This window comes from Callionymus lyra, chromosome 3 (genome assembly GCF_982586985.1).
Source record: "Callionymus lyra chromosome 3, fCalLyr1.hap1.1, whole genome shotgun sequence".
Classification (NCBI taxonomy): Eukaryota; Metazoa; Chordata; class Actinopteri; order Syngnathiformes; family Callionymidae; genus Callionymus; species Callionymus lyra.
The window spans coordinates 40,761,695-40,833,783 of record NC_141820.1 but is presented as its reverse complement, the minus strand read 5'-3'; the positions used below and the strand labels follow the sequence as shown (position 1 = coordinate 40,833,783).

The 72,089-nt window shown below is 39.2% G+C and overlaps 1 protein-coding gene and 1 long non-coding RNA gene across 2 annotated transcripts; both read left to right on the top strand.

Annotated features, from left to right (window-relative positions):
* Nucleotides 1-15,335: 15,335 nt before the first annotated feature.
* dgat1a (diacylglycerol O-acyltransferase 1a) lies at nt 15,336-52,825 on the top strand. The gene is made up of 17 exons (XM_087788006.1): nt 15,336-15,736; nt 17,591-17,678; nt 18,803-18,843; nt 19,167-19,252; nt 19,328-19,380; nt 19,478-19,583; nt 19,732-19,860; nt 20,110-20,187; nt 38,317-38,420; nt 38,487-38,525; nt 38,604-38,645; nt 38,714-38,758; nt 38,922-39,034; nt 39,725-39,790; nt 50,476-50,563; nt 51,462-51,524; nt 51,634-52,825. Exons 1-17 carry the CDS (start codon nt 15,477-15,479, stop codon nt 51,787-51,789), a joined length of 1,557 nt encoding a protein of 518 aa, XP_087644132.1. The 5' UTR covers nt 15,336-15,476; the 3' UTR covers nt 51,790-52,825.
* Nucleotides 52,826-57,865: 5,040 nt separating this feature from the next.
* LOC148085002 (uncharacterized) lies at nt 57,866-64,609 on the top strand. The gene is made up of 2 exons (XR_015710780.1): nt 57,866-58,049; nt 62,517-64,609. It is a non-coding gene; the product is annotated as an uncharacterized LOC148085002 (long non-coding RNA).
* The last annotated feature ends 7,480 nt before the right edge of the window (nt 64,610-72,089 follow it).

Genomic DNA, 72,089 nt, shown 5'->3' with positions numbered 1-72,089 from the left:
TCTTAGAGTAACTAGCAGTTGCAAAAAGGCTGGTGACCCCTGCCATAGGTTGACTGCAGATTTAAGGGGCAGGAGATGCTGTTTCAACCCAGTCAATTAAAATATATTTAAATTCTCAGAGATCATGAAAGGTAATCCAAGTCTTGTCTCTCTGCCCTAAATAAAATACAAGCAATATTTTCTTCTCGTCAAAAACAATTCACGGTTAAGATTAGACCATTTTCCAACAATAATCAATTTACACAAATTTGTGAAAGAAATATGACATTTTTTTTTAATTATTTTGGATGACCTGCTTCCTTAAGATATTCACCAACATATTGACAGTGGCTTATTTGCATTCTTCAACGATTCAAACTGTTTTTTTTCTTTCCTCTGCATGTTATTTCCTAACCAGCTACTAGAAACAAAGAGGTAGAGTACATTTATCTGTAGATGGCTATGTAGATTGATAATTAGTATTCATAGTGAGAGTTTGACCAAGTTCTAATTCTGAATTCTCTGATAACCTATTTATTTTTCATCAGTAGTAGAGATAAAATAAGCCTTACTCTGTGTATATAAATAAAGTATGTGCCGTGAATCCATGTGTGCCTCTTTTGAATAATTGACAGAGAAGGGAAGTAAAAATAGTGACATCAGCACAAAAGAATAAAAAGAACATTTAAATAAAACCTTTTGCAATTTATGTAGAATAAAGCTTAAAAATGTGGGGTTGCGTCAGCAACATACAGAGTATCCAAGAGGTTCAAGGACCAGTATATTTCCTGCTAGGGGGAGGAGCAGATAACCATAGTAAGTAAGCAATAGCAGGATATATACCGGCTCCTAACCCCCAGCTTATTTGGAACAGAAGAGACTTCTCAGATGAGGAGCGAAACGTCTTTCTAGAACTCCAAACAGTCCAGTTGACTCACTTTTGAACCACTTGGATAACCATGACATGGATGAATGAGAACCTTCACGGATCACCATACAGTGTACTGCATAAGCCACAGTAAGTAAGTAAGTAATGGTTATTTGTTAAGCGCCTTTCCCGACCAGGGTCACAAAGCGCTTTAAAATATATACTATATAAGGCTCATAAGACAACTCATAAGACAAACACAGGAGTCCCAGAAAATCAGGGAAAAGGCTCACACAGACTTTTTTTCAATGGAAATTGACATTTGGAGCAGGGATTGAACCGACAAATTTTAAACATCATCGTGTTCTTCAAGTTTAAACCGTTTGCATTCTTCCAAGTGAGCTAACTGAGTTAGTGACACAGTGTGAATGTTCACCCATGTGTATTTCAGCTATCCTCTGAGTACAGTCAGAGCTGTTGACCCTGATGCCCTAAGACTGGTGCTGAGCACATCACTGAGAAAATAAATGTCAACACCTCAAAGACGCCTCAACTAAATTATGGCAATCTTGGAGGGGTATTGCAATGCCTCCTACTTTCAGTTTGGTCAGGAACAATGAATTCCTCACACTGTTCACCTAAACCTCAGATTAATTTTGACACTATTGTATGTCGTTTGGGATAACTTTTAAGTTCCATGCATGTTCATGAAAAGCTGAGTAAGGCAACAAGTTGCAGGACAAGACAGAGATGAACAGGGATAGAAGCGCTTTTGCAGACTTGTTGAACACAATTTGGACTGGTTTTATTCACTACAGCTTATACATGCACATGCACTGGTAGCACATGTTTAGGCATTGGTGTCAATAGATTTTCTCACCAGCACTATTATGGCGTTTTATTTGTGTCTCTATGTTGAGCGTGCAGAAAGACATTTTGAGCATCTTAGAATATGTTTTGTGCGCATGTAAGTGATAGTTTGCATTTTATTTTTACTCGAGCGATAAATAAAGTGATTTGAGCAAACAAAAATCTATTTAACATTCAATAAATCTCACTTTGCGCGCGTTTTTTCTGCTTTACGAGTGCTCAACTTCATTTCACTGCGCGCGCTCGGATTTTCTTTTTGCGATCGCTCAACTTCTACACAGCGTTTCATTTGTGCCAATGAGCCAACCATCACACACACCTTTTCCAACAGAGGAGCTTGAGCTTTTTCAGGCTGGAATGGGGAGACAAACAGTGATGCTTCCTGAAAATGGTGGCCATGCAGAGGTACAGTGCTTGAACTGCCATTCAAATGTAAGCCTTTTTCATCTGACACAGTCACTGTCTCTCTCTGCTCTTTGTCATCTGTCAAGATTTCAGTGCTTTTAACAGAGACGTTTTTTAAAATGGAGGGTTTGACTGGAGGGTGGCTCTTGCACAGGGCTACAGGTTTGTTTGATTGATTATTTGATTAATACAACTTTATTCTCAATTTATTGTAATGAAGTGTTTTAATTTTACATTATTACCACGTCTCCAACTGTTTTGGTTTAGTCTTTGGTCATGCTCTAAATATGTATAACATGAATATGAATAGAAAAATCCAGAAAACCTGATTTCAAAGTACTTGCTGTTTTCTCTTGTGAAGAAAATAAGGTGGCAGTGGACGGCGAAAGCTCACCGTCATTCCACCAGAAGCTGAGGGATATAATGTCAGAGCGTTGCGAGCCACAGCTGGTGGCAAAGCCACGTTTTATATAGTTCCACTACAAGAATCATTGGACACCTCTCCTCTACCTGCTGACTCAAAGCACTTTTCTAAAATGCCCAAGTAGACCTGCCATCAGTGCAATGAAGTGATGCCTTTGCAGATGCTTGCAGTGCACATTAAAAGATGCAAAGGAAAACAGTCCTCTGATGAGACTACTGATGAGGTGAGAACAGAGAATATACATTTTCTTTATTAAAATGATGCTCAACATATACATTACTGACATTACTGTGTTGCATATTTGCAGTCCTCTGATGACTTGCGTATTGTGGAGAATACGTTAAAGGTAAATATTGCAAATAAACAAAATGGAGGCTTCCACTTCTAACATCCTTCTTCCAACCTGTTCACAGTCTATTCAGTGTCAAAACCATCTTGAGTCCAGGCCTTATTTATTTTATCTCTAAGCTTTAGTACTCGCAACAAAGCAACAAACATATAGAGGAGAGAAGAAACAACCTAGAGTAATGCGGTGCAAATGAATGAAAGCAGAATATTGATTTACATTTTTTCAACACTGGATAATTTATTTACAGTTCATTTAAAATTTCAGGTGGTTTGCCCAATTTGCACCAAAGAATTCTCAATTGATGACATCACAGTCCATGCTAGCCTGTGTGGAGAGAGGTGAATTCATAGTATGCATAATCTCATAATGTATGTTTTTAAAACTTCATATTGTTTCATCTACAGCACTGTACCAAATTTCAGAAGTCCAAGTACAGAAGCCAACACTACAGTATCCACGCCAAATAGGTTTGTTTTCATGAGTTTATTCTATATTTTATTATTTATTTTATTTATCTCTTTTTTACTTTACAAATTGCATAAGGCAGTGTTGGCTGATCTTGTACTCCGTTTGTCCTCTGTCCTTGAAGATGTATTGGACTTCCTGGAACAACAGGTTGACAATATAAAAGAATTCCAACTGTGTGTCGACAGAGAAGAACTTCCTGACAGGGGCATTCTCCAGTGGAAAAGGAAAAAAAATGTGTCTCCAACAAGTGCTCTGAAAGTAGTTTTATTGGAGAGGCTGGCATTGATACAGGAGCACTTAGGAAAGAGTTTTTGACTGGTTAGTTGTACATACCATTTTATTCTGACTTAAAACGAACCCAATAGATCAGGAACAATGTTGCTTTTTCCCACAGAAATGATTTCAGGTATTGAAAAGTTTGAAGGTGACGGGAACCAGGGTAAAAATCCCAACTACTCTTTGACCGACATTGATAAAGACAATTTCAGGTTGGTGGTTATTACGTTACAGATGAGCCATCTTGGTTGTTTATTATTTGATCAAAACTAAACCATTTTTTTAATCCAAGCATATCCTTTTTAACTTGAGTTTTATTGTACATTGCACACAGAACTATTGGTGAGATAATGGCTGTCAGCCTGGCACAAGGTGGCCCACCTCCTGCTTTTATGAAGGAATGGTGCTACAACTTCCTCTGCACAGGAGCAATAGACTACCATTCTCTGTCTGAGGAGGATGTGGCAGATCTTGAATCCCGTCTTCTCATCAGCAAGGTATTGAACTAGGTTTGTAAATGTAATATTGAATACACAATATCTAATTTAGTAATGCATTACACAGGTCAGAAGTTCAACAGATTAGACCTTGTTGGACTATGCTGATGAAATTGTGAGCTGTGGATACACCAGCCACATAAACTTGGACAGCAAAGAAAACATCATTAGGTATTAAACTTTTCATAAAAAAAAAACATTTACAGTATATTTAAAAAAAATGTCTATCTCAAAACCAATGTCTATCAATGTTTTTGTGTTATTCAAAGAGCAATTGTCCTACATTCTACAACACGGCTAATTCCAATACTGCAGCAGCTTAGGAAGGGCTTGGAATTGTATGGCCTGGTTGATCAGATGGTTGCAAACCCTAAAGCTTGCCACTCACTGTTTGTTCCTGGAAAGATAACCAAAGTAAGTAAATGTAGTACATTTTTAATGTTTTAATAAATTGAATATTGTCTTTTTTCATTGTCATTGTTAAAATATTTATTTAATGTTTTTATAGCCTGATGCTGATTTTATGATGATGAACTGCGAGCCACAGTTCAGTGAAAAGGGGACAAACAAGGAAAGAAGTGAGAGGAGGATTATTAATTTCCTCCAGGATTTCTTGCAGGAGATTGAGGAAGCAGGTGTAGTATACAAAGTGTTCGACTTAATGACTCAATCCATATTTTTTTTAAATTAATCGCCCAATTATTTCTTTAGTAGTTTGTAATGCAATATGCATATTAATGATCTGAGGTTGAATTTAAGTTTCTTCATTTGCCCACCAGATGGCAGTTTGTTATCTGTGACCATTGCCTTTGAAAAACTTTTATAATTAAACCTCTTTAAAATAGAGTGCTAACTGCTAAAAATGAAGATGCTGACCTGCATCAGCCCATCACTAGTTACTAGCTTACTTTTGGGTGACAAACAAAATGGCTTTTACCTCGGCAGTTAAGTTAACGTGCCAACCATGTTCTAGAATATGTACAAGGCTTTGAGTTCATACTGTTCATGCCACCTGACATGCATATCCATTACAGATGAGGAACCAGACCATACGGCTGCTGAAGGGCAGCGTCTCACAATTCCGCATGTGCTCCAATGGATGTCGGGGCAGTCTCACATCCCCATCCTTCCTGCTGTAAAAAGGCTCTTTAAAATAACGTGCAATTTTGACCATGACTGTGTGGAACACCTTGGAGACCACTCTGTGTGTTATCCAATAGTGAGTGTGTGCACTCAGACCATAACTTTCCCAGTGCGACATCTTGGCACTTACAAAGAATTTCGGAAAATTTTGAGAGAAGCAGTGCAATATGGTGGTGGATTTCACAGAGTTTAACAAATGCCATACTAATTGTGTTGAGTAATTGTATTTGTTAATAAGTGTTCTTTTTGAAACATAGAGACAATAGATATTGTTTATTGTTTACTATTGACCTCTTAAAGTTGAAACAGTGCATTGCATATTAAAGTTTGTCTTGGATGACAATCTGTTGTTAATTGACTTGTCAATCTTGAAGTACAGCGCAAGAATTGAATGTACAAGTCGCGGCCATGACAAAGAATGTGCCAGAGGATCAACATTTCTCTGAAGTGCTTCCAGGCCTTCATCATCCAGTGGGCACATTATCTCTGGAACTACAACTGCTCTGTGATGGTCCTCTCGTTGTACACTACTTTCCCATTCAATTCCAGGGTCTTGAAGTTCCTTCAGATAAAACAAAAAACAATCAGTTCAATAGGCCTCTAATGTTTTCTATGACAACCATACATGTGTGGTGTTTTGGATCAAGGTATTCTTTTTTTGTGTATTACTAAGTACTATTTCACATTTTTAAAAGTGTCAAGTGACAGTTGGTAGAAAATGTTTAAGACAAAATTAACAGCCAAATAATCTCAACATGATTTTTGCATATACAAACATTTCTAGAAAATATGATATGTGTGCCCCACATAGCAAACACTAGTTATGGTCTACACTCTACAGGTAGGAAAGAGGAAATACCTCTACTCTCACAGCTTCATCTAGATGTTGTAGATGCCCTATACACCACAGTTGTTCTGGAGTTAGACCTCCCTCTGTCCGTAGAGGATGGTTATTCCAGCCTTGACTGAAGGTGTTGAGGTCAGCTTGGATTCGAGGGAGAAATATGTAGTGCACACCAAAGAGGTGAACCACATCAGATGTATCCAGCAGACCATCTTCCTCCAGAGAGTGGATTACATCATGGCACATGCTGCTAACTGCAACCCAGACGTCACGCCAAAGACGTTCTATTCTGAAAAGAAGTAAAATAGGTAGACTTCAGATTTCACTTTAAATAAAATTCCAACCTGCTACAATATATACTTTACAGCCAAAATATCATTGGTTTACCAACACACTGTACCTCTGGTTGTGGACACTCTTTCCTGAGATAAAGCTGGCTCGTCCTGTTCCCTGTGTGGTGAACATGTACTCCGCAATCCTGAGGTTCTCTACTCCCTGATCTCCTCTTACCCTAAAAGAGAAAAGGTATTTTATTCACAATAATAATTTGACATGGTAACATGTAACAAATTAATTTAAAGATGTTTTAGTATACTGTTTTAAATTAAGTGATAAAATAATGAGATTTGAAGAACCTCTACGTTCCCCACAAATTAAGTTTTGTCAGGCCATAATACCTTGATGGTAAGCCATGAAGCTGGACTGCTTTCAAGAAGAATGTGAACGCAGTTGACGCTTTATTATTTGTTGCAACATCCAAATAGAAGACTTGAAATGAAACAATAAGAAATATTCATGATAGGTTTTCTCTGTAGTAAAATAATTACAAACTCCGGTGCTTGATATACTTCCTATACAATCCATGATATATACAAGTCGTATTGTACAACAAAGTACAACATGACTTGTATATATCATGTGTTCATGTGTAGAATAATTGTATTGCCCTGCACAGGAAAACATCACAGCTGCTGATCAGAAAGACATAGCAAATATTTATTTGTAGGTATTATAAAATTCCTACAAATGACCAGCTGTGGCAACCAGAAGAAAACATTGAGTAAAACATCATCAACAGCTCGAGGAGTTACCTTTCTCGAGTAGCCATCCACTCCACCAAAGACCAAAAATAAAATAGATTTTTGTTTGCTCAAACCACTTTATTTTTCGCTCGAGTAAAAATAAAATGCAAACTATCACTTACATGCGTGCAAAACATATTCTAAGATGGTCAAAATGTCTTTCTGCACGCTCAACATAGAGACACAAATAAAACGCCATACACTAGCACTTTTTACTTTTGTGTGTGATAAGTTAAGTTAGTTAAGTTTTTTTTTTTTGTTTACCCGTTTCACTGGAGTTGGGTAAGTACACGTTCAATTTCCCCACACCTCTCTGCCACTGCAGAGTCTCCATATGCCCTGCTGTACACAACAGCCGATACCATTTGGGTTGTTTAAAAAAAATATATATCTATATTGTAAATAATATTTTTCCATTTCAAATACAACACCCAGGTTTCTCAAGCTCAGTTTGACAGACTGGCCTTAGTTACCCTAGTAACTTTTCACTCAGCCATTGTTTGATTTCTAGCAAACAATTTACTAATGCAAAATTAGAATTATTATACACTATACGTATACGCCATACTTAAATTAACGCTAAAATTACTCGCTTCACCTAAGAGTTTAAACGTTTGAATACACATTCACGATCAACATTCCACTCAGACTGATTCACTGTCTCAAGACAAGCTTGAAACAGAATTAGAGATACGACACCGGTTATTTAAAATGTCTGTTTGTCTGCCCTTTCACACCTTGGGTCGTGGATCAAAGAACAAAGCGGGAAGGGGGGGACTAAGAGACGGAAACCCCCACCCAAAAACAATTGAATGATTAGAAAAGGAAACAAATTAGGAAGTACTCTCCACAGGGGGATCATGGCACAGGGAGATTGAAGGAACCAATATGGCGATAGGGGGAGGACCTACCGACCCGGAAATTTGCCTTAAATATAGCGATGTTTCTACAGTTCGAGACCATTTCTCCCGAGGCTATTGAACTGTACAGTTGCCGGAAGAAAGTGCGTCCGATCGATCGTAAAGATAGCTTGTTTTTGTTGTAGTGTGGTTTGGTTTTCCGTTAAGACTCTCGGTCTATATAGTAACCAAAGATTGAATAAAATTGGGATTCTTTCAAGTGGCAAACTAAGCTCCATTGGCACGTTATAGAGGCATCTATTTCACCCCTTTAGAGACCGCTTGAACCCCAAGAGTACGAATGGAATGTTTTCTTTAAAAAAGCTTTTCTTGGTTAAATAATCAAGTTTTTATAGGTTACGGTGCCTTATGAGTACTTATATTATGATAAAAAACAAAAACAAACTTTCTTGATTAATGCAACGTTAACACTAATGTGTGTTTTTCAAGTTTTATATAAATAAATGTATAGATAAGCTTTCTTGAATTTCTATTGGCTAAAAAAGAGAGTTTTTTTTCTTGTAAGTGTTATGCTATGAGTTTATTTTAAAAAGAAAGAGTAAAAACGGCTTACTTGGTCTTTACCAAGAACAGAAGGGAGCAGGTTTCAAAATAAAAACAGGAAACACCAAGAAAGACACACGAGACATAACAATATGTGTTTTAGTGAGTAATCTTTGTATTATTTACAAAGATTTAATCTGTGGATTCATGGTTTGTTATTTAAATTGTTAGATTAAACTTGCTCAGTCTATGCTACCAGTGCAGTTCTAGTTCCCGTGCCAAGAGCTTACGATAACAACATCACTGAGGCAAGGAAAAACTGCCTCTAGAAATCTTGAAAAGACCAGGCTCCAGGCAGGGAGTCTCCTTTCCAATTGATAAGGCCAATTGCAAATGTATATAATACACCGTTTAACAGACTCAAGTAGGGAGGAGAAGATTCAGAGGAGAGTAAGTAAGTAAGTAATTTATAATTATAGAGCGCTTTTACAGACCAGGGTCACAAAGAGCTTAAACAATCAAAACAATACCCAATGAAATATATACAAGACAACACTGAGACCAACACAGGAGTCTCAAAAAAAATCAAGGAAAAGCCTGCACGAATAAAAATGTCTTGAGATGTCAGAGAGAGGTACTACACCAGTAAATGTCAAAATGATCGATGAGCCTCCTCCCTCCCCCCTGGCACTTATCTTTGATAACCTTGATGATTTATATACATTGTAGGTCGAAGCCACTTTGTGTTTAGACCATCCTTTAAAATTGACTTTGAGTTAGATTTTTACCAAAGTGATTTGTTCTTACAGAGTACAACTCTGATTTTTCTAAACCAAATACAAGTTGTCGAATTCTTAAAATATTGTAACAACTTTTTCCAACCTTCTTATTCACACACCTATTAAATACATTTGGTTCTCACTCAGGGTATAAACAGAACCTAACAAATCTTGTCATTTAACTATACAACCTCTACAAATATTAGACAAACATTTAAGTTCAACTGTGTATCTTACATTTTAATCCACTTCATAAGATCAACTGTAAAAATGTGATTCTTAAAATATTGTAACAACTTTTTCCAACTTTCTTATTCACACACCTCTTAAAAAAATGTTTTGGTTCTCACTCGGGGTACAAACATATTAAAAACACAAATCTAGGCATCTAACTATTCACCCTCTACAAATATTAGAGAAACATTTAAGATCAACTGAAAATACTACTAAAAAAAAATACCATGTCACTCTAGCTAAAGGCCTGCACAAAGGATATGATGCTGATTATATGCACACAGACCAATAAATAAGGAGAGAAATGCAAGGGTGGAAAGTCAAATATTAGATTTCAGTGCAAGAATAGAGACAATTCAAATGACTATAATACCTAAGCTCCTCTTTCTCTTCCAAGCTTAACCAATTCAAATCTCAGATAGACAATTTAGAATATTGGATGGACTCATCTCCAAATTTACGGTACTACAGCTGCCAAAAGGCCAAGGAAGCTCTTCTAAACTTCAAAAATGATAACTATGCTGCACAACTTTGATCCTTGGTATGTTGTTGCAATAGAATCTTCGAATCCAAGTGGAAAAATTTAGAGAGATATGTGAAAGGAAAACAAAACCAAAATTTATTAGGCGACAGAGAAGGAACAAAAGAACTAGCCAACGAGATGGATACAGTAATCAAATTCACGCTAGAATTAAGGTTCTCCCTGATGAACTGGGTAGCATATGACAAACATTTCACCCCAAACCACCTTGATTTTTAGATTTAGACAATGGATCAAATGTTGAGCATCATCATCAACATCATTTAATATGGTGATAAGAATGGCATAATCATGGAGTTCCAAGTATTTAAACAAATATATTCCATAAAGAGAGAGGATTATTTTAGATATCTAGAAGTTAGAGACTACTATAACCAAGAAATAAGCCAATATTTTAAAATTTAACATCTGTAGTGTTACACTTACATCATCAGAAGAAGCTCATGAGTGTTTTATCCAACAGCTTAAACAAGAACAACTTTTGAAAAATTGGAGCGGACATCGTTTTGTCTTAGGATAATATCAGGAAGATATTAGAACTTGTAAACGAAGGCCAGATACAAAAACGACTAAAGAAGAACACAAAAGGTTAAGAAAAGTTATTCAAGTGACCTTGAAGGATATAATCTTGAACTAAAAGTGTGTGTGTCTTGGAACTTGACACTTGTCTTGACAATATTCTATAAACCAAACACAATAAACCATTTATAAACAAAGTTCCAAAAAACAGTTACAATCATAGCCATGAAAAACATTTCAAATGTTTCCATCATCATGTCGAGAAAAACTTACATACAGAGTTCTTGTCATGTACATCATTTTATACAGAAACAAGAATAAAAAACTAAATTGAATTGTAAAAATGGAGAATGTTTATTGATAACTTTTCTTAACCTGTTGTTTTTCTCTTTAGTCGTTTTGTCATTACGATAATAACATGGTTAGTGTACCTTTTACACTAAAGTCTGCATTATTCAAGATTTTTGTTCAGAGTTTGTAGAAGAAAAAGTATGGTGGTAATAATGATACATGGACAATATTGTTGACCTGACTTGATCATTCTAGATAACACATGTCAAATCTGGCCTGCCATCTAATTTATTTCGCCCGCAAGATATCCAATATGCATTAGAGCTGGCACGCCGCCGCCGCGCCAGTATAAGCGCATGCAGCGCTAAGACTACGAATCCCAGAATGCTTTGCTAACGCGTGTCGCCGGCGAGTCAGTCTCAAGACCGCAAACCCCCTCCTCTGTGTTACAACGCATTAGCAAAGTTACTAGACACCTCACACAATTGTATTCCACCCCTCACGAAAAATGGCCAAACGAAAGGGAGAAACAGGAGCTTTCGAGACCGGTGGGAGGCAGATTATATTTTCATCATCGTAAAAGATAAACGTGTTTGTCTCTTGTGTGGAGCAAACGTGTCTATAAAGAAATAATATAACAGACGAGGAAACTATAGAACAAAACACCAGGGGCTTCATGTACAAAGAAGTTCGTAGATATTTTACTTAATTAACCGGAAACTGAAATCCATATTTAATATTTAAATCATATCTATATGAGTCAGAGCCTGTGATTTTTCTCTCCGCGATCAGAAAAAAAACTAATTAAAACATGAATTTAAACTGGATTAACAGTTTACATTCATTGATTAAAACATGTCGGACATGGACCACATACTTAATTTAAATAGTGCAGACGAATGTTTATATTGTACATACACAGTTATTAACGCGAATACTTTATTTACAGACGATCAGGGGCTTATTTGAAACGTCTCCATTTTTTTTTAACAGAATAAAACTGTAAATCAGTAACTTAAAGTGCTGAGTATTAATGATGAAGATGATCTGATCTGATCTGACCGAGTTTCATATGAATGTGTGACGCAACACACACGCGAGTTGTTATTACATGTATAAAATAAAAAACGTTTTGTTTACAAATGAAAAATCAACAAGAATTTGACCTTGTATTTCTATAAGTGTGTTTTTCAAGAGATCCGATCACATGGCTTAAACTGCTTTTATTCTGCAGCTTCACTCTGATCAAACGTGAAGTTGTTTCACAAAAATCTCCGTGACTTTTGTTTGCTTGAAGCATTTGAGGCGCAAATCATTTTCTTTGGTACCTATAGGCCAAAAAACAGAAGTGTTTGAGGTATCCATTGTGTTATCTCTGGGTCAAGGTGAACAAACTCCACCACTGGGCATGTATTTCTGAAAGCCAGGGTTAAAAAACCTGTTAAGGTAATCACACTGCATGGTTAATGTTTTATTTTGTATTTGCAATTTTTAGACACAAGATCTTCTGCTTCTAAAATTGCACTGTGGCCTACAATAGGGCTTGATTTTTAGGAACTATTTAAATTTCTATCTACATTGCAACCTCTTAGTTAAAGAATCTAGCTCCACAACTGATATAAATTTAAATCAACAGAATAAGCAAGGTGTCGCTGTTGTTCTAGCCTGTTTTGATAATATCAGAGCCGCTTCCCAGCATCACCTCACTCCAGGTCTGCGATATACTTATTAAGAAGATTCGTCCAGGCTCCTGGTGTCTACTCAGCTGCTAAACACCTGAGCTGCTGAACTAGCTGAGTCTACCCGGCATGTCTTTAACCTCATTCTACAGCTGGGGAAAGTACCAACCCTGTGGAAGACTTCCTGTCTTTTTTGGGGAATGGAACGCATTCCCTAAAAAAGAGCCAGAGGCCTTTCTTAGGAGGCTCCAATCATTCCACATCTGCAGGAAACTCCTCTGAATGTTTTACAGTTTATGTGGTGTGTTGGGTTGGGAATGTGTCCAAGGAGTGTCAACAGGTTGGAGAGAGGAGATCACTCAAAAACAAAACAATAAACAATTTCCCGAATGAGATCTCCAGAAGGATCAGTAAAGTTTTTCTGTATGTCTGTCCTTCTGTCTGTCTGCCCAACTACTGTCCATCATGGATGATGACGGTAATCCTCTGAACAGCACCATCAACGAGCAGAAAAGCAGATGGAGAGCACAAATGCTAATAGACCCATCCATCCAAACTCATTTAACTCACACGTAAAACAAATCTCACAGACTGCCTACTTGCAACATTAAAAAAATAGCCATTTACTTGCTTCAGTTACCTGGACTACTGTAACTTTCTTCTGTCAGGATGCCTAAAAAAAGCTTTACATGGCCTAGAACCAACAAACATCACATGTCCGATCCAAACATGTCAGCCCTCTAATATGTTATGCTCCTTAAAAACAGACCTATTAGTTATAGCCCAAATCTCTAACTGTAGATATGGAGCCAGGGCTTTCAGTTTTCAAGCCCCTCTTTTGTGGAACCAAATACCGGCTTCAGTCCGGAGGACAGACATCCTATGTTTAAGAGTAATCATAAAACTGTACTTTTTGATAAAGCCCATAGTTAGGACTGACTCAGTGGTGGACTGTCAGGGCCAGCAAGGCCATCTCTGCTGGCCTAAACACTATCAGACAGAATCACTGACTTATGTTTTAATATATTTTTTCCATGAATATTATTATATATAATATTATATAATTATATAATATTATTAGTATTCAATTATTTCCAATAGTCTTTCTCTTCATTTCATAGCTTTTCTCTTGGTTGCGCTGCTTCCACTAGTGTATGTTTATTTTAGAGGTTTTATCCAATCATATTTTAGTCATCATTTGTTGCCAGGGTCAAAAATCTGCCTCGACCCCTTCAGAATCGACAGTGCTGGCGTCTGTAGTTTAAAGTAAGTGGCAATGACGCTGTTGCTTCAACCAATCAGAGTTCTAGTTGGCAACACCAAGGCCTTCTAGCTGGCGTCCTGTGACGTCGGCATTTTCACGTCCTTTGATTGGATGTTCAGAGAAATACTCGTCAGAGCCAGCAAAGCATCTATAGCTAGCGGCGCGAACTAAAATATTTTGCGAGAGGATTTCATAACTTTTTTAACAATGGCTGACCGAGGAGAAGACATTGATTTGGTCGCACTTATGCTCACAAAACCATTTTCAAGACGGACTTTTCCAAAAACTGGACATTGTGAAGAACGGTCGGCAGACTCCGAAGCTAGCAAGTCTGTCCCAGCCGGGAAGAGGGTTTGTTGCCACTTTCGAGTCAGCAACTACGAGCGATGACCATCCCGGTGTCACTGCTTCTGTCGAAGATTCTCTGCCCTGAAGCGAATCAAAGCTTACTCCAGAAACACGACTGGACAGACTAGACCTACAGCATTATCCTCCATGGCGATAGAAAGGGACTTATTGTTGGAACTGAAACAGATAAACTGTACAACAGAGTAACTCTTCTTGAGGAAAGAAAGGATGGACTTTGCTTACAAATAATCAGTAGTTTTGGTGAGTAATGCATTTTATTTAAACGTTTTAATATTTTTGTCATTTAATGAGGTTAATATTGATGTTTCTGCTAGAGATGATGTATGTATGGCAGCTGTGGCTACAGTGAAAAAAGACTTGTTCAATTGTCCTAATTGGGTTTCTTGCTTTAGTAATGACATTCTTTCTTGCTACACTAGATACTTTTCTGTACTACAACATCTTGGGCGTCATAGCTCAGATGGTAGAGTGGGTGCCTGCAGTCCAAAAGGTTGCAGGTTCAATCCCAGCTCCAGACACTTGAGCAAGACACTGATTGCTCCTGATGGCAGACTTGGCGCGTGTATGCAGCCTACTCCCATCAGTATGTGTGAATGGCTGTCAAAGAGACCTATATAAATAGAGATTATTATTATTATTATACTGCATTTCTGTGAAATATTGATGGTTTCTATAGCCGTGGAGTCATAATGATGGCATTAAGAGGTGGATTAGTTCATGTTGGACACCAGTGAAGGCCTAGGTGTGAAATGCACGGCCCGCCACTGATATACAGTATATATATATATATATATATATATATATATATATATATATATATATATATATATATATATATAATGTATGTTTTTGTGTTCCCAGCAAGCTTTTATATTGCATTGATGTGGCTTTTGCATGTTTATTTTCTAGATTTTTGTAATTTCCCATTTATTAACAGTGCATATATGCTCTCCTGAAAGGAAAAAGGAGAAAAAGGCAACCCGGAAGGAATCACAAAAGGGGGATTTGAGACAAGGCAAAACCTGGCAACGCGTAAGCTAAAAAACGTACCTTGAGCTTTTAGCACAGTGTTTTGAGAGTTTATGGTTGTGTAGCAACCTTCTTTATCTTACTGACCGTTATATATTGAGCTGAGTCGTGCCTATGATCGGTGATGTCTGGAAGATAATTCTAAGTTTGCGCAGCAGTAGAAATGAACGACACGAGAGGGCTGGTAACCCGCCAGAGGAGGGCGTCGATACCCGGTGTGAAGCAGCAAAAAAATGGAAGTAAGACGTACGATTCTGTCTCGAATTCACGGCAGTGTCCGATTAATGAGAAAACACGGGAAATTCCTACATTTGAAATTCCCAATGAGGAAGAGGAAAAGGTCGCTGGACTAGTAAAGCATCAAAATCAACCATTCAGAAGAAAGCACAGAATTGCGATGGAAGAGGGGACAGATGACCTCAGGTAAAATGTATAATAAAAATTCTAACAATAATAACAGCAAACACGAAAACAACAATTTAAATAGGCTATAATTAGTTTACTCTGAATTAATTATAACTTTAGCTAAATGTAAATAATGGTCTTATATTTCAAAATAGTGTGTGAAAAATAATAATTACTTTATAATTATTTACAATACATATGCAAATAATTACTACGTGTATTTTTCACTTTGTGTTCATTTTTGTGTTACAAATAAATATAAGCTGCTAGGTAGCAGCAGACATGAAACCTTCCACAGCTAAAATAAATTAAATGATTTTCTGACATTTTTGTTTTTTAAAACAAATGAAAGCAGTTACGATATTGTAAACAGAGATTCAGTCTGTAAATTCTCAAACGTCAGAGCTCTTGAGCAATACTACAATATACATCTTTGTTCCCACATTGTCACAGCATATCACAATTTATAATATTGTAATATTTTGTTTCCTGAAGAGCTAGCTGAAGACTAACCTTACCTACCTGGGGTAAAATTAAGGGGACACTTTGAAATTGTGCCTCGATTGGAATATTGGAAATGTACAGTAGAGATAGACCGATATGGTTCTTCATGGCCGATACCGATTATTAGTAGTTAAGGAGGCCGATAACCGATATTTGGAGCTGATATTCATTTGCAGTAAAAGTTAATATATTGGCATCAATATTTTTTAAAATGGCTTTAAGCATATTTTTTATTAAACATCATAGAACATCAACATCATTTGTTTTAAAAATAACAACAAAACAAAAAGTGCAGTTTTCTTGAGTTCCCAGCATCAGCATCATTTCTAATGAATTTCAGTGAACATAAAATAAATAAATAAATAAAGCTTCCTGAAGTTTTATAAAGTAAATGCAACAAAGTGCAGAGAACTGATTGTGAAATCATTGTAGAATTGATTGTGGAATCAATTAGTAAGGTGCCCCTTTCACCTGTGCCGTTTCATACAACTCAGGGTGATGAATCCTAAGATGGGACCACAAGTTTGAAGTACTTTAGTTTTTTCCCATTGTTGCATCTGTCACAGACTGCCCTCCCTGGTGTTGGTTGAGTGTAATGCACCCATAGTGCACTCTTACGTCTATCCATCTGCCATTAGGGTTTGCAAAAAAATGTTTTAGAATTAAAAGTGGGGCCACATGATCAATTCATCATGCTTAATTTATTGCAGCACTTCAGAAGCCTGTAGTTGATTAATTTATGCAAATGTTATTATTTAACAACATGTGATAGCAGGGACCCTATAATTCAAAACTATGATAGCTGAAAAATAGTCAATAGGAGAGACTATTCATCCCTGAACACAATGCAGTTCATGTAGGCTCTATGATGCAGTTATGTTATGTCTTATGGAGCGCGTGTACAGAGCGTGTTGTGTATGTTTATTATTGTGCTAAATAAAACTAAAATGTTCCATGTTACCAACTTGTGTGTTCTTTGTGCATGGAAGAGGATCAACAATTTTGGCACCCAAACCAACCTACTCTAGATTTAGCATTCATTTAAATTGATTTGATTTCAAACAATAATGGAGCAAAGAAGAATTTGATTTTAATGACACTTTAGCTTAACAATAGTCTTTAAATATCCCCAGGAGGGTGAATTAAATATACAGGTGTGTGTAGGTGAACTGCAACCATCTACTTATCTGCCAAAATAGAATTTTAAATGGATATTTTTAAATACATATCACAAAAAGGAAGGTTTAGAATATTAAGCAAAAATGTGGAATACAGAATTCACAAAATTAAACAAAGAAACACTCTTCTTCATTTAAATACGTTTTTGTAGTGTGTCATGGATTTAATTGGGTTCTTCTTGTTTTTAAGCTGCCATATTCTACAGGAGTCCCTTCTTAGTTCTGCAAGTGGATACAGTAACTACAGAGGGATTCTGAATTGGTGTGTTGTTATGCTGGTGAGTGAAAAAAAAAGAGTTTTATCATGATATCTCACGATATTTTTGTAACATAGACAAAGGTACATCAAATTAACCTTTTTCTTTGTGTACTGTTTAATTCAATTTTAAGTATTTTTGCTATCATGCATTATGAATGCTTTACTTGGTGTTGCCTTCTACAACTAAGCAACAGCAATATCTCACACAATGTTTAGTTTCCCTTACTAGAAAAACATTTGAAATTGATCTGTAAGACATTAGTTTAGAATAGACCTCAGGTTTCATTAATAGCATCTATCTTTTTTTTCAAATGCAAGATATGACTCAGTGTTTGATAACATAAATTAAGTGTGCAAAAACCTTTTAGTATGATGAGATTATTGTAGATTAAAAAAAAAAATAGAAAAAATAATCTATGTTCATCAAGATAATTCAATTTGTATGTTCTATTTTGTGTTGACATAGGGGGTGGTTGATAATGTTTAGTGTAGGAACATAAAACTGCTGAACTTTGCTTTAAATGCACAAACAAAAGTGATTGTGCTTAACATGTTTAAAACATACAGTAGTTGATTGGGAACTTGGGGAATTGTCTGTAAGTATGAGTGCGTGTGATTGTTTTATCCAAAAAGACAGACGGCAAAGTTTGAAGTTGCAACATTAAAATGCTAATGTTGTCTTTCAGTCAATTTAAATAATGATTTTGATTGATTTTATCTTTTACATCAGGTCTTCCATAGGGACAGTCTTAAAGGCAGACATTAACAGACAGGAGCGGTTTTGAAGAGTGGGCAAATATTGCCACATCAAGATGTGCCAAAGTGATAGGCTCCTACCCAATAAAATTAACCAAAGGGGCTGCAACAAAGTATTAGTTTAATTGTGTGCATATTTATGCAACCAGCTTATTTTAAGTTTTTTATTTTATATTTTCCCCTTTAAAGTTTTCAGTTGTTTTTCAATTGCGTTGTACATCTCATAGGTCACATTAAAGGTAGAAAAATATTATTTCTAAAATCTTTTGTCTATTCTTTTTACATCACTGAAACCTGGCAATAGAACAGGGCTTTGTAGACTTTTTATATCCACTGTATATTCAAAGTGAGTGACATTTTTTTTATTCCTTCCTTTTCTACCTATAGGTGCTGAGCAATGCACGCCTTTTTTTGGAGAACATTATCAAGTTAGTACAGTTTTCTTATACACAAAAAATATTTTAAATCTTGTTGCTTCTGGGTCAAGGTGAAGGACCTCTGCCACTGCATATGTATTTTTGGAAGCTGGGGAGGTTGTTCACCTAAACCCGACGCAGAACACAAGGGATACTACAACATATATGGACCCAGAGACCGTAAAGGTCAAGTCATAAAGCACCCATCATATTTGCTAATACAGTTGCTAAAAGCTCAGCACAACATGATGTTGACATTTGAAAAACAAACAAAGATAGCAACATTTATGTGTATCTATGTTATGTGTATCTAATTTTGTTTCTTTTTTATTTAGGTACGGCATTCTCGTAGATCCTATCCAAGTAGTCTCTCTATTTTTTAAAGACCCGTACAGCTGGCCTTCCACCTGCCTAATTATTGGTATAGTATTATGAAGTAAATGTGAAAAGTTAAATTGCTATACTACCGGTAACGGTGTATCTTCTTTCATTGCAGTGTCAAATGTGTTCATCTTGATAACTTTGTACACACAGAGGCGCCTATCGCTTGTGAGTTCAAATGATTATATTTTCCCTAATTAATGAAGTTGAAAAACACTTACAATTTGAATTTGATGTATCATTTTAATTCATCCTTTCTCTCAAGGGCTCTATTACAGAAAACACTGGACTCATTCTTAATATTTTCAATCTACTGGCGGTCCTGATTTTTCCATGTGCAACTGTGCTGACTATGAGCTCAATAACTCCAGGTATGTAACTATGCATCGACATTCCCCCGTCCTAAATTTTTTTGATCAAAACTGTTGCATTTCTTAAAATAAGTATTCATCAGTTAGGATATTTTTTAATTCTGCCTGAAGGCATTTGGCCTGTAATTCTTCTTTTTGTGTGTCTCAGTTGGAGGGGCCATCTCTTTAGTAATCTACACAGTTCTGTTTCTCAAGCTGTATTCATACCAAGATACTAACAGGATGTTGCGAGAGCTTCGACATGCAAAAGCCAAAAAAATGACCCGATCAAAATCATGTGAGTCTACCTCTATATTTTCACTGGCTGAATATTGTTTAAATATAATGGTTGTTGTGTTGTGAACTTTGTGTGCGCTCTAGTTATCTTGTTATTATTGAATATGTATCTCCATGCTTGATATTATGATTGGGTTGTAAGGCTTCAGAAATCATTCTAATAAATACATTTTCACTGGATATCAATGTTTTATGTTTCATGTTTTACACAGTAATATGGTTTTATTAAAAAAAAATTGTACTTTTTTAGGCCCCTCTGTTGCTCAGACTAAAGAGAAAGCAGTTCTTCAGGGGAATGTTTCATACCCTGGAAATCTCACCCATAGAGGTAAAAACAATATTGTTCTTTACAAAAGACTTGAGCTTGACAAAAAACTGTGTTACCAGTGGGCGGGGCTTAAGCGCCTTTTCTAATGTGAATTTTAAACGTTTAAACTTTTAAAGCATGTATTTGAGCTTTTTATTGTTTTTGATTGTTTAAGCACTTTGTGACCCTGGCCTTGAAAGGCACTTTACAAATAAACTTTACTTTACTTTACAAACTTACTTTTGTGAAAAAAGACATAGTAATGAGTACAATATAGGTCCAGGATCAATTTAGGAGACACTTCAATCAATATATTAGTTGCCCTTAAATGTACAACATTGGTTTAAAATCAACAGATGCAAGTGTCTGCATTTAAATATGTGGATATGAAGTTATTTACAAACTTAAGAATACATTTTTCATTCCCCAACATTGTCACAGGTGAAGGTGCCAACATCATTGTTTTGTTTCACCTTTTACATTGTTTATTTGCTATTTCAGGTTATTTAACGAAATTGTCTAATATTTTCCTGTCTTTCACAGTTAGATATATTTAGTGTCTTCTTTGTAGGTACTTAAAACATGTGACACTGGGGGTGCCTGCGTGAAGGTTGTTTTACTCATGAAGACTATAGTTTGGCAACTACAGGCGTGACTGGGCTGGCCTATTTAGGAGTTTAGCAGCCCACTCCAAATGAAGAAACCCTTACAAAAGGTGAGGTACACATCGGCCACCATATTTCTTCCTGACTGGCAGACCGTGGCCAGTGGGGACCTACTTCTGCGGTCAATAACCAAGAAAACTGAAACCGAACCCTTTCAAGGTGGGAGCTTGGAATGTGAGGACCCTTGTAGATCACGATGACTGATTGTTTTTAACATTGAAATTGCTGCCCTATCTGAAACAAGACTTGCGGGAGAGGGAAGTCTCTCTGAAGTTGGAGCCAACAACGCTTTTTTCTGGAAAGGGAAAGATGTTGAAGAGGGGCGGATCCATCGTGTTGGTTTTGCGGTCAAGACCTCGATCGTGTATCACTATTTCCTTGTCCCAACCGCCATACACAAACGTCTCATGTCTCTACGTGTGCCACTTCCTGACATCAACCACCTGACTCTGAGGATGACCTCAAGGAGTCATTCTATCCTACCCTGAACAGTACCATCCAAGCTGTGCCCAGCAGAAATAAGCTTTTTGTGCTCTGAGACTTCAATGCCAGATTCGGTCATGTCACAGACTCTGGACCATCCTTAACTACATCCTCACCCAATCACGTGACCGTAGTGATGTCATTGTGACCCGCAGCATCCCCTGTGCAGATGACTGCTAGACAGGTCACAGGCTCCTCATAAGTCACCTCAGACTCCGACTGCGTAATCTTCCCCGCCACAACAGACCAGCAAAGAAGGGACGTTGGTTCAATGTTGCAGAGCTGAAGATCCCTGAAGTAAGGGAAGGCTACATAAACCATCTCACAGATTTCTACCACCAGCGCAACAGCAACCAGCACCATCAACAAGGCTGAAGAATATGCAGTTGGAAGAGATCTACCAGCTTCGCATGGGAGAATCGTCCTAGCTGTGCTAGCCTGCAATGCTTCCAGAAGGCAAAGCAGGAGTGCCATAGAAGGTTCCGAAAGTTGAAGAATCTCTGGCAAGATGAAGTAAAGGAGATCCAGTCTTACGCTGACAGCAGAGACCCCCAGCGCTTCGATGCTGCAACAAAGGAAATCTATGGTCCTCGCCGTGGAGGTACAAACACCCTCCTGACTGCTGACGGAAAAAACAACCTTACAAAAGATAAAGCCATCCTTGATAGGTGGAAAGAACACTTTTAGGTGCTCCTGAATCATCCATCTACTGTCATCACCATCTTCAGGAAGGGGGGATCTGTGTGTGGAAATTATCGCGGCATCTCCCTCCTTAGCATCACCGGGAAGATTCTTGCATGCATTCTACTAAACAGACTCCTAGCTGTTGCTGAGGAAGTCCTACCAGAGTCACAGTCCGGCTTTTTACCATCTCATGGCACAACTGACAGGATCTTCTGTGCTTGCCTGCTTGAAGGGAAGTCCTGTGAGCATCTACGTCTGCATCGCAGCGTCAGGAGAATGCCCGCAACCTGACTCCAAACTACTGAAGGCCACTCTCCTTCACGGTAACATTGACTATGCCAACTGGGAGACTCTTGCTGAAGACCGCACTAGATGGAGTTGAAGCATCATACAGGGGACAGACTACATGGAAATAGCGTCGTTGCACGAAGGAGTCAAGAGACAGAGACGTAAAGAGTGGCTTCTCCATTCTCGCTCTCCACCCACCCTGTGTTTTATATACAACTCTGGGCTTGTCACACCAGAAATGCCACCCAATAACAGCTTTAGCCTTACTTACTATTCATTCATTGAAACGTGTGAACTTCTATCATATCAAACCTATTTATTATGAACATTTTTTAACAGGTTACCAATGTGTCAGGTTAGGAAACTGACTTAAAACTAAAACTCAGAGAACAGATCAGAATTGGGTCAAAGTCACAATTAGAGTATACATTTTACTTACAAGGAGAGTGATAGGGAAACCTCTCATCACATGCCCAATTTCTCTTAGTTTCGGTCACATCTTTTATGCTCAATCGTCAGTTATTGGTTATCCAAAAGATAAGAAATAAGTTCAGAATGAACTAGAATGAAATTGTCTCAAATGGTGCAAACAAAGGTTAGTGGTCTCCCTTGAACAGAAGCAATAATTAACATGTAAATCATTGTGGTCAAGCAAATTGGATTACACCCAAAACAAGGGCTGCATGTTATTGGAAATAAATGCAATATTCGATATTGGTGTCTTGAATTATGATATCGATATTAATGCAATATTTTTTTCTTTCACCTAACAATGTAGCCATGCGCAGTCGCGAGTACTGTATGGAAGGTCCAGGGGTTTAGATTAGGAAAACGATGCGATATTTCCCTTTAGATATTTTCGATTCAATTCAATTTAATTTAAAGTGTATTTTCATAACACAGTTATCTCAAGACACTTAACAGTTGAAGTAAGACTATAGTTGAGAAAGGAAAAACAGATCCCAGCAACTCAATAATGAGTAAAGCACAGTGTGGCGATAGCGAGGAAAAACTTCCTTTCAAAAGGCAGAACACCTGAGCAGAACCAGACTGATTGTTGAAGGCCTCCTGCTGTGACCAGCTGGAAAGAAGGATTGAGGGGGTAGACAGATGGACAGAGAAAAGAGTGAGGGAGGATCCAGTGAGAGAAAAGAGGACAGTATAGAAGAGTCCATGAAGGTGCTGGAGAGAACTCAGGATCCAATGACATGGTGGAGGTCCTGGATCAGCAGCAGCTCTGGAGGTGGAGCCCTGGGGCTCTGGGAGAGAAAAAAAGTGTGGGTTTAAACTGCACAGAATGTATGATTGTAATGCAGAAAGGGAAGGATATACAGAGCTTGGTGTCTAAAACGTATCCAGCAATCTAAGCCTATAGCACCTTAAGGGGAAAAAAGGGCTGATCCAGACAGAGCCCGAGTCAGTCCTAATTATAGGTTTTATCGAAAAGTAAGGTTTTTAAACATAGAGAGGGTGTTCTGAATGAGCTGAAGAGTTCTGAGAGACTTTTTAGAACATCCTGACAGAAGAGTTACAATAGTCCAGCCTGGAGGTAACAAAAGCATGGATTCGTTTCTAAGCAGCATCCAAAGGAAAGAAGTGCCTGATACGAAACTCGGTGTATGTGTAAGTTGAATGATAAGTCCTAGTCAAAGCAGACACACAGATTATTTACAGTGGTGCTACCAGCAGGGAGAAGTCCATTTTGGAAAGCTAGATCATTAGTTAACGATTGTCTGACACGTTGTGGGCCAACTAGTAGAACCTCAGTTTTGTCTGAGTTCAGTAATAGGAAGTTTTTGGTCATCCAGGACTCAATATCTGTAATACAGGATTGTAGTTGTGTTAGCTGATTTCTTTCATCTGGCTTCATTGACAAGTAGAGTTGGGTGTCATCACCATAATAGTAAAAGTTTATGGAGTGTCTTCTGAACAAGTCCCCTAGTGGGAGCATATAGATTGTGAATAGGATTGGACCAAGAACAGAACGATGTGGGACACTATAGCTGACGTTAGTGTGTGCCGCTGAGAGGTGGTTGATATGTACATAGTTCTTTCTATCTGACAGATAGGATTTAAACCAGTTTAGAGCAGTTCCACGTATGCCTATATGTTTTCCTTATCTCTGTAGAAAGATTTGTTGGTCAACAGTGTCAAATGAACAAGAACTAAAACATGGCCCTGATCAGAGGCCATTAGCAGGTTGTTCCTTACTTTAAGCAGGGCATTCATTGTGCTGGGGTGCTCAAATTGATCATTGTCATGGTAACCACTTTCTCCAGAATCTTTGAACTGAAGACAAGATTAGAGATAGGTCTATAGTGAGAACCTTTGGATCAAGAGTGGGCTTTTTAAGCAGAGGTTTAATTACTGCAACTAAGGCACATAGCCTGATATTATTGATAAGTTAATAATGTCAAGTATGAAAGTCCTAAGTAAGGGGAACCCTTTTTTAAGTAGCCATGTGGGAATAGTATCCAGAAGAAATGTTGTGGATTTTGAGGAGGAAACTAACTGGTTAAAAGTAGTCAAACTATCAGTTTTAGTGTCTGTGTCCTGTAAAGCTGCAATGATTTTATTAGAAGAATCTCGGATGTCTTGAATCTTTTCTCTAATAGTTACGATTCTTTCATTAAAAATGTTCATGAAATTACTGATACTGGGATGTGGATGGATGGACTGCTAAATGGACTGATGGCTCTTTGTCAGCTCTGTGAACTTTGGGTTATTCTTGTTGGCTTCTATAAGTGATGAGAAATAGCAGGCTCTGGCTTTCCGTAGAGCTGCCTTGTATATATTTAAACTTGCCAGTCCTGGTAGAATTCATCATTTTTTGATGAACGCCATTTCTTCTCGTCTTCTTCTAATCATCTATAATCCTGTTTTAACTTACGTGTTTCCTGAGTATACCAGGGAGCACGACTACTTCTGTTAACAGTCTTTTGAGTTAGTGGTGCAATTAAGTCAAGAGTGTTATGTAGCAAGTCTGTGTACCTGTCCACAATGTTATCAATTTCTTGGTAACTATGTGTAGAGTTTCCTGACACACTGAGACTAGACATTTTACTTAGCACTGAGGGAATTGTTTCCTTAAATTTTGTTATGGCATTTTCAGACAGACATCTCTTGAGAGTTCTCCTGATCTGTAGTGCTGGGTAATTTAAGATAAAATCAAAAGTTATTAATCAATGGTCAGAAAGAACTGAATTCTGAGGAGAAACAATAACATTTGTAATTTCAAGTCTCGATCCTATTCCCACATGGCTACATAAAGAACTGTTCCCCTTACTAAGCACTTTCATACTTGATTTTATTAACTTGTCAATGACATCAGGCTATGTGCCTCAGATTTTTAAAGTTGCAGTAATTAAATCTCTGCTTAAAAAACCCACTCTTGATCCAGAGGTTCTCACTAACTATATGCCTATCTCTAATCTTGTCTTTATTTCTAAAATTCAGATTCACCACATCCACGATACTTCTAATAAAATCATTGCAGCTTTACAGACAGACACAGACACTAAAACAGATAGTTTGACTACTTGTATTCTGACTGACTACTACCACAACATTTATTCTGGATACTATTCCCACATTGCTACTTAAAAAAGGGTTCCCCTTAGGACTTTCATACTTGACATTATTAACTTATCAATTATATCAGGCTATGTGCCTTAGTTGCAGTAATTAAACCTCTGCTTAAAAATCCCAGTCTTGATCCAAAGGTTCTCACTAACTATAGACCTATCTCTAATCTTGTCTTCATTTCAAAGATTCTGGAGAAAGTGGTTACCATGACAATGATCAATTTGAGGTGTTTCAGTCTGGTTTTAAGGAACACCACAGCACGGAGACCTCCCTGGTAAAGGTAAGTAACAACCTGCTGATGGCCTCTGATCAGGGCCATGTTTCAGTTCTTGTTCTTCTAGATCTCAGTGCTGCATTTGATACTGTTGACCACCAAATCCTTCTACAGAGGCTAGAAAACCATATAGGCATACGTGGAACTGCTCTAAACTGGCTTAAATCTTACTTGTCGGATAGAACGCACTATGTACATGTCAACCACCTCTTATCGACACACACTAAGATCAGCTATGGTATCCCACAAGGTTCTGTTCTTGGTCCAATCCTATTCACAATCTATATGCTCCCACTAGAGGACTTGATCAGAAGACACTCTATAAACTTTCACTGTTATGCGGTTGACACCCAACTCTACTTGTCAATGAAGCCAGATGAAAGAAATCAGCTAACACAACTACAGTCCTGTATCACAGATATCAAGTCCTGGATGACCAAAAACTTCCTTCTACTGAACTTGGAAAAAACTGAGGTTTTACTAGTTGGTCCGCAACATCTCAGACAATCATTAACTAATGATCTAGCTTTACATAATGGACTTGCTCCTGCTACTAGCACCACTGTAAAGAATCTGGGTGTCTGCTTTGACGAGGACTTATCATTTAACTCACACATAAAACAAATCTCATGGACTGCCTACTTCCACCTTCGTAACATTTAAAAAATCAGGCACTTACTTCCTTAAGATGCTGCTGAGAAACTCATCCATGCTTTAGTTACCTCCAGGCTTGACTATTGTAAGTCTCTTCTGTCAGGATGTTCTAAAAAGTCTCTCAGAACTCTGCAGCTCGTGTCCTGAGACTAAGAGGCGCGAACACATTTCCCCTGTGCTGTCTTCCTTACATTGGCTTCCTGTATAATTTAGAATACAATTTAAAATCCTTCGCTTAACCTATAAAGCCCTACATGGTCTAGAACCCAACTTTTTATCTTAGCTGCTATAGGCTGAGAATGCTGGAGGAGTTTTAGACAACAAGCTCTGTATATCCTTCTTTTCTGCATTACATTCATCACCTGTGCAGTTTAAACCCACACTTTTTTTTCTCTCCCGGAGCCCCAGGGCTCCACCTCCAGAGCTGCTGCTGATCCAGGATCTTCACCACGTCATCAGATTCCAAGTTCTCTCCAGCACCTCCATGGACTCTCCCATACTCTCCTCTTTTCTCTCACTATATCCTCCCTCACTCTTCTCCTTATCCATCTGTCTATCCCCCTATCCTAACTTCCAGCCGGTTAAAGCAGGAGGCCGTCAGCAATGAGTCAGGTTCCGCTCGAGGTTCCTGCCTTCTAAAAGGAAGTTTTTCCTCGCCATAGCTCACTGCACAGAGTTTCGCTTATTGCTCATTGTTGAATTGCTGGGATCTGTTTTTCCTTAATCAACTATAGTCTAACTTCAACTGTAAAGTGTCCTGAGATAACTTTGTTATGATAACTTTAAATAAAATTGAATTGAATTGAATTGAATTGTATGCTCCTGGACAGGATCTAATGTGTGCTTAAAACAGTGAGTCGGTTCATGTACATACTTAGAGAAACCAAATGACTCCAGGATAGAGTTAAACATGTAAGCCAAGCTATCATGGACCATATCCACGTGGATGTTAAAGTCACCAACAATAATCACTTTATCTGATTTAAGCACAGAAGCTCAGACAATAATTCAGAATATGGTCCAGGAGGACGATAGAGTCCAGCAAAGAGAAGTGACTGACCTGATCTCAAGGTTGTATTAGATATGCTAAGTATAATACTTTTGGGTTGAAAACTGGATTTGGACGCAGTGATACTTTCCTTTTATCTGGAGAGAAACGTAAGCGTAAGAGTCATGAACAGACAGAGCTGCCAAGTTCCCCACTCGTTTTGCAGACAGAACTGTAACCAACAAAGCTGTTTTCAAAGTTAACATCTTCAGCGCCACACTGTGAAGAGGCTAAAATGGAGCCCTTGTTAATGCATCAAGAACTGTGATCAAATCACATGATGGAGTTAATGAACAGCTTGGACCATGCAGCCTACGAGAGCCCTGCAGGAAACGAGCCACCAAAGTATGTGAGCCTGGTGATTTTCCATCAATGCTAACATGGCATGCTGATAACGCCGCCACATAAACCTTGAGTGTTGATGGCGACAAACCCTTCTTCTGAAGGCCGTGCAAGAAGAGTAGAATACTATTTATCTTGCAACAAAAAGAATCAACCTTCTGCTCTGTGCACCATTGCTCAAAAACCTTTCACTTATAGGCATATTGTGTCCTAGTGGAGGGAGCCCTGGTGTTTTGTATTACCTCTACAACCTCCAGAGTTAATCCTTCGCCCAATAGATGGTCCCGTTCAGGGGCCAAGCAACCAGCTTCCACTTTGCGGAGCTGGGTGAAAAATGAGTCAACAGATCGTGACGCGAGGGGGAGCGGCCATGGCGTCCCTGACAGCAAGGTCTTCAGGTCTGCAAACCATGAATGAGTTGGCCAATTCGGAGCCACCAAAATCACCTTAGCTCTTTCTTCTCTCACCTTGTCCAACACTTTCAACCCATCCTAAACCTACGCCCATATGGGCCAGATCCAGACAGAAATCCAGGGTTTCAAAGCATGGTGCAGATACAGTACCATGGACAGATCCTTCATTTGATTGACACGATGATTTATAAACCATCTTTGAAGAGGTCTCATTTTCAGCAGACCTAGCAGAACCACAGATGGTGCCGCGGCCATCTACCCAAGAAGAATCATAACTTGCCCTGAAGTGTCATAGTTATTTTGAACGAGCTCTCATAGACACAGAGTTCAGCTTGAGGTCCAAATACAGTGTATTCTGAGAAGGACTCAGAGGGATCTTCTCCCAGTTCACCACAAAACCCAGTTTGTGTAGGTGATTTATCAAAATCTCTGTTTGAGATATAACCAGATTTTTTTAATCTGAAATCAGAAGCATGTTGTCTAGATATGACCAGAAAATACTTTATGCCCTAAGCGTGAGGAGAAGCTTTTTTAATTCCATATTTATTGCTCTAAGGTCCACTATTGGACGGAATGAGCAGTTGTCTTTGGAATGAGAAAATATCTTGAGTAAAACCCTGCTGTTCACCTCCTCGGCTTTCACCTGGCGAATCGCGCCCTTCTTCAGTTAGGAGGTGACCTCCCCTTAGAGAATCGGCCGAGTTGTGTCTGAGAATGTCGTCTGAATGACACCCGTGTCCTGGAGGTGACTGGTTAAACTGCAATGCTTAACCCTCCTCGAGTGTCTTTTTTAACCATGGGCATAGAGCACACATGCTCCTCCAATTGTCGAGACAAGCTGACAGACTGACAGTAGATGTAAAAAATTGTCCTGGCCTTACAACATGAGATCTTTTAGGGCAGGGGTGCTCACACTTTTTCGGTTTGCGAGCTACTTTTATAATTGTCAAGTTCAAAAGATCTACCTTCATCAAATTTGCTCAACGTAAGTAAGAACATACTTTACTCAGATGACTAGCACTGAATGAAGTCAATGCACTGATAATCAGTCATGATGGAAGGATGTGTGGATTTAATCATCTTCATAGAAATGCTGACTTACATAAATAACTTGAGTCAGTCAGTAAGGAGGATATTTCCTCATAAGAAGATACTTTTCCTCTGAGAGTAACTTCCAAAAATGTCCATGAGACCTGGTCTTAAGCTCAGTTTCAGCCTGTGTTAAATCTCATCCTCCACTGCAGACAAGTTCAGGACTCATATGTACTAAGAATTGCATTGATTTCCTACTAAAAATGGTCATTCATTCGAACCCAAATGGTGCACAAAAATATTAATGTGCTTGACACGAATTCAAGCCCTTTTCCTTTGTTCATCAAAATCAGACGGGTTCATCCCTTTCCATGCCTCCATTTCTATATGTCGATCATATTTAAAGTTAGCACAAGACTTAAATTTCTCCTTTCTGTGAACATGAAAAAACAAAAACAAATGAAAACATGAATTCAAACTAACAGTTTATATTTGTTAATTTTAAACATGTCTGATTTGAATCTCACTATTGTAAATGAGTTCAGATGTGCTTCGGTGTAAATGTTTATATTTTACATACACGGTTATTAACAAGAATACTGAATTTACAGAGGCGACCAGTGGATTATTTAAAATTTAAAACATCTTCAGATGAAGTTTAACGAGAATAAAACTGTTAATCAGTAACTTCACATTATCATCGCTTTGTCTGAACATCCTTAGAATTTGTGGCTCACCTGCACAACTGTTTAACGTGTTTGGGTTTCAGTGTATTCTTATTATATTCGTGAGATAAAGGTAATTTACAAATAGTCATCATGTGATGGTGTATTAATACAAGTGTGTTTTAAGGATGTATCCTCGATCACGTGATCACATGAGGAAAAACAGCAATTGTTGCGCTTTCATTGGAACCTGCGTGACGTGATGTTATTGTGACTCTCGCAGAGAAGACCTGAAGCGATCAAACGCGCATTATTTTGTTCAATATATTATTTAAAAAAAACAAGCTTACAACTCTATATAGTTTTTCTGAATTGCGTAAAATTACTGTCGGGAAATCTGCACGTTTTGCTCTTTTTATTCTCCATTCATATGAACTTTGCTGTGCGTTCACTGGAAGAGGTGGGAGCACAGATTGGCTGCTGTGAATGTCAATCAAATTGTCAACCAATCGGCGCAATAACCATTTGATTGACATGCACAGCAGCCAATCTGAGCTTTCTTTACTATTTTCTTATATAATATTTTATTAAATCACGCGATCTACTCGCAACAGCAGATCGACCGGTCGATGTATTGCCCACCCCTGTTTTAGGGGCTTTCGCTGGCACAGAGCTGAGTACATTCAATTTCCTTTACGTTCTATAGGAGGTCGAAATTACAGTCCTAAACGACGGTGTGTCCCCCTGAAGGAAACTAGGTCCTCTGCTGTTTTCGGCCCCTCACCGCTGAAGCCGAGGGCTGCTGAGGTGGGCGAAAAGGACGTGTGTTCCAGCCTCTCATGCTACTACCAGGTTGCCGCTGTACTCCATTAGCTGGAGCTGCAGCCTCCTGGTTGCGTGACAAGCTCCGTTGTCCTCCACAGGAGGAAGAGTCCCTGCGAGGATGGAGGTCCTGGCAGGGTTCCCGTGTCGGAGAGCAGGTCCGGCGGGGCATGATATTATGAAGGGCCACCGACTCCTTCTGCTGTCTGTCGAAACCAGCCCAAAATGTCTCGAAATTGTCACAGGAGCATTGATCAGTTTCACCTTCACCTTCTCCGACATTTGAAAGGGTTCAGCCACAAATGACGCTGTGTCACTACTGAAATCCCCATCACTGCGTGCATCTTGGGCCGCTCCTTTCGCCATGTTGAGGCAGATGTCCGTAGCTTTGCGAGGTCTAACATACGTCTCTGGTGTAGCGTTGCCCTCCAACTCACGGAGAAGGAAAGCCAGATATGCTTGGAGCAGATCAATGTTATGAGCACCGACTGACCTGCCGCTTTGTAGGACCACTCAGCTAAGCTAGTTGTAAGCCTACACGCCCTCCAAGGGAGCTGCCGCTTCTCCGCAGAAAGGGAGGGGCACAGGTGCGCTGCCACAGACTCTTCCAGCGGAGGCATGGAGAGGTAGCCTAAATCTGGCTCTATGTCCAACGTTGACCAAGCACTGAAAGCTTGTATCGGAGAGCAGGTCTTTTGTGGTGCCCCCCACAGAGATCTTACCTCCTTCATTAAGTCATTTAAGACTGGGAGAGGGCAAGGTGCTGTCGGAACCGACACTTGTCCAGTGGGTAAAATCTGTTCGAAATGCTAAGGGATTGGTGGTGCTCGTTGTTTCGTATGTTACTGTTCCTTTAAGACTCAGACAGGTGAGGGGGGAAGAGAGAGCAAGGAGTAATAGTTCTGCGCTGATGATCGTGAAGAACTTATGTTATTCTTATGCCCTTGTGGGGATTTTGTTTTCCGATGAACCGACCCCTCCCCAGCCTCGTACGTGGTGGTGGAATGAAGGACAGACACATGAGTTTAAGAAAAATGCTCGTTTAGTGAATTATGCAAAAGTCAGAGACAAACTTACGTGAACACGGGCGCTAGCAAGCAGAGAGATCTATCGCAGACGTCTTTGAATGCCAGAACGCAAACATCTCACAAAATGGTGGATCTTTACAGTAGAATATTCAGGTTAACGCCTCTAGTCAATTGTACATGTAGGATTGGTCTGTAACTGTAAACACTTGATTCAAAGATGGCCGGTCGCACGTGATCGTAGTGGAAACTTACCAAAGATTGTTGTCTTCTAGAGAGTCTCTGTTCCCAGCGACTTGCTGGCCTGTTGTGTCTTTCAGTTTGAGTTCTCAAACAGGTGTCCAGAGACTTGCTGGAATCTGGGATTGTTGAATCTTTCTGTGTGTGTGGAAGGCTTTGTGACCTGGCCTGTGAGTTGTGAACCTGAGTAGTTTGAGTTAAGTTTAAGGGAATGCAATGCAAGACAATGATTATTTAATATGAATTAAATATGTAAGATTATCAGTTAATCAAGTGACTATTTGAAATGTTTGTTAAATCTAGATGATTGATTACAGTAAAGTTGTCATTTCCTTACATTCCCCCTGATTGCATCATGAAATAATGATGCAATAAAACAAAGACAAGTCTGATTACAAAATAGTAATCGCGAATCTGATTATAAACTAAACATGCTAAACTATCATCCGTATAGTGCCACACAAAGATTACATATGGTGAGAAAGCAACAGAGGAAACACAGATTCATTTAATGAATACAATTATACATTATGAGCATTTCTCTCAAATCAAAAAAAAAAGAATGAACATGAACAATTTAAACTAATTGAATGCCCCCTTCAGCAGTGTTGATCAACAGAACCGTGCAACAAGAATCACCAAACATGTAACAAACCTATTATCCAGCTAAGTCCTATCTAAGTCCTCCCCCTGAGGGACAAATAAACAACCTAATTTATTTGTAAATGTTTTCTTGACAAACTTTATATTCCAATATATTGTCAAATAATTTAATTAATCATAATACTCTTGGTATTGACTCTCTTAAATGTATTTATGAATAAATGTATTCAATTATATGACATTATCAGATACAAAAATATTCTAAGTTGAATCATTATTATTCCTCTAAGATTTGGTTTGAAAGTCTATTGCTAAAGTAAATGGATTATATCAAATAGAAAAAATTGACTATGTGCAAACTATTCTGCAGCCGTTTATTTATTCAATTATGTTTTTTCTATATAAGAATTTCTATTGTTGGATTTCTGGACCTAAGTTTAACCAATTAATAAAAGACTTACTTTGTGAACAAAAGAAAAAAAATAAAATAAAAAATTATCTACTCTATAAAATATTTTTTCAATTATAAATATAATGATTCAACTTTTCTTTTCTTTTCTTGTCCTTTTTTACATAAAGAACACAATTTGAGAACCTTCATTTCCATTATTAACCCATTTATTATCTTTATATTGAAGTTGTCCTCCAATAACTGTTAACTCTAGTATTTATTTGGTATTTATTTTATGTTTCCTTTGTTGTACTAAGAGGAAGTATATGACACTCGCTTAAGACTTCAATCAAATCATTTTGTCATGTGGATGTAGAGTAGTAATTTCCAATGCTTATATCATTTAATTCCGTCAATAAATTACACTTGCAAGTCCATGTATTGTCAATTTTAGAATTCAACTTGTTTATTTCACATCAAGCTCTTGCTCTAGTTCTTAATTTTTGATCAACTTAGATTAAAGGTAGATTTATCCTTAACAAAGCTAATTTAAAGATTGCTATGATTCTGTCATTTCTAAATATATTATTCACTATTTTCTTTCCTGAAGGCATCATTTATTTATTTATTTCTGATAGGTCATTAGAAGCAGCTTTAGAAACATATTTCCATTTCTTATTTAACTTTTTAATGAATGAATTTAATTTTGAATTCCAAGTTTCACTTTTCATATTGTGTATGGTATCATTGGCTGCCATTGATGTAGATAAAAGTATTCTGTTTTCATTTATTAAAAAAATACATGTTCTTAAAATGATTAATTCTGAAAATATGTTTTAATCATAACAATATGTTTTCTGTTATTTGAAACTTCTCCAATGTTTGGACAATTTTGCCCATTTGATTGTCCTTTTAAATATATAATACCAATATGTTCCTTCTTTTAGCATTAAGTAATGTCTTAAATTAGACTATTAGTTTGAGGGAAGTTGTATTTATCTCAAATCATGATTTCTTGTGTTTGGTAATTAACACATCTTAACTATTTCACCACATGTCCAAAGAGTAGTTTCCTAAAACTACATTTGTTCATATATACATTTACAAGTCTGCTAGTTAAGTTTTTATCTTTACACATGTTGGCTCATGTTTCTTGTTCACCTTCTAACAAGGAGATAATTTCATTTAAAAGTCTGCAGTGGGCAGTGGCTTCTTATTTCTCCCTCACTGAAGGGCTTCTCAACCCCACCTCTAACAGGATGAGAATGATCAGAATGTATGAGAAGGTCAGTTTTGAATCTATTCAGGTGGTGATAAGGATATTGTGTATGCGTCATGAGTTGTGTATTCCAAACTTTGTTGATCTGTGGATGTCTGTTAAAGTTTGTCATGTGTTTTATTTGAATAAACCTTGAAGTTAGCAGAGAGTTAAAATTATCAGTATGTTTTGACTTCATGGAGAAGAGAGAAACAGATGCGGGTTCGAGGGAATTTTTTCATTCTTTCACACACACACAGGGAGCAGGTCGTAGCAGAGACACTTTTTTATCTTATTCAATTTAAATTGAAAACATCATGTGTTTGTTTGTTTATCTATCTGAGCTCAGTGTGTTATTTGTAATATCTATGTGAATGTCTGAGAGTGTTGTGTGTGTTCAAATGTGTTTTATGAATGTTATAGTTAATTTGATCAGGTGTCAGTCAGACCTCTTTAATTATTTACCCACAACAGAAATACAGTATCTATTCTAGATTACTCTTTTGCTTATTCTTAACTAGTTTCTTTAATCAATATTCACTTCAAGGAGATTTCCTCTTAGTCTATAGGTGTTTGGTTTATTCAACTAGAGAGAAGATTTATTTTTCTTATTTCATAGATGCTACTGTTGTGGATTCTTAAGCTCAGGCGGTTTGACTTAAATGTTCTTCAACCCTTTATTTTTATTTTATTTGGCTGAGAGTTTATTTTAATTTATCTCTTAATCAACTATTTTTTCCTTTACCTTCCTACAGTGTTTTAGTCTCTATTTTTACCATTTTCACTATTTTAGTCTAATTCCCAAAGAACAATATCATACATTTCACTCACATCAAGATGGAATGGTTTAGTATAGTCTAGTCTAGTCTCTATAGTATAGTCTAGAGGTGACAAGTCAGCAGCTCTAGACAGAGTCACTTTTAATTAGTTTAAATAAAATTCTGCATCAGTTGATTACACAAGTTTTTGTTTAGTGCCTTAAGGCTGCTTTCATCATAGCTCTGAGTGGAGCAATCAGAGTATGTTATTCTGGGTTTACTGTTTACTGTTACATGTTAGACTCAGGAAGATATCATGTTTCTAACATGCTATATTTGTCTGCTTTTTCGTCAAATCACAAACAACTTTGCATTTCTTAATCATGTGTCTCAGGGCCCTGTTATAATATCTATTATATATATATATATATATATATATATATATATATATATATATATATATATATATATATATATATAATATAGAACCTAGCTTCTCCACCAGCAACCACAGCAAGAGCAACACGAGGGACAGAAGTGTCAGAGAGAGCATAGAGAACACCTTGTTCAGTTGTTAGTTCAGCAGCCACACCATCAGGACCACAAAAAATGTCACCGCAGACAAGAGTCAAGTTCATGTTTGCGACCAGATCGTGCCAGATCACCCTTGTTTGGCAAAGTTACGCCTTACATTAACAATTTTGTGAAATAAATGGTAAACTGAAGAAGAGAGCCGCTTGTTTTTCCTTCGTTATTCTAAAGACTTGATATCTGTAATACAGATTGTAGTTGAGTTAGCTGGTTACTTTTATCTGGCCTTATTGACAAATACAGTTGGGGGTCATCAGCATAACAATGAAAGTTAGTGTGTTCAAGTTTAATTGCCTAGTACAGTGGTTGGCAACCCATGGCTCCGCAGTCCCACTTATGCGACTAGCAGGTTTTTGAAAAAAAAGTATTGGTAAAAAACGAAAACTAGATTAATATAATTTCTTAAACCAATATATAAAATATTTAATATTTTTTAGCAAGTCGGTTGATATAGAAGTAAATAAGTTTTGGAATAATTGAATTCAATTATTGAAATATTGAAAGGTTACATTTTCCATTTTTTGAATAATTGAATTCAAACATTCGCTAATTAATAATTAAAAAATAAATTGTCTAGATTCAACATTTTTTAATTAGGAGCATTTTAAATTCAATATAAAAACATTTGAAGCCTTTTAAATTCAACATAAATGTGGGTCTAACAGTGCCACCAGACAAAACCAAACGAGTACCAAGCTACATAGACTGAAACTTCATTTAATTGTCATTGCACAGAAAACACAACAGTGAAACTGGCGACGAAATGTCATTGCTTTGCAACCGCTAAATAAAGCACTGCATTGAATTTTGAGGTAGTTGGCTGTAAACAATTGGGAGAAAATAAAGAATACAAATAGGTGTGAATGTATATAAATATAGATAAGATGAGGTAGTGCAGTTAAAATTATGACTTCACAGTGAAAATCAAAACTGTAAACAGAAAATAAATATCAGTTTAAAATATTGCACAGACAGTGTGATGTCGCATTTAGCAGTCTGATCATACTTTTAGCCGATCATGCAACTCATAGGTGACAACATCAAAGCACTGGCCTGTCAATTTAGGTATTTTCTTGACAAATTTCAACTTTGTTTTAATGTCTTGAGTTTCAAGATCTTACACTATATCTTACGATCAATCTGTGGTTTCTGATGTCAAAGGAATTAAGCAGGAACGTTGTTTTACTCTGTCAGTCAGATCAGTCTTCATAACAGCCTTAGTCGAAGCCTCATCTCTTTAGCTCACGTGGTTAATGAATTAATATGTTCGTCTTTTGGAGTCAAAACCTGCTCTTGACTTTTTTTTCCAATTTGGTGAGACGGTCTCTTCCCAACGCTTGTCCAGTTAAAAAGGCACTTTCTTCCAAATGATTCCCAAGATGTCTTCATAAGTGCATTTTATGATTTCATACTAAAAAAGATATACACTCAATCCCAGAAAATGGTGGAATAAAATATTCAGATGTATCCTCTGGACTCTGCAACAAGGGTTGCTTGATATACAGGTATTTTTACACTTGATAGTTCACACAAATGGGTTTTGAAACCGACCGTCATACCAATGGTTTTCAAACAAAAAACAAAAGCTCAAGAATGCGTAACATAATAGTGACAAAAGTACTCTAAAAAAGGAATATGTCACCTTTTTGTGTTTTGTTGTATGTGAAGTGTGTGTAGACATCAGATAGACATATCCGTCAGTCCTTTATCCTTTGAGTCATCATTAATAAATGACAAGTAAGTAAGTTATGGTTATTTCTAAAGCACCTTTCAAGACCAAGGTCACAATGCGCTTTAACAATCAAGAACTATACACGGTTAAAACTCTATACTATACTAAACGGCCAGACACATTAGGCAAACACAGGAGTCCCAGAAAATCAGCCTGCACAAATAAGAATGTCTTCAGATGTTTTTTGAAGGAGTCAGTAGACTCCATCAAACGTAAGGTTCACATACAAAGATCAAGAGTCCTTTGGTAGTATCAACTTGTTCTTCTTTAAACTTTATCTTCTTTATTGACAACCAAATATTACAATTATCTGCATCCCTATAGCGCTTATGGTAATAATGGAGAAAAAAACAAGGTTTTATATTTTCTTTGCATTTCTCTCTTTTTTCATGATTTCTTGTTTAAAAATCATATCGGGGCCTTTGAGTGCCAAAATGATATTGTATTTTTAATGTTATTAAATCTTCAAGTAAATAAGTAAGTGTAGTTATTTCTAAAAGATGTTCACTAACAAGTATGGGGATGTCAACAAAGGTCTTTATTTCAATTTATAATGGCCTCACATCACTTGTTGTATTCAACTCTGTTTTGCTTCAGACATGTACTACTTTGTGTTGGCCCCAACACTCTGCTACCAGCTCAACTTCCCACGTTCTTCACGAATCCGCAAGAGATTTCTGATGAGAAGACTCTTCGAAATGGTAACTCCCAAACGCATAACAATAAATGTTCATCATTTATTAAAGTTAAATCATCTTTACATTAAGGTCTTCTTGATGCAGCTTTTAGTGGGATTAATACAGCAGGTAAAATTAATCTTCATTGCTACGTGTTTAAAAATAACAAGGCTGCAGTTTAATTGACTTCTTCATTGCTCCTCTTAGTGGATGGTTCCCACAATCCAGAATTCAATGAAACCATTTCAGGTATGTTCATTTTTTTTCCAATATTTAATGTTGGTAAATATGATTTCCATGTATTTTTTGTTTAACAGCAAATGGAATTATCAAGGATGGTGGAACGGTTACTGAAGCTTGCTGTAAGTTTATTAGTTGCACTTTCGAAATAAAGTAAATGGCTATGATTACTCGCTTTATATTTTTAATTCGCTAAAATTATGTTTGATTAATTCATACCCATGCACCGATTTTAACAATTGCTTTAGTCTTGTTTCTTAAATCATCTCTCCTCTCTGATCATAGGTGCCAAACCATTTGATCTGGTTAATTTTTTTCTACTGGTTCTTCCACTCTACTATGAACTTCCTTGCTGAGTTGCTGCAGTTCGGGGACAGAGAGTTCTACAGAGACTGGTGGTGAATAAATAGAACATTGATCCGTTTTCTTCAAAAACAAAGAATATTATAGCTAAAAACAATACACAATAATATAAACGATTTGCTCCCTTATACAGTAATGGTCTTATTGTATAAAGTGAAATACTATAATAGTTAAAGCTGGACTGAATAGCTCTTTCAAACAGAATACATTTGACTACAACTAGTGTCAACTTAAAGTCAAAGGTATGTGAAGAATGTTCTAACTTGGATATGTACCAAATTTTGTTTGTCAAAATTTGTTTAATATCATTTCTGAACTCCGTCTTTAAATCATATCAATGCTATGTTTTCTTGTTTTTTGTTACAATAAAGCAGGGTGTCAAACTGGTCCAGAAAAGGGCCAGGGTGGTGTAGGTTTTTGTTCCAACCAGCCAAGCACATATAGGCGTCTGAAGACCGTAATCAATTAATTGTCAGTCAGGTGTTGCTTGTTTAAGCCGACACTTATTGGTAACTCATGTGTGCTTGACTGGTTAAAAACTGGAAAAAAAAACTCATCACCCTGGCCCTTTTCTGGACCCGTTTGACACCCCTGCAATAAAGGATACATAATTGCCAATGATATAACTGAACCTGGGAGCCATTTATTATTGATACACGCCATAATAATAATAAGGTTTTTAAGCTAAATCTATTTTTTAAAATGTTTTCAATTGTTTTTTTCAGGAATTCAGAAACTGTGACATATTTTTGGGCGAACTGGAACATCCCAGTTCACAAATGGTGCCTCAGGTAAAAAATAACTTTCTTACTCTGAATTATGACAACATACTTACATGCCTATTCAAAGTATAGAATACATCAGAAGAAAACCTCATAATATTCTTCATTCCAACACTAATATAGAGTTGGGTCGTGGGGGCAGTAACCTGATAAAGGACATCCAGACTTCTCTTTCCCCTGCCATTTCTTCCAGCGTTTCCTAGGGACCCCGGGGGATTCACAGTGTTGTGTTTATAAATAACTCTCGGACATGAGTAGCGTTCAGTCATCTGTTTATTTCACTAACTGGAACCACAACAAACACACTTCCGGTGATGACGTAAAACGGTCCATCAGTAAATACCACATTCACCTCTCTCCTCCCTGAGAACCAACAGCGTACAAACGCAAGGCACGAACATAAAGTGCAAATGACAACATTGAAACAAGCTGGGCGAACCAGGTAGACTGCCAGTTTGCCTACATAACCTTGTGGATTATTCTGCCACGTACCAAGCTATGCTGTAACGAAAACCTTTAAAGGTCAATTATATAGTCCTTAAGGTTTAGTGGTCTCTGGCAGGTGAGAACAAAGCGGGGCTCAGGCTGCAGAGGGTCAGCCTGTGGGTCTGGTTCAGGGGTACGCCGCTCAGGAGACTCTGGCCTGACATCAGGAAAGTCACAGTCTCCATCATCATGGCGGTAATTAGTCACAGCTGCTCCAGAGGTGGCTGGTGGAGACACCCGTCTCAGGTGACTGGCATGCCAATGTGACCCGATAGCCAGGCGAAATGTAGCAGGGCCCAGCTGTTCAACGATCTGTTGCAGTTCAGACCAAAATGAACACAGCTTGTGCGAGCGATTGGGACGGCATATCCGAATGGAGCAGCGTGCTGTTAGTGACAAGCTTTTAGCCCGGAGTGCTCTGAGTCCATCTACACCCCTGTTAGCCTGTGGGTTGTATAGATCAGTTTGACATGTTTAATAACCCTCCCCTCCAAAAAGGGCGGGAAGTCCACTGAGATGAACTGGGGTCCGTTGTCGATGGTGATAGTGTCTGGCACACCCTTGCAAGCAAACAAAGAGGAGAGAAATTCAATCAGCACCTCAGAAGCGGGAGAGCTGGTGGGGAGCATACACAGCCAGTAGGATTCGTTAAAGGCGAGGAACACCATGAATTTCCCTGCAGATATCCCACTGGATGTGAGATCACCGCAATGGGGACCAAGACAAAGGCTGCAAAGGCGGAGGTGTGGGCGTGCCAGTTTTCCCACTGGTTAGGCAAGCTGCACAGTCTTTCACCATCACATCAATGTCATTATCAATGCCAGGCCAACAGACTAAACTCCTGCAGGGCTGCTTGACCCTCACAATGCACAGGTGTCCTTTATGTAGCATATGCAGGACCTGTGCCCTCAAAGAACCTGGAGTCACTTTGCACATTCCCCTTGCCACACAGACATCATTCCAGCAGGAAAGGTCATGTCTGACATGGTTGAAAGTGGTTAGTTCAACCAGAAAGCAGGCCAGCCCTCATAAATGAAAGTGCTGGGTGAGCGCATGGTCCTAGGTTGATGCCGCTTCAAGCTCCCTGAGAGAGACTGCTGCTTTGAGGGGTGTGTGCAGCATAAGTCCAAGCTCTGTCTCAGATGTGTCCTGGCTAGTTTCCAACGATGAAGTTGGTGTGGCTCTGGAGAGCAAATGGGCTACAACGTGCTCCCTTCAAGGAGTGAACTGTGGGGTGAAGTTGTAGGCTTGCAGCTGTTCAGACCAACGGTAGTCGCAGAGGCTTGTGTCAAGTTCAACTTCAACTTGTTTTATTGTCAATATACATGTATCAAGACATGCAGCATAGATTAAATTGTAGTCCTATCAGACCCACCATGCAAAGCATGAAGACGGTTAAAGGAAATTAAATAAGACATTCAAGAAAATAAATAAATAAAATAAATAATAAACCAAATGAAATAAATAATCAACAATAATTAAATAATAAACTAATTAACTAATTATTATGACAACAAAAAACAAAGTTAAGGCACAGGTAGTGCAATTCTGGTTCTAGGACAGATCTTCAGAGATGTGCACACCCAGGAACTTGGTGCTGCTCACCCTCTCGACTGCAGCTCCATCGATGGTTAGTGGTGGATGCTGGGTGTGCACTTTCCTGAAGTCCACAATCTCCTTAGTCTTCTCTACGTTCAGGTGGAGATTGTTGTATTTGCACTACGTGGCCAGCCTGTTTACCTCACTCCTGTAGAGTGTCTCATCGCTGTTGTTGATGAGACCCACCACAGTTGTGTCATCCGCAAACTTGATGAAGAGGTTGGAGCTGGATGAGAGTGCAGCCATGGGTCAGCAGAGTGAAGAGGAGGGGACTCCGCACACATCCTTTGGGGGCCCCTGTGTTCAGTTTGATGGTGCTGGAGGTGTTACTGGCGACCCTCAGTGCCTGTGGTCTCCCCGTGAAGAAGTCCAACAGCCAGTTGCACAGCGAGGTGTTGAGTCCCAACTGGTCCAGTTTGTGGATGAGCTGCTGGGGGATGATAGTGTTAAATGCTGAGCTGAAGTCAATGAACAGCATTCTGACGTATGAGTCTTTAGTCTCTATGTGGGTGAGGGCTGAGTGGAGGGCAGTGGAGATGGCATCATCAGTCGAGCGGTAGACCGATATGCAAACTCGGCATAGTCTGGATGGATGGATGGATGGATGGATGGATGGATGGATGGATGGATGGATGGATGGATGGATGGATGGATGGATGGATGGATGGATGGATGGATGGATGGATGGATGGATAGATGGATGGATGGATGGATGGATGGATGGATGGATGGATGGATGGATGGATGGATGGATATTTCCTTCAGGAAATACAGTTCAAGTTCACAGCAAGTTTCATAAAAACAGAACAAGAACAAAGAGCAAACAAAAGAACTAAGTAGGTAGGTAGGTAGAACTTTATTGATCCCTCAGGAGGTCTCTTTCGGGATTTTTTTTTTTTTTCAAAATTATCCACAGCAAATACAGCAATTTTTCATAAAAAATAATAAAAATAAAATAAGAACAAGAACAAAGAGAAATAAAGAGAAAGAACAAGATGATACAATGATACAATGATACAAGTCTAAAGATAAAGATAAAGAACATAGATCAAAGAAAAATAACAAAGACAAAGGATACAAAGATTAACATAGAAGAGAACATCATGATACTTTTACTCCACTCCTGCCCCCAAACTCAGAATTGTACAATCTAATAGCCCGAGGAATGAATGAGTCCTTGAGTCTATTTGTTTTGCACCTGGGAAGGAGCATTCGTGCACTCATTCTGCGTCTCTGCTCACTGATGACAGTGCTGAGAGGATGACTGTCATCATCCAAGATGGACAGTAGTTTGTTCAGTGATCTCCTCTCAGCCACTGTCACCAGTGAGTCCAGCCAGCCTTATTGATCGATCTGTCCAACCTGTTTACACTCCTCTTGGACACATTCCCACCCCAACACACCACAGCATAGAACAGGACACTGGCCACTACAGACTGGTAGAACATGCAGAGGAGCTTCTTGCAAATGTTAAATGATCGAAGCCTCCTCAGAAAGTACAGAAAGTCTGCTCTGAACTTTCTTATAAACATCTGTGTTGCAGGACCAGTCCAGTTTACTGTCCAGACACACACCGAGGTACTTATAGTTATCAACTATCTCCACCTCATCGCCTCTGATGGACACTGGACGTGGCTTTGTCCTGGACCTCCCGAAGTCCAAGACCAGCTCCTTGGTCTTTGAGGTGTTCAGCTGCAAGTGGTTCCTCTCACTCCAGTCCACAAATTCACGTATTAGACTCCTATACTCGTCTTCGCTGTTGGCCCTGATGCATCCAACAATGGCAGTGTCGTCAGCATACTTCTGGACGAGACTCAGCTCTGAGTTGTAGCAGAAGTCTGAAGTGTAGATGGTGAAGAGGAGAGGGGCCAGTACTGTCCTCTGAGGTGCTCCTGTACTGCATACCACAGTGTCAGACGTGATGTCCGTGATGTCGATCAGTAAAATAATCCATAATACAGGAGACCAGATCAGGGTCCACGTGTATCTGTGTCAATTTGTTCTGGAGCAGAGTGGCCTGGATAGTTTTGAAGGCACTAGAAAAGTCCAGGAACAGGATCCTCACTGAACCGCTTCCTTTATCCAGGTGGGAGTAGGTCCGATGCAGGAGGTTAAGGATGGCATCTTCTACACCAACTGCTGGCCAGTAGGCAAACTGCAGGGGTTCTTGGGCGTGCTGGACTTGTGGCCTGAGGTGTTTGAGGACCAGCCGCTCCAGTGTCTTCATCAGCTGCGAAGTCAGTGCCACCGGTCTATAATCGTTCAGCTCGCTCGGCCGGATCTTTTTCGGGACTGGAATGATACAGGAAGTCTTCCACAGGGTTTGTACTTTCCCCAGCCGTAGATGGGTCTTTAGCAGTCGAGCAGACACCTTGTCAGGACCATTAGCCTTCCCTGGACGAATCCTCCGAAGTACATCGTGTACCTGGAGTGAGGTGAAGCTGGGAAGTGGTTGTGTGGAGCTGAGGGGGGCACAAGAAGGTTGGGCAGGTCCTGAAGCGGGCAGCAGTGAGGGTGAGGTGACCTGCTCAAACCTGTTGAAAAAGTTGTTTAGTCCGTTTGCCTCCCCCACTGTATCCACTGCAGTCAGAGAGGCCTTGGTCTTGTGTCCAGTGATGGTTTTAACACCATCCGAGACCTCTCTTATTTGTTCCCCACTCAGCTTCTCCTCCAACCTCCCCCTTGTAGGTGTCCTTTGCCTCCCTCAAGCATCACTTCACCTCCTGCTGTGCTGATCTCATGGCGTCCCTGTCCCTGTTCCTGAAAGCCACTTTATTCCTGTTAAGGACATCCTTGACCTCCTTTGTTACCCATGTTTTATTACTAGGGTAACAGTGGACAGTCTTAGCAGGGACGACAACGTCCAAGCAGAAATTTAAATAATCCGTTAGACAGTGTGTCTGTACGTCGATGTCCTCACCATGAGACTTCAGCAGCACATCCCAGTCTGTGGTGTCAAAGCAGTCTCTGATGGCGTCCTCCACAGCTGGTGTCCACTTCCTGATTGTCTTAATGGTCACAGTCTGTCTCTGCACAAGAGGAATGTACTTTGACTGAAGGTGGACCAGGTTATGATTAGACCTTCCAAGTGGAGGAAGAGGTTTGGCTCTGTATGCGTCCTTCAAGTTTGAATAAAGAATTCAATTGTCCTGTTATTCCTGGTGGGACAATCCACGGCCTGATGGAAAGTAGGCAGTAGGAGTAGAGTCCAGGTTGGCATGATTCAAATCTCCTGAGATGATGATAAACGCGTCAAGATGTTGATTCTGAAGTCGAGCTGTCATTGTGTGGATCTTCCAACAGGCAGATGGCGCTGTAGCGCTCGGAGGAATGTAAACACACAGTGCAATCACGTGACTGAACTCACGCGGAAGATAATATGGACGCATGCTGACAGCAACCAGTTCTAAATCTTGACAACACAAGACTTTCTTCACAGTAACCTGTCCGGGGCTACACCAGTGTTTATTCACGTAGTCTCTGTCCACTCTGACGGTGCTGAAACCCGGCAGGTCCACATGTGAGTCCGGAGTCAATTGAGTGAGCCACGTCTCCGTGAAGATCAACAAGCTGCTCTCTCTGTGGATCCGCTGGTTGTTGAGGGCAGACAGCTTGTCGATCTTGTTGACGTTCCCAATCGTTTGGGATCGATGGTCTGTGACATCCCCGATTGTCCGTTAGCGTAGCCTTTAGTTTCTTTCCTGCTCTACATAGTGGCGATGAAGTTCAATCGGGATCTCGTGGCGATCTCCAGCCTGTGCCATTGACTTCAGTGACAGCAGATCCTCTCTTGAGTAAACAAGATGATTCTCTCAATGTTCAAAAGTATCCATTTAAAAAATTATACTAAATTAAAAAAAAATAAAAACAGAAAGTTATAGATTATTGCTGCGGAGCTACTGGAGAGGCAGCCTTCCTCGTCTGCGCCTTTGATACTTTACTCAAGTATTATATAAGTGCAAGTATCAAGATCATATATCAAAAAAAAGAAATTAGAACTCACATGTCCCCGATCCTTAAAACTCTTCACTGGCTGCCAGTTTCTTTCAGGATCAATTCTGTTTTTTACTTTCAGAGCTATTCATGGTCAGGCTCCTCCTTACATCAGTGATCTGATCCAGCCTCACACCCCAGCCCGGGCTCTTAGGTCTGTGCATCAGAATCTGCTGATGGTTCCGCGCACACGCTTCCGGACCAGAGGAGAGAAATCCTTCCAGGCTGTTCATAATAATCTTTGGAACGATCTTCCTCTCTCTCTGCGTTTGATGGAGTCTACTGACTCCTCCAATAAAAAACTTAGACAATTTTAGTTGCGCAGGCTTTTCTCCGATTTTCTGGGACTCATGTGTCTTGTCCTTTTAAAGCATGTATTTTAGCTGTATAATATTTTTGTTTGTAATAGCACTTTGTGACCCTTGTCTAGAAAGGCGCTTTACAAATAACGCATACTTACTGTACTTACTATTGATCAAAAGGAAATAACTCAAAGTAAAAGCATACAAAGGAAAATTTACAAGGATTAACATGGAATTGAATACATGATACTTTCACTCCACTCCTGCCCCAAATTCAGAATTATAGAGTCTAATAGCACGAGGAAAGAATGAGTCCCTGAGTCTATTAGTGTTGCATCTGGGAAGGAGCATTCGTGCACTCCATCTGCTTCTCTGCCCACTGATAACAGTGTTCAGAGGATGACTGTCCTCATCCATGACGGACAGTAGTTTGTCCAGAGATCTCTTCTCTGCAACTGTCACCAGTGAGTCCAGCTTCATGCCAACCACAGAGCTAGCCCTTATCAATCTGTCCAACCTGTCCAACCTGTTGACACTCCTCTTGGACACATTACCACCCCAACACACCACAGCATAAAACAGGACACAGGTCACCAAAGACTGATAGAACGTGCAGAGGAGTTTCCTGCAAATGTTAAATGATCGGAGCCTCTTCAGAAAGTCTGCTCTGAACTTTCTTATACACATGGTCTGTGTTGCAGGACCAGTCCAGTTTACTGTCCAACCACACACCGAGGTACTCATAGTTGTCAACTATCTCCACCTCATCGCCTCTGATGGACACTGGACGTGGCTTTGTCCATAACGTAGTAGTTTTCTTCTAGATTCCAACAGCATTTAGAATAGAAAAATAGAATAGAAAAGCTTTATTCATCCCCAGAGGGGAAACACACTTTCACAACAGCGCAGTTGGAAGAAAATAAAGTGCAAGGAAAAAGAAATAATACAAGAGATAATACAAAATAAAATAAAAACGATCTTAAAAATATACAAATTATTTACAAAATTAGAAATTGACACTATTAACAAAATAAAATAGAATAAAAATAAAATAAAATAGAAATAAAAAACGGAAAAAAATAAAATAAAAAACACACGAGAAGAAAAACACACTACGGATTAGCATCAGGATATTTAAAGTAGAGAGTTAAATATCCTGACACCAGTTGGGATGAAGGACCTTCTATAACGCTCCGTCCTACACTGGGGGTGCCTGAGCCTGCCACTGACAGAGCTGGCCAGCTCCTCCACGGTCAGGTGCAGTGGGTGAAGAGCGTTGTCCCTGATGGAGGATAGTCTGGAGAGTGTCCTCCTCTCTCCCACCTCCTCCACCGAGTCCAGCGAGCGGCCCAGGACAGAGCCGGCCCTCGTGACCAGCCTGTTCAGTCTCTTCCTGTCCCGGTCCGTGCTGCCTGCTCCCCAGCAGACCACAGCGTAGTGGATAGCAGAGGCTACCACGGAGTCATAAAAGGTCCTTAAAAGTGGTCTGCACACTCCGAAGGACCTCAGTCTCCCCAGGAGGTGGAGGCGACTTCGGCCCTTCTTGTACACGGCGTTGATGTGTGTGGACCAGTTCAGTTTATTGTTGAGGTGAACACCCAGGTATTTGAAGCTGTCCACCAGCTCAATGTCCGAGCCCTGGATGCTCACCGGTTGATGTGGTGGGGACTTTTTCCTGAAGTCAATCACCATCTCCCTTGTCTTACCGGTGTTTAAGCAAAGGTAGTTGCTCTCACACCAGTCAACAAAGTCCTTGATGACTGACCTGTACTCCAGCTCGCCCCCCCCAGACACGCAGCCCACAATGGCCGAGTCGTCAGAAAACTTCTGGAGGTGACAGCTGCTGGAGTCATAGGTAAAGTCCGCCGTGTAGAGGGAAAAAAGGAAAGGTGACAGCACTGTCCCTTGAGGCACCCCGGTGCTGCAGATGGTCACCTCAGACCTGCAGTCCTGCAGCCTCACATACTGCGGCCTGTTGGTGAGGTAGTCCATCGTCCATGCTGCCAGCTGTGTCCCAACTCCTGCGTCCTCCATCTTCTTCCTTAGCAGCGCCGGCTGGATGGTGTTGAAAGCACTTGAGAAGTCAAAAAACATGACTCTCACAGTGCTACCGGCGGCTTCCAGATGAGTCAGTGCCCGGTGCTGCAGGTAGATGACGGCGTCGTCCACCCCCATCTTTGGCCTGTAAGCGAACTGCAGCGGATCCAACGCAGAGCTCACCGTCGTGCGTAGCTCGCGGAGTACCAGCCTCTCCAAGGTCTTCATCAGATGGGAGGTCAGGGCGACTGGTCTGAAGTGGCTCGGCTCCTTCGCGTGTACCGCCTTGGGAACCGGAACCACACAGGAGGTCTTCCACTGGACCGGGACCTTCTCCAGTTTGAGGCTCAGGTTGAAGATGTGTGTGACCAACTCACAAAGTTGATCAGCACAGTCCCTGAGCAGTCTGGGGCTGAGTCCATCTGGTCCAGCAGCTTTCCTGATCTTTAGTCGCCTTAATTCTCTCCTCACCTGTTCCGATGTAACAGAGAGAGGTGGCTGTGGGGGGTTGGGCAGCTGAGGCAGTAGGGCTTGTTGGGGTGGAGAAAGGTGGCTTGGAGGTGAGAACAGTTGGGGGGAGGGGGCTGAAGCAGGGGAAAAACAGCTTTGTGAAGAGTGGGGGGCAGAGGTGGAGGGGGGAGGGGGGCCCTGATCAAACCGGTTGAAATACTGGTTCAGTTCAGTGGCCCATCTTTGGTCTCCCCCTGCTGTGGCTCTGGCTCCACTCTGGCCATGACCTGAGATGTTCTTCAGGCCTTTCCACACATCCCTTGTGTTGCCCTGCGCCAGTTGCTCCTCCAGTTTCCCCTTGTATTCGTCCTTGGCCATCCTGATCGCCTTCTTGAGTTCACGCTGGACCTCCTTAAGCTCCTCTCTGCTCCCTGAAGCAAACACCCTCTTCTTCTTGTTCAGCAGAACTTGAAGTTGAGGGGTCACCCATGGCTTGGTGTTGGCAAAGCACCGCACCTTGCGGGTCGGAGTGACGTTGCCCTCACAGAACTTTATGTAATCTGTGGAATGGTCATTGAAGGTGTCGATGTCATCACCATGAGAGAACACGCTCCAGTCTGTAGACTCAAAGCAGTCTCTCAGCCTCTCCTTGGCTTCATCATTCCACATCTTAACAGTTCTTTTCTGTGCAGGCTGTCTCCTCACCATGGGAGTGTATTCAGGTCGCAGACGTATCAGGTTGTGATCAGAGCGGCCGAGGGGGGGCAGGGCGGTGGAGGTGTAGGCACCTTTTACATTTGCATATAAAAGGTCCAGAGTCTTGTCCTCCCGGGTGTGGCACTTCACGTATTGTGTGAAGGTGGGAAGAATGGAGGAAAGTGAGGCATGGTTGAAATCTCCGTTAATGAGCAGGAGAGAGTTCGGGTGTTTGAGCTGCAGGTCCGACACTGAGGCGCTCAGCCTCTCGCTCGCTGCGGCTGCGTCCGCAGAGGGAGGAATGTAAACAGTGAACACAATCACATGTGAGAACTCCCTCGGGATGTAATACGGGCGGATGCCCACCGCAACAAACTCTATGTCCTTAGTGCACACTTGTTCTTTAATGGAGACATGAGCGGGATCGCTCCATCTCTCATTAATAAACACCGCCACTCCTCCTCCTCTCCTCTTTCCATCCATGTCCCGGTCCGCACGAACCATCTTGAACCCCTACAGGGAAACAACAGAGTCTGGGATCTTCTCCGTCAGCCAGGTCTCCGTGAAACATAGAAGGCTGCTCTCCCGGAAATCTCTCTGATGCCGGGTCAGCGCAGCAAGCTCGTCCGTTTTATTCACGATCGACGTACATTTCCCATGATGATCGATGGAATAAAGGGACGGAACCTACGTTTCTTCTCTTGTTTCATCCGACCTGCTCTGCATCCGCATCTTTTCCTCTTGATTTCCACGGGAATCGTCCATTCCGCGCTGAGAGAGAGAGCGGTGTTGCGCAACCCCAACAGCTGATCCCTTGTGTAAACAATAGACCCGCTGAGCGTGTCTGCCGACGGAGTTCCCAAAAGTAACGAAAATAGCAGAAAACCGTATGCAAAAGTTGTAAAAGTGGTCTCGTTTTGTGCACAACGGCAACAAGATCCGACCACTCTAAAGAAAAAATTAAAAAGACGCCAAAAAAAAGGAAAAAGTGTAATAAAAAGTAAGAAGAAAGAGGGAGCTGTTGTAACCAGCTGCTGCTCGTGCGGCGCCATCTTAACACAGTTGCAGACATATTTGAAGTAACTATTTATACAAATTCAAGATATATCATGTTACTGTCTTTTTTTCTAGACACTTTTATAAACCAATGCTCAGGAAAGGAGTCAACAAATTATTGGCCCAGTGTGCTGTCTTCCTTTTGTCTGCCTTCTTCCATGAGGTAAATAACCACTTTTGTGCCTTTCTTGTTTTACTCTATTTCCAGGAGTTCAGTTCAATTGTATATACTACATATGTGGCCAGCTTCTTTGAAAAAAAATATGCCTTACATGGTAGTCAAGTTACATAAAGCATGTCACATTGGCTGGCTTTCAACCAGCCATACGTCCTCTGAAACTGGGCTACCCAATTCCCAGAAGACTTTCCATAGGGGCAACCTGCTCAAAGGTTATCCTAGTTTTAATCTGGATCCAACCTTTAGTTTGTAATTAAAACCTTTCAGTAAGATTTAGAAAACTTTTATGAAAAACCGGATTATGCTAACCCAACAGGGGGGATATGTATTCAAATTTAGAAATTGGTCAAGTTAATTTGCAAATCATTTTATTTATATTTGCGCTTGTCCAAAATGACGAACAATTGTATAACTACACGTCCCCCATCCTGAAAAAATGCCAGAGGTTGGTTCTCTAACAGTATCATCTACACAGCTACATTATCACAGAGAGGGACATTACAACGCCTGGTAGTGATGTTGTGCAGGACTATACACAGAAGTATTAAGTTGGTTCTACCAGCAAGTAATCAGAAATGATAGGAGTGGATTCTCTCAGCCACTGCAGCCAACTACAGCAAAACCTCACACATGCTTACTAAAAGCAGAGCTTGAAAATGCTTGTTTCTCATACTCTTACTTGGATAAAAATATATATATATATTTATTTGGATAACTTCTGAACATTTAGCCTTTTTTTTAATTTAAAATATCAACAATGCATTTTTTTAATGCCTCTAATAAATGGCCATAAAACACTTGTTTTTGTGTTACTTATTTTGTCATAACTTTTTTTTGATAATAAAGACATGTAAATAACATTCTGGTTCTTTTCCATGCTTAGTATTTGGTCAGTGTTCCTCTGCGGATGTTCAGACTTTGGGCCTTTATGGGCATGATGCTGCAGGTTAGTAAACCTTGATTCATTTCATATACATATATCATAACTAAGATTTTTTATAACTCTTCTGTATATATACAAAAAAAACAACAACATTATTATTCATATTTTTCAGCTTCCCCTAGCTTGGTTTGTGAATCACTACTTGTACGGTAACTATGGTAATGCTGTTGTGTGGATGTCACTCATCATTGGCCAGCCAGTCGCAGTTTTGATGTACGTCCATGACTACTACGTCATTCATTATGGTAAGGACACTGGACATACATGACCACCCAATGTGTTTTAAAAAGGGGCCAAAAAGAAATGAAGCTACTTAAAACGGATGCAATAATCTATAGTTTGTATTCAGATGTATTTTGTCTCCAGTATGTCACTAGTGCAAGTTAGAAAAAAGTATATCATGTCATATTTTGTAAAACTGTATTGTAAATGATACATGATTGTACAAAGTGAGGTTTACTTTATTTTGGGGAAATATCCAGTTTTTTCTGTACAATAGTAGAGGAGTTATATCAGTTAGATACGTTTACATATAAATGTCAAGTCTGGGTCATTGTATTCTCTTTCTATACATTAAAGTTAAATGATTAAGTAAAAATTCTTAAGCATAATAACATTGGCCTTTTAAATAAACTGAAATGAAAATGAAATGCTTTTAAACAATTAAATATTTCATCTTAAATCAGAATAGAGTTTCAATTATGGTTTCTGTTGAAAATGATTCAAACTATTATGGAATAGATGTTGGAAAAAACGAACAAAAAACAAACAAACATGACACAAAATATTATTAAATTAAACCAAGTCAGTATATTTATCTCATCAACAATAAACCCAACAAAATGAATTAAGTCAGAAATAAATATTCTGTGCAGTAACACACAAAAAATATAAAAAAAAGGTGAAGAACTAATAACACCTGTTATTCTCTCTGCTCCTTTTCAATAAGAGATCTCTTATAAATGTTTGATTACCGTTGGAAAATGTTGATGACAGTTGATACTAGTATATTTTAGATATACACAAAGAATAAATTGCATATCTTTGGAAGTTTAGGATTGTATAAAAATCTGATAAATACCATTTGACAGTTTACCGTATTTACAGTATGAGATCGAAATGAACTATAAACAATAACAATTTAAACACACAAGTCAAGTAAAGTCAGACCTTCTGTTTATAATTTTGGATTTTTTCCCACTGATATTGTTGATCAAAATGTGGATATGTTGATGAAGTGTCCTTATGTATAATTTTGTATCTATAGCCCACTTGTAGAACAAGGAATAATTAATGTGGGTATAACAATCCATATTATGCTTAAAGTATGGAATTCTCTATTTTATATTGTTGATTCAAGGATGAACAAATGAATGTACTTTTTCTTGGAAAAGCCGATTGGCATTGAATATAAATAAAAGCTTTTCTATGATTTCAACTGTATTTAGTTTTTTTTTTATACATTTTTTGCCTTTATTTATTATGTTGTCTACTTAAAATATATGCAGGAATACTAACTAAACCAATATGCGGTAAGGTTTTAAATACATTAAAACCATTATTTACATTTCTTCTGAAAAGTCAGATAAGATGGTGTCAAATAAGTAAGCGTGTGATAGAAATGACATGTTGTTCTTAAAAACCAAGTGTAAACGTTATTTTAAGTTAAATAAATAGTGGTTTAAATATATACTAGTTTTCTTACTTTTTTTTTTTACCATCATTCAAGTAAACATGCCCCTTTCTTGCAACTATGGTGCTGTGGCATTACCTGCTGATTAAGAGGGAGGATTCAAAAACCAAATTTAGTCAGTCTGTCACAGCAGTTTCCAGGTGGTGTGTCCCTGCTATTGATCCGTGTCCTTTTTGGCGACTCCATGCTATACATAAGACAGTTGAAAGACCAGTGTTGGGCTTCGGAGATGCCCTGCCTTCCCTCTTCGTTTAGATTGCCTCTTAGTTTATTTACCTAGCCTCTAAGTTGTTTAGGTTTCTTAGTTTTGTTTATTCCACTTATTTGTTAAAGTGAGCTACAGTTTTGTAGAAACATGCTAGTTTTTAATTGTTCAGGGAGTTGCTTCTTAAAGATTTCCAGAATATATAAAAATCAGAAAAGCAGTTAATTCATTATAATGGCATACACAATAATCCTAAATTAGTTTTTCTTAATAGATGAGTCGACACACCTGTGTAACTTCTGCGATGATTGTTTGGTAGATGGTGAATCAAATTGGAAAATTGTATAATTCTTCACAAATTATAATCTCTGTTGTGTAGGACTGCTGATATCACGTTATGCATGCACAATTTCGTCAACGATTAGAATTAAATTAAAACACCACAATGTACACAAGATGGCAGTAAGGTCCAAGAGTGTATCCTCAAAATAAAAAAACTAAAAATAATTATAAATAAGTCCAGAGTCCTTTCTCTTATAAAAAGTCTATAAAACTAAAATCAAACACTTACCAAAAAACGGTTTAACCAAAAACGCTGACTAAAAAGCTGTTCGGAAAATCATGGTCCGATCAACAACGTAGTAGGAGCAGCAAAGAGGGATAACAGAGTGGATTCAAAAATGACTAGGTGGGACTCTGCACAAGCTGACAACTGCTGGCAGGAGACGACAATAAAGAAAAGGAAAATGGAGAACCCGACAGAGCTGGGCACAAACTCTCTGTAGTTTATCTCCACAGGGAGCACCTTTGCACTCCACCAACTGCTGTTGGTCATTAGCTTTAAGGGCCAGGTACCTCAGCTTTTTCCGCTCTTAGACCTCATCCACTGCTGGACTTGGGTATATCAGGCACTTGGGGGGCTTTGGCATACCACTGGTTAAGGTTTGTTGGAGAAGGCAGGACATTGTGTGTAGCTCTAATGTTAAAGCTTACTTAGAATGCCTATCTCCTATGTCCTATGTCCTATGTCCTATCTCCTATCTCCCATCTCCCATTGCTCCTTTGCTCTGCTTTCCCCACAGCTTTGGCACTCATTCTTACTTGCTCTTCCTGATGTACCTCCTTGAACACCAGCTTGGGCTTTCAGATGTATTGGCCTTGCTTCATGCCAGTGTACTGGGACCAAGCCGAGACCACTTAACTCTTTGACAATCGGCCAAAACAATGTCCTTCTGCCTAAGTTCTGGCTTCACCTATTCTATTGCAGCCAGTGGTTTACACTCCCTCCCAGTGGCCCGAATGAGGGCGGCTTGGGCTACAATTATATAGCTTAAATCCAGAAGCATCATCTCTAACTTGACTTTGGCGCACTTGTGCAGTAGCTAATAAAAATGCTACATATTTGGCCAGCAAAATTAAATTGGGCAGGTATAACATCCTTTTACCAAAATGCCCCGTACTGCTTATACACCTGGAAAGGCCAAACCACTTGTTCCCATATGAGCAAAACATTAACTCCAGATTGTCCAGATTTGAGCACAGGACTTAATGTAAAGTAAGAAGCCACAGGAGTCACAGAAGTAGTCCGTACTGCATCCAGTACAACCAGTCTTCAGCTTGCCCAGGAGTAGTGTTCTTTCAATATTTTCCGGGCAGCTGGCTATCTCTTAACTAACTATGGCTTTTGTATTCTGAAAGAAGAGCGTAGCATCGAAAGCAGGAAAAAAAGGCAAAGTTGGTGGCTTATGACTTGTGTATCAGTTGCATTTTGAAGTGTTTTTTCCTTGTGTGGCAATGGATGTTATCCAGTTGCATCCACCTTATATCCAAGAAGCTCTGCCTCAGGTTCCAAGAAGGTACACTTTTTGAAGGAACATTGGGCTCACCTTGGTAGGCTTTACTTGGCTCACGTGGAACGTTGGGTGGACACAGAAGGAGGCAACCACCACATCTAAGTAATTCAATTCAATTTTATTTGAAGTGTCTTATCAAAGTTATCTCAAGACACTTTACAGTTGACGTAAGACTATAGTAGAGAAAGGAAAAACAGATCCCATCATACCATTGAAAGCCAGACCCTCTGGCTTGGGTAGTAGGCGGGGGCGGGTAATTTCCTGCGGTCAGCTGTTGTTATAACGCATTCCTCTTGGCGTATAAGGACCTGCCGGGTCTGGCCATTTCTTTGGCTGAGAGCAGCTTGGGCAGGGGTATGAAGCTGGCCATCTTGGAAAACCTGTCTACGACAGTGCCGGGAGCCCAGTGACAAAGTCTATTGAGTTATCAACCCATGGTCTGGAGGGGATAGGGAGTGGCTGAAGCAGGCTCATGCCTGCCCTTGAGGATGTCTTGTTCAGGGAGCAGACCGTACAAGCCTTGAGGCACTCCCACCAACCCCTTCAGGAACACGTTGTGTAATACGCCGGAGTTCCACCTATTCTCTATCGCCAGAGTGTGGAAGTGGATGGCATAATCACAAACACTTATCCCACTTAACTTCCCTAAAAGCCTTCTCTCTGTTCGTGTTAACTGGGTTAAAGGTTCTTATGAGGGCAGCCTTAAAGTCTGTGAATAAGCTGTATAGTGGAGAATCTCCAGCCCACTCTGCAGTGGCCCATGCTCTTGCTCTTCCTGTCAGATGGGAAGTTATGAATGTAATCTTAGATCGGTCTGAGGTAAATGCATAGGGGGAGAGGTCAAAGTGTATGGAGCCGTTTTCTTGTTATAATCTTATAGTCTTACCTTAGTTTTGGAGGTCCCACGCTCAGTGCTGCAAATTATCTCTGTATAAGATTCAAGGTTATTTTACAAGCACTTATGGTCATCATCAAAGGAAAGGACAGTTACACATTATCACAAGATCATGAGACACTCTTAACATGGTTCTGGGCGTCTAGACAACCAAGCAGCTGACATATGTGTTGCTTCTGTTCCTGGAGAATTTAAGTAATTTCATTAGAAACAGAGAAAGATTGTTCCATAGCTTAGGAGCAACAGCCTGGAAGGATTTTCTCTCCTCTGGTCCGTAAGCGTGTGACCTGAGTTACACAAGTACTGACTCAACCCTGTAATCTTATCATCAGGCGCATAACCAAAGTTTCAGTTTTGTCCACATTTAGCTGCAAAGTGTTCACTCAGCCACTGCTTGATTTCTAGCAAACAATTGACTAAGCTGTTAGGCCTCTAGGGCTCCAACTCGTCCTCACGTCCAAGTTGTCAACAATCCCACGCTGTGTCAATGCCCCAAGTCGTCACTCAGGTGAAACAATAGGGGGGACATAAATGTCGATTTCAGCTGCATTGGGTCACCCATCTGATACACAGAGAAATCCCTCAACGTCGGATTCAGCTTTATTTTTGAAAAACCTCAGACGTAGAATCAGATCAAAACATGGGTATAGCTCATTTCTAAGAGGTCACGTCATTACTGTATCCCTCCGCCTTGCACATGTGTAGTCCCGTCACACTACAGGAATAAAATTTGATATTGTGCTTATTTATTTAAAAGCGCCATGGATAAAATGCCGAACAACAAGACGTGAATCTTGTAAATTGTAGATGTGTGCTTGTATTAGAGGCGGGTCCAGTTTTGTAGTTTAAAGCTTCAGCCGGCAGCCATCTTCCAACTTACGCATTCCACACGCAACTTCCTCCAAACCCCCGGATAATGACGTCACACTTAGTAACCCAGAACTACAGCGTTTTGCGCTCATGCTTCTGCAGTAACTAGACGGAACAAGGTGTGGGTTACTCCTCTATTGAGGTAAGATATAGTTATTACTTTAAGTCAACTCAGAAATAATGTTTCATTACCTGTAATGTAACTTTCTGTGGTGGGTTAACACGAGAGCTAGTTCACTAAAACACAAATAGCTTTTTAAATTATGCAACTCACCCACGTATTTTGTTTGTTATTTTGAAAGGAAGAAATATATATTTATATTCCAATAATAAGTTTGCTGTATTGTTAGGTCACGGTAGGTGATTTATTTTATTAATATTAAAGATTTTAATTTCATTTATTTCAGGTACTTCTGCATATTAATACAGTTAACATATTCAACATATGTTATCAGGGAGTTTATTTAAACCCTTTTGACCAGATGGGAAATTTTGTGGCGAAAATAGTTATTGGTCCAAGATCACTGACATCGTGTCAGATCAACCTGGCCGAGTGTCCAGAGTGTCATAGCAAGGACGTTACAGACACACACACACACACACACACTGAGAGTTTGGGAAAACAACTTATATAATGAGATTGGAAAACATCTTGTTAAATCGTCCTGGCCGAGTGTCCAGAATATCATGTCAAATTAACATATGTCATGTCATGCCAAGTAAGGTCCGGAGGCGGACCCGACTTGTGTAGTGTTGTGTAAGCCAGTGCGAACTCTGTAACAATTCGATGATGTTTGGACTCTAAGCTTGTACGGATTGCTTGTGAATTATCTGCTGGGCTTCGACCCACAGTTAATAAAATCCATCATCCCGTTGACCTGGTCTGGGTTCACTCATTTCCAGTCGACAACCTCTGGTTCCTTCTTCTATATACTGGCGTCCCTGTTGGTGAGGTACCTTGCTGGAGAGTGACAACAAAGCGCTGACCAGGAGTCTGAATCACAACTAAGAGGTGAGTTATTCTCTTTTTGATTTCAAAAAGGGTTTTGCCTCAAAGAAGTGTGAAGGCTTGCTGATCTGTGTTTTGATTAGTCGTTTTAAACTCCCCACAAAAAACACAAGCCATTAAAGAGGTGGAAGAGTGAATTCCTGGGGTCAACGTAGAAAAGAGGGCACAGTGAAACAGTCTGTGTGACCTTTAGTAAAGAGGGCACAGTGATTTAGTCTGTGTGACCTGTTTTAGATCAAGCTTGGGGCCAGTTGAAATAAAGGCCAGACCGTGGTTAAGATAAAAAACGGTTTTAAACCGGTGGATACGTGCCAGAAGGGTACCGAGTAAGTCCATGATAACTAAACTGAGGCTGTCAGGGAAGCTTAAGATAATCGGAGCCTGCTGATAAGGTTTGGGCTAAAATAGATATAGGACAGTTTTATTATTGTCTCTAGAAGGGTCATAGAAATCAAAGTAGCTAGTTGGATAAAAGTAATAAAACTTTTGGCAGCTAAGCGGCGCTGGTTGTGGTACCCGGAACAGTAAATCGCGGTCTTAGGAAATAGGGACGATTAAGGATGTGATGACGATTTCACATCAAATGTTGTATTATTAATAATAAACCAAAAGCTGCATAGAAAAAGCAGAAACAGTGTGTGAGAGGCAGTAAGAACACGTGTGTGCGCACAAATGAATATATGTGTGTTTATGTTGGAACAGCTCCAATTCAAACAAGAGGAGTGCGAATGAAAGTGTGTGTATGAGGCTTTTTTTTTTTCTGAATAAGAGAATTCCATATCCTCTCAACAGATCTGAATATAATCCATAAATAACCAAAATATTATAAGCAACGTATATAATCTGTCGTTACATACATTCACATATATACTCGTTTATATATTTCAAAGTTGCGAGTACTGTTAATGTGTGTTAAATGTTGCACTGATGAAATGTTGTAACTTGATGTGAAACACAGCTGTTGAATAACTCATTTGGATATTGATAAGAAGAAAAAAAAAAAATTATTGAGCGTGTCTGTAGAAAGAGGTCCAGAGAATCGGAAAAAATAGGAGTGTGTTGTCAGTGCGTTGAAAATATTGGTTGGAACTTGGTAAACATTGTGACGCGGTTGGAATTGTATTAAGGCTTATTTGGAGTTACAGGCCCGAAGGGGGATCGAAATAGTTGATTCTGAAGTGTGGGTCACATAAAAATTGACCACAAGGTTGAAACGGTTGTCAAAGAGGATTATCGACCAGAGTGGTCAAAACTAGACTGAGGCCGAAGTACGAAGATAAGGAAAGACACTAGAGGGGTGGGACTAGAGGATATAACCAACCCACTCTGATTACAGAGATTCTCCATTTTGAATTGAAAACGTCATTTTGAAGTCAAGTTGATACCATTTTGAATCAGTAATTTTGTAGTCCAATAGAAGACATCTTGAAAAAGTAACCATTTTGAATAACAAATTATGTTGTAGGCCAAGTAATTTTGAAAGGGAAGCCATTTTGAATTTAATTTTTTTTTTCCATTTTGAATTTAATTTAATACATTTTAAAACAAAATAACTAAAGTAAATTAAACAACATTAACAGAAATAAATAAGTAAATTAAGTAATATAAACTTAAACAAATTAAGGATAAATTGGAAAAGTAACATTGACACAAGATGAATATAACACCTGTTGATATTGTAAGTGCGAAAAACCCTGAACAGTTAAAAGTCATTCATAAACTCTCAGAGAAAGGGGAAAAAAGAACAAAGGATTTGGGCCAAATCTGGCCAAAGGGAGGCACATTCGATCCACACATGTGTGAAATTATGGAACAAAGAATCATGGATTACAAACCAAAACAAAAAGGCAAAAAACGTAAAGAAAAGAGAGAGCTAGAATTAGAAATAAGGAAGCTTTTTAAGGATGAAGGTTGCTGTAACAGGAAAAACATAAGAAAAGGACGTGTGGAACTACAAAATAAATTAACAGGAAAAGATAAAACAGTCAAAGCAGGGCTGTACCCATCACAGGTTGGAACATTAAAAATTGATGGTGACATTGAGTTTGATAACACAGTCGAAGCTAACAGAACAAGAGCAAAACAAAAGAGCAACACATCTCTGGTCGACATGGAACTGACAACTGTGGATCAGTTCCCACCTTTGGAGAGGAAGGGGCCGAGCCCAGAACATAACCCGGCTCCGAATTACTGTAGCACAGGAAGGAAAAGAGGTGAAAACAAAAAGTTAAGAATCCTAGATTGTTATGCCGAACGGAACGAAACGATAAATTAAAAGACAGGTGGTGAGTCCTACTGGATCAAACTAGACAAGGAAAGAGAAGAAAACACGCGTGATTTAAATTGGAGAGCCATTGAGGAGCTAGAAGATGAAATAGACGAAAAACACAAGCAGACAATGGGTGGAGCTGGGGCAGAAACAAAGAGGGTAAGAGTAAGTCAGAAGGAGAAAAACTATGATCTAAGATATAGACCTAATATCAAGCCACCGGACAGGTATACCGACCCTGGTCAATATCCAATATTGATTAAGGGATCAAAAGCCCACTATATTCCTTGGCAGACCCAGGATCTGACTGGGTTGGTGACTCGACTTCCAGACATCCATGAAGGAGCAGGAAAGTGGATAAAGAAGTTTGAAGAAGAAACTGTGGGGAAGATGCTTTCCATTGGGGACGTAAAAGCAGTCTGGGCACAAAGCTTTGGAATACCCGCCATGGAGAACATTCTGTACCAAAGTGGAAACGAGTGGATGGTAGAGGCCATGTCAGATGGGACTGAATTCAATGCCTACCGACCAACGCTATGGAAGGCGTTGAGGGATGAATATCCCACAAAGATTGACCCCAGAGCACTAAAAGGGGACCCCATCAGAGACGATGAGAACGCAGCAGCCTATCTCACCAAGCAACTCAAGCGGTGGAAGCAAGAGACAGAGGAGGGTGCTGAAAATAGCCCTCCAATGTCAACGTTGTTCCGCACATCTGTTGTCGAGGCTCTACCATCAGCCGTACAAAACAAACTGGTGGACGTGGTTGTTCTAACATCCATGTCATATCGAGTTTTCCGTAATCATGTGGTACACGCCATTGAAAAGTACAGAAAAGACGAAAAAAGAATCAAAAAACAAGAAAGACGAGTCCAGAGAAAGTTGGCGCAAATGCAACTTGTCGAACTCCAGGGAAAGACCAAAGCAAGTTTTCAAGCCCCCGTGGTGGAAGCCACGACACCTTCCCTGCCCCCAGAACTGCTAACGAATGCCCAACAAGAGACTGAAAGTTACCCACAACAGCCCCATGGTGGCCGATATAACCAGCCATATAACCAGCCAAGACAAGCCCTGTACTGCCCATCACAAAGAGGGGAGTACAGACAGCCAAGTCAACCTGCAGTAAAGACATGTTATAACTGCCAAAGACCGGGGCACATAAAAAGAGATTGTCCAAACAATGTTCCTGAAAGGATGGACGGAGGAAGAGGAAACCGACTAAGGCCACAATCATGGGACGGGCCAAGGAACCCATAGGCTGGACCGAAATTTGGGTACTAGAGGGGTCCAGAGAATCCTAAAGGGGAGAGTCAAATTTTAAATCACTCGCCTAATCTGGGCGAGAGTCCAATGGTTAATGTTAAAATTGAAGACAAACAAATTCCGATGCTGCTAGACACAGGAGCAACATACACATGTGTTACACCAATTGATGCCACAGACCTCCCCATGTCCGGAAAATTTGTAAAAACAATAGGATTCTCGGGAATAACACAAATCCTCGAAATGACCAATCCAGTGAGACTTGCCACAAATAATAACGAAATCCGAATACCAATTTTGGTGTCGGACCAAACGCCCATAAACCTATTGGGAAGAGACGCGCTGTGCAAATTAAAAATTAAGATTTGGTGCAAACCTCAAGGTGTATACATTGATCACAGAGGAGTGTGTCAAATGTTTCAACAAATCGAATGTGCGAAAGTGTACTGGCTGGGTGATGTCTTGGGGCCGGTGGCCGAGACGCTCAAAACCTGGGAACTGTACATCAGAGCTCAGATTCCACAGCGACCAAACCTATGACAGATTATCACTGCACGATGTATTACGATCCGTCATGTAGCAAAATCTTTGTAGAAAGGTGGGATCAGGAGACTAGGGGTAAAACAGTGGAAATAAAAACAGACAACATTATCATTGGAAGACAAGGGGCAGCCCTTAGTGTTGAAAATAATGATTTCATCAGACAATGATTTAGTGGTACAGAGTCAGAACCACACATTACCCTATTTGTAAATGAGGGATTTAGATCCAAAGATCTAGGGCCTATGAAAAAAAAACAGCCAACCAGCCAAACCAGAGTGGATTGCCTGCGAAAATCCACTAATATTCTTCTCAAAAGAGGGAGACATGATCAAAATAATAAGCGACAGGCTAATGACAGCAAAACAACAGGTTGTAACTATACCTATAAAAAAAAGGGGTGATGGAGACCAAGGAGATCTGGTCTACCAAGGAGGTCTGGTCTACATAAAGCTCTTCCAGCGGAAGTGGCACGAGCCGAGACGAGAGGGCCCATACACGGTGGTCCGAGCCACACCAATCGCAGTCCAAGTCGAAGGCAGCAAGACTTGGTTTCATCTGAGCCACTGCATCAAGGCTCACACACCAAAGACCAATGACAACATCTATAATCAGGACAGTGAAGTTCAATCAGTAGAAAATAAAAATGCTGGTGACACATCTTCTTGTGGTGACAATCTTTCTCATTTGGTTATTGCCAGGGAACGAGCTTGCGACGACGCGAAAGACAACCTCGGGCCAATCCAAAAGAAGAATGAAAGAAGCACCTCAGATAAGTACGATTCAACCAGGCCTGTTAATGGTCGCATAATAAAAGATATGGTATGAGAATCCTACGAAATTATACCAGAGTTGTGAAAAAATAACAATGACTAACTCTATTGCATTATTCATGATAACACAAACTGTAGCGATTGCAGACAGTTATTGGATGTGTGGAGATAACATTTTGTTCAACGCGTTGCCACTTTACTGGGTGGGATTATGTGCACTAGTTCGACTCAGAATGTCTGCAACGGTTGTGTATGGTGGAATAAACGATGCATTAAAAATAACTGGCCAAGGAGATACTTTAACAAGACAGAAAAGGGAAGATGATGAGAACACACTTCCAGAAAGATATAAACTTTATGTTATAGACTGCATTTTCAGTAGCCATGACAAAGATTAAAAACTTAAAAGAAGAATTAAAGAAGAATGCAGGAGCAGATAGTTAGGCCTGGGATTGGTTAGAAGAGGGATTAGGCAAATGGAGAGGTTTATTTGCAAAAATAGGAATGACAGCAGCAATAATACTAATTGTTATTTTCTTTTTGGCTTGTTGTTTCGTACCCATAATGAGGAGGCTGTTGTTAAGAAAGATTGGCAAACGGGTGGACGTCGTGACTGGGGCTCGACACGCGGGGATGATGCAAATGATGACGACTGAACAACTTGCTCAAGTTATGGTGACAATACCAGACTTGTATCCCATCCCAGATTACATGGAGGATAACGGCCATGCCGGAGATGACGACGATGATGAGTGAATATAATCGTGATTGATGATACTATGTGTTTGGGGAAAACAAAAGAAAAAGGGTGGAGTATATACACCCGCTATGAAAATTGTGACATTATGAAAGTATTCCTGAAAATTGTGACATTATGAAAGTGATATTGTTTGTAATTGATGTGAATTATTTGAAGTATATGTTCCTGTGTTTTTGAATATTCATGTTTATGTGCCTGAAGTTATCCTATTGAATTTAAAGTGTTTATTCGAGTGTTATATCATATATCAAGTGTTTGAAAAACTATTACAAGTTATGTTTAAATTGAATATGCTAAAGTATGAGCTAACTGCTAACCATTTCCTTGTTCAGTCGTACATCACGGAATTAACTTTTTGTCTTTGGCACTTCCGGAAGTGACCTACTAAACTTTCCTGCGACGGTACTAACATTCCGACGGGACACACATTTAAAGGTAATCCACAAACCTACTCAAAGCTAGTCTTCGAACATACATACATTCAAGACAGTTACTCTCGGTCATATAACATACACATAATCTAAGACCAATAAATACATTATCAGTAGTGTTAGTTGAAACTAACAACGGGTGGATATGTTGTGGCGAAAATAGTTATTGGTCCAAGATCACTTACATCGTGTCAGATCAACCTGGCCGAGTGTCCAGAGTGTCATAGCAAGGACGTTACAGACACACACACACACACTGAGAGTTTGGGAAAACAACTTATATAATGAGATTGGAAAACATCTTGTGAAATCGTCCTGGAAGAGTGTCCAGGATATCATGTCAAATTAACATATGTCATGTCATGCCAAGTAAGGTCCGGAGGCGGACCCGACTTGTGTAGTGTTGTGTAAGCCAGTGCGAACTCTGTAACAATTCGATGATGTTTGGACTCTAAGCTTGTACGGATTGCTTGTAAATTATCTGCTGGGCTTCGACCCACAGTTAATAAAATCCATCATCCCGTTGACCTGGTCTGGGTTCACTAATTTCCAGTCGACAACCTCTGGTTCCTTCTCCTATAGAAACACCATAAAACAATGGATGAATGAAACAGCTTGTGTAGTCAGTTGTAACTTATCATAATCATACCTGCTGAAATCAATTCCCTTGCATCCGGCTAAGAATAACATTCATTTGTTTGGGAAAACAACAATTTTTGTATTACTCTTTATTTAACATTTTTGCAGTATTCACACAAACAGAAAGAACCAAAACTAATACAAAAGAAACCAAAAAAAACATTAAAGAAAAAAAAAAAACAGCAACATAGAAATAAAGAAAAATACAGTCAGGCAGAGTTATTTGTAATGTCCATTTGTTTTTTTTAGTTTTCCATCCAAACTCTCTCCAATTCCTTGAGCTTGTAGATGTATGTTGCGTTTTCTACATTGATTGCTATTCTGGCTGTGTAATATTTATCCCCAATTGTTTTTCCCATTTGTTAATGACATATAATGTATTGTTGTTTCAAAGATGCTGAAGGGCAGGATAGAGTTTATAAATTGTTTTACTGTCATTTTCTTTGTATGATTTAGAGAATATTTCAATAATTGTGTTTCCGTGTTTCGACAAACATGGTTTTATTCTCTTGTCGTGATAATCTTTAATTTTTAGATATCTGAAGTAGTCATTGCCTTCAAGTTAATATTCTCTTTTGAGTCTTTGAAAGCTTTTAACAACGTTTCCATCAGTAATTGTACAGATTGCTGTGAACCCTTTAGCATACCATTCTTTAAATTTGTAATCAGATGCTCCAGATTCGAATTTGGGGTCTAACGACGACCAAGCTAACACTCTCATTTCACCTTTCAATTTGTATTGCTTTACCATATTCCTCCACAGTATCATAGTTTGTTTAACAACTCCATTTTTGATATCCAAGATTGTTTTGTTTTCACAATCACCCAGTGCAGATAGTACATTAAATGAATCATTGTTTGTTTCTATGTCCTTCCACCAGGATTGGTATTTAGGACAACAGAGACATACAAGATATCTAAATTGGTCTGCTTGGAAATAGTATTTCCAATTGGGTATTGACATTCCTCCATCTTCCTTATTTAGTTGGAGTGTTTTGTATCGATCTCAAGGTTTTCTCCCATTCCAAATGAATCTTGAGATCCATTTATCCCATGTAGAAAATTGTTTTGCCTCAATCATGTGCGGTATGGACTGAAATAGATATAATAGCCTTGGGAGGATATTAATTTGAACTATATCTATTCTTCTGAAAGTCTAAATTAAACACAGACCAGCGGTTTAAGTCTTTCTGAATATCTTCATTCATTTTTTTTCTAATTTATGTCAGCTTCCTCTTGTCCTTGTGATGCAAGTTGGAGTTGAAGATATTTTAGGTTTGTAGAATTCCAGTTCATTTGATAATTTGATTGGATTTCTTGGTTTGGGGAGTAGTTTAATGTCAAAATTCGAGTCTTATTCACATTCGATTTATAGCCTTAGTATTTTCCATATTCGTCAAGAGTTTTCATTAAGCTGGGAAATGTTCTATCTGGGTCATTTAAATATACCATGATGTCATCTTTAAAGAGTCCTACAATGTTTTCTTGTTTTCCAATTTCAATACCTTTTATATCTTCCCTTTGTCTAATCATTTGGGCCAGGGGTTCAATAAAGATGGCGAATAAAGAAGTACTCAGGCAGCATCCTTGCAGTGTGCCTCTTTGGAGAGTAAATCTGTCTGATAGATGACCATTTATTTTTATTCTTGCCATTGGTGACTGATATAAAGTTTGTATACATTGTATAAATGGTCTCCCAAAACCCATTCTATCAAGTATTTGGAAAAGAAAGTTCCAATTAACACAGTCAAAAGCTTTTTCTGCATCAAAACTTACTAATATTACTAATTTTGTTTCTCTGTATCCGGTCTATTATTTGTAATGAACTTCTTATGTTATCCTGACATTACCGACCTTTGATAAATCCGCACTGGTCTTTATCTGTGAGTCCAGTTAATATATTTTCCAATCTTTTCGAAATAGACCAGGGAGATGGTTGTGGATTTCCGGAGATCCAGGGTGCACCCAGAACCAGTTCTCATCAAGGGGGACTGTGTGGAGGTCGTGCACACCTACAAATACCTGGGAGTACAGCTGGATGACAGGCTGGACTGGACCACCAACACAGATGCTCTGTGCAAGAAAGGACAGAGTCACTTGTACTTCCTTCGAAGGCTGGCATCCTTCAACGTCTGCAGGAAGCTGCTACAGACCTTCTACCAGTCTGTGGTAGCGAGTGCCCTCCTGTACTCAGTGGTGTGCTGGGGGGGCAGTCTAAAGAAGAAGGATGCTTCACACCTGGACAAATTAATAAGGAAGGCAGGCTCTGTTGTAGGCACGGAACTGGACAGTCTGACATCCATAGCTGAGCGACGCTCCCTCAACAGGCTCCTGTCCATCATAGACAATCCACACCATCCTCTTCACAGCACCATAGACCGACAGAGGAGCAGCTTCAGTGACAGACTGCTGTCAATGTCCTGCTCCACTGAAAGACTGAGGAGATCATTCCTCCCCCATGCCATCAGACTCTTCAACCTGCATCACACATGACGCAGACTCATCCCATTCTTTTTAAGGTTTTATATATCTTTTTTAATATTTTTTTATTTAATTTTAGTTTTATTCTATTTTTTTTTCCTTTTTATACATATGCTTCAGTATATTTTAGAATGTACATAACTGCATACCTCTGTGTTCTGATTGAGGTAACTATCTTATAATCAACATTTAATAGCGAGATGGGTCTATCAGATTCACATTTTTCCTTATTTTTCTCTTCCTTATGCATACCTGAGATCACAGCTTCCCTCCACGAAGGGGGGAGCTTTTGAATTAAATGCTTTTAGAAGCAATTGAATTTTTCAACAAATTGAATTTTTTATACCATTCGCTCGGGTACCCATCACTTCCTGGTGATTTACTCGTTTTAAGTCTACTAATTGCATCATCTAATTCTCTTTTGGTTATGTCACACATCAATTTTCCATTTTGTGTTGTGCCAATAGATCAGGGGTTGGCAATTAAATTTGAATGTTGTTAGGGGCCGTCGAGAAAAAGAAAGATGAGAAAATCCCTAAAAAAAAGGACAAGCGTCATTAGGCTGTAACATTTATTAAGCTTAATAAGCTTCAATTTTATTCTTGTATGATTTTTTTTCAAAACATTTCTTCAACTAACTTTAAATATTTTGAGGGATTAATATATACTCAAAAACGTATACACAAAAAGGAGGGAAAAGGTAAATAAGTGTTGTAAATGAATAATAAATACAAAAATCACTTTATAATGCATTAGAACCATTTATACATGATCATACTTTGACATTACAAGGGCCGCATAAATACAGTCAAAGGGCCGCATGTGGCCCCCGGGCCGCACTTTGCCCAGGTCTGCAATAGATGGTAAATCAAGTGACTCCAAGAGTTCCCTCATCTCACTTGGTCCTTTTGCATTTGGTTGAGATTATAACTTCTCATAATATTTTTGAATACATTCTCTATGTGTTCATGCTCTAATAATAATCTATTGTTGTCCAAGTCTCGAATTTTGTATAACATATTAGAAGTTTTTTTTTTTATTAGAAGTCTTGCAATATTTTTTATCGCTTTAGAGCCTGCTTCATAAATGTTTGTTTTGTAAATCTTAATTTTTTTTTTCTATCTCCTCATTAAGGGTCTCATTAATTAGTTTTAATTAATTTTATATTATGAATTTGCATTATCGTTGAGTCATCTGCTTTTTGTTGATGTTGTTTTTCCAGCTTCTCAGCAGCATCCAAAGGAAGGAAGTGCCTGATTTTTTTAAATGTTACAAAGGTGGAAGTAGGCAGTCCGTGAGATTTGTTTTATGTGCGAGGTTTTTGATATTAACGACCCTCTAAAAACCACTTGTTTTTTTTCCGTATCCCACATTATAGTTGATTCTACTGGACTGTTTTCATTATCCTCAATATTGTTTTGTATTTATTATTTTATTTCTTTCACTATGTCTTTATTATTTAACATCCCAATGTTTAATTTCCAAAGAGAGTTTTTTACTTCGACTGTTAATTTTATTCATGAAGAAATAATCTATTCTGGAATAAACCGCATGGGAGGCAGAGTAATGCGTGTAATCTCTCATTGAAGGGTACAATTCTCTCCAAACATCAAACATTCCTAATTCTTCTAGTGATATTTTGAGCAGATTTCTAATCGGAGATGTATTCCTCTCATTACTTGCCGTGTCCAAGTTGATATTCAAAGTTTCATTAAAATCCCCTGCGCATACAAGAATTCCATTACTTTCAGATGTTATAATTACAAACAGTGATTTCAAAAATTATTTATCGTTTCCAGGGGGTCTGTAAACACTCACAAGTGTGATCGGATTATTCTCCAGTTTACCTTTCACTAAAACCCATTTCCCTTCTTTGTCATGTTTTTCTGTAATTACTTCAGACGAGAGTGAGTTAGATTTTAAAATGGATACCCCTCTTTTAGCACCAACCTGTAAAAGAACTATAAAATGGGTTTTGGTATCCAAATGGTTTTAATTTTTCATATTGTGTTTCTTGTAACACAAATAGAATTAAGTAGGCAATTTACATTTAAGGACGCCATCCTCACATCCCTAGGTCTTATTTGTGTGGACATGTAATTTTAAACAAAAATGCCCCCAAATATTGCCTGAACTTTGACACACAAACATATAGAACAGAAAAAAACTAAGAAAGCCAAAAGAACAAGTAAGTTCCAAAAAGGAGTGAGAGTCTTCAGTCTCAACACTGTTGGGAGGTCGTGGGAAATACCTCCTTAAATAATATCATACCATGAATCCACGTTTCTCCAGTTCAGCATTCACTACTTCTGCAGAATCATAAGTGCGAGTTCCACTCTCCCAGTGAATGCACATCCTGGTAAATGGGGTTTTGAAACGTATACCTTTCACCTTCAAGTTTCTTTTAGCGATGTTATATTCCTTCCTCTTCTGAACAATTTCCAAAGCATAGTCGTGATCAAACAGTAACACTATGTTCCCCACTTGAATTTTCTTTTTCCATGCCTCTCTTAGAATCCTGTCTTTAATAGGGAAATCCCAATTCACAATAATGGGTCTGGGTTGTGCTTCATTTGCGGGTTTTCGAGCTGGTGTTCGGTGTGCTCTCTGGATGTTAAATTCCTCCGTCTTGTCCAGGAAAAGCTCTTGCTTCAGCAAACTCTCAACAAACTTTGGCAAAGACAGGTCCTCGCCGCCGCCATTACATCCCGGAACAACCGTGAAAACAACTTTTGTTACCACTCAATAGCAGGAGCCGACTTCAGGTGCTGCCGATCACAGGCTCCGCAGGAGGCGGAAGATAAATAAGAAAAAGTGTTGTTTGACACGATAAATTATCTCGTGTCCTGCCGCTCCAATAACCCCCGTCTTCTGTGAAGCTCACAGCAATGCAGTGGGAGCATATAGATTGTGAATAGTATTGGACCAAGAACAGAACCTTGTGGGACACCATAGCTGAGTGTGTTGATGAGAGATGGTTGACATGTTCATAGTGCTTTCTATCCGACCGGTAAGATTTAAACCAGTTTAGAGCAGTTCCAAGTATGCCTATATGGTTTTCTAACCTCTGTAGAATTGGATTTGGTGGTCACCCGTGTCAAATGCAGTACTGAGATCTAGAACAACCAGAACTGAAACATGACCCTGATCAGAAGCAATTAGCAGGTTGTTACTTACCTTTAACTGTGCTGTGGTGTTCCCTGAAACCAGACTGAAACACCTGAAATTGATCATTTTAATGGAGAGCTGACTCGTTACAACTTCCTCCAGAATCTTTGAAATGAAGACAAGATTAGAGATCGGCCTATAGTTAGTGAGAACCTCTGGATCAAGAGTGTTTTTTTTAAGCAGAGGTTTAATTACTGCAACTTAAAAAATCTGAGGCACATAGCCTGATGTCATTGACAAGTTAATAATGTCAAGTATGAAAGTGCAAAGTAAGGGGAACACTTCTTTAAGTAGCCAAGTGGGAATAGGATCCAGAAGACATGTTGATATTAAGGAGGAACCAATCAGCAAGTACATCCAGCTGCAGCGGCCGACATCCATTTTGTGAAAGACTTACCGAAGATGAAGATGGGGGAATTGTACAAGACGCAAAAGGAATTAAAACTGTGACAACCATGGCGGACAACACGGTAAAATAAACAAATGACAAGTTTAACCTTCCTTTTAATGTTTTCACGTAGTTAAATTACAATTTTTACGCTTTTTTAGATGTTTACTGTCATTTCATGTCATTTCAGTTTCAGCAATGCTTCTGTTAACTTTTTTCTAGATATATAACTTAAGCCAAATGTAGGCTAACAACATTGTTTTTGTTTAAACTTAAACTTGATTAATTAGTGAGTAATTATTATTTGTTAAGGAATTAAGGTTCAAGCAACGTTGATATATATATATATATATATATATATATATATATATATATATATATATATATATATATATATATATATATATATATATAAACACACACACCAAATAGCATAGACGAAACGTTACTAATTATTATTAGAACTTCACTGTGTGTGACCCTGGTCTAGAAAAGCGCTCTACAAATAGTAATTACTGACTAACTTACTGTTGTATGTTTTGTTGAAATTTTCCTAATTTGAAACATTGTCTGTGTTTACTATCTTTAAATCCCTTTAGTTACACATCTCAATACAGACGGAGAACAGCCAAATCACCATTGAAAAATGCAACAAGTGTTGCTTGTTCTATCACTGACCTTTTGAAGAGGTCACCAAATTCAAACCAGCAAGGATGGATAAAGCAGTATGCGTAAATAAAAATATTAACCTTTGTTTTTATTTAAAAACAAACAATGTGAGTTCTTCCAATACTACCAATCCATAGCAATACAATAAGTACTTGTTTATGGTAATCCTTTGCTTTGCTGCAGGATTTAAACAACAAAAAAAAAACGAAATGGGACGGAATAACATTAAGGTACTGAAAGACAGAATAAAAAAACATGTATTGACATTGTGGCGTTTTCATGAGCTCATTACAATCTAATTCTTCTGGAGATAATAAAGACAATTATCGTCCTGTTTCTCACTACTTGACATTAAAGGTATGTCACACCTGTATACGTGCTTGGCATATGCGTTATAGTTTTCAAAACATGTTATTTTTTATTTAAGTTACATTACGTAGCATTTATCATTAGATCATCCCTTATCTGTCAGAAGTATCTTTAAAGCACTGTTTACTGACTAATTGTGTTGTTTCTAATTATAAATAAACTAAAGCCGGATTCCGATTCTCAGTTTGAGCACTACCACTCGGCCCTAACACTACGTTTGCACGATTCCGCGAGGTGTAGTAGATTCCCGATTCTACTTGCCGCGTAGTGGTAGTGTTGAACGTAGTGCCAGG

Coding starts and splice junctions, on each gene's coding strand:
- dgat1a (XM_087788006.1), top strand. CDS start 15,477: ATGAACGACACGAGAGGGCTGGTAACCCGCCAGAGGAGGGCGTCGATA. Junction 19,253..19,327: donor TTCCACCTGCCTAATTATTG/GTATAGTATTAT, acceptor CTTTCATTGCAG/TGTCAAATGTGTTCATCTTG. Junction 39,791..50,475: donor GTTCACAAATGGTGCCTCAG/GTAAAAAATAAC, acceptor CTTTTTTTCTAG/ACACTTTTATAAACCAATGC.